We start from the raw sequence: 57,384 nt of genomic DNA on the forward strand, positions 1-57,384 counted from the left end.
CTCAAAGGAGTACCCGAGATAACTTTTTTTCTTCTTTTCTTTTCTTTTCTTTTTTTTTTTTGAGAAAAAAAACAAATTTGTTGATCCATATCTGAGACTTATTCACTCTTAGCTTATAAGGGGAGTAAAGCAAGCTCTTCACTGAGTACATGTCTAATATTTAAGAAGTAAGGCAGTCTAGGTAACGAATTTAAATCATGTTTTGTGTAACATAGATTTCCACATATGTAATATCACAAAAATCAGACTTGAGAGATGTCCATGACTTAATTCAAGCATTTGCAACATATTCTTCACAGGAATTTCTCTTATCAGTGAAAATTCATGTCATCAGAGTTTGGCAGATCAGAGTATAAATATCAGAGTTTGTCAAATTAGAGCATAATCATCAGAGTTTAGATCAGAGAATAACAGATGCAGATGTTGATCAATTATATAAAGATATCAATAACAGATATCTTATGAAATGTATCAGAGTTTAGAAAGGACCAGAGATCATCCCTAATTCGTTTACAAGCCTTGTGAATGTTGCTTCAGCCAAGGGTTTGGTGAAGTTATCTGCTAACTGCTGATCTGTTGGGACAAAGTGAAGTTCTACCGTTCCTTCCATCACATGTTCTTTGATAAAATGATATCTTATGCTGATGTGCTTGGTCATGGAATGATGTACTGGATTTCCTGTCATAGCAATTGCACTTTGGTTATCACAGTAAATAGGAATTTGAGTAAGAGATAAACCATAGTCCAGTAATTGATTTTTCATCCATAAAATCTGAGCACAGCAGCTTCCTGCAGCAATATACTCTGCTTCTGCAGTAGATGTGGAAATTGATTTTTGTTTCTTGTTGAACCAAGACACCAGTCTTCCTCCAAGAAATTGACAACTCCCACTTGTGCTCTTTCTGTCTATCTTGCATCCTGCAAAATCTGCATCAGAGTAACCAATCAGTGTAAAGTCTGATTCTCTGGGATACCAGAGTCCCATCTCAACTGTTCCCTTGAGATATTTGAAAATCCTTTTGACTGCTACCAGATGTGGTTCTCTTGGATTTGCTTGAAATCTTGCACAGAGACAGGTAGCAAACAAGATATCTAGTCTACTAGCAGTCAGATATAGAAGTGAGCCTATCATACCTCTATAGTTAGTAATTTCTACTAATGATCCAGTATCTTTATCTAACTTGGTGGCTGTGGCCATGGGAGTAGTGGCAGCTGAACTATCCTGCATACCAAATTTTGTTAGCAGATTTCTGGTGTATTTAGACTGATTAATGAAAATTCCCTCATTAGTCTGTTTAACTTGTAGCCCCAGAAAATAGCTCATTTCTCCCATCATGCTCATCTGATATCTAGACTGCATAAGCTTTGAGAATCTTTCACAGAGTTTAGGATTAGTAGATCCAAAAATGATATCATCTACATAAACTTGAACTAAAAGCAGGTCATTACCATGGTTGAGATAAAACAGAGTTTTGTCTATTGTACCTCTGTTGAAACCACTGTCCAGGAGAAATTGAGCCAGAGTTTCATACCATGCTCTTGGTGCTTGCTTTAGTCCATACAGTGCCTTGTCCAGTCTGTAGACATGGTCTGGGAATTTTGTGTCCACAAAACCTGGAGGTTGTTCAACATATACTTCTTCCTCCAGCTCTCCATTCAGAAAAACACTCTTTACATCCATCTGAAAAACTTTGAATTTCTTGTGTGCTGCATAAGCCAAGAAAATTCTGATTGCTTCTAATCTGGCAACTGGGGCAAAGGTCTCATCATAGTCAATTCCTTCTTGTTGAGAATATCCCTTAGCTACCAGTCTGGCTTTGTTTCTGGTGATTATTCCATCACTGTCTGTCTTGTTTCTGAACACCCATTTGGTACCAACTATTGATCTGTTCTTTGGTCTTGGTACTAATGTCCAGACTTTGTTTCTTTCAAATTCATTTAACTCTTCCTGCATTATTGCTGTTACCCAATCAGCATCCTTTAAGGTTTCTTCCACTTTCTTTGGTTCTGTCTGAGATAAAAATGAGTGAAAGAGACATTCATTAGCTGTTGCAGTTCTGGTTTGCACTCCTGCATCTGGATCACCAATTATTAAATCTGGTGTGTGAGACTTTGTCCATTTTCTCTCATGTGGCAGTTGACTTCTGGAATTTGATCCTCCCCCATAATCCATGCTATTTCCAGTGTCATTTTGATTCTGATTTTCTGATGCCTCTCCCCCATGATTCATGCTGTCTTCATGAGTATTCTGAGTTTCTGATACTCCCCCTGAAGATGTGTTCTCATGATTCTCTGATGTAGAATGATCAGAGTTAGAGGAGTCAGTATCAGAGTTTGTGTTTTCTGCTGAGTCTTCAACATTTTCACCCAGATTTTCATTGTGAAAGTGCTCCCCCTCAACATGTGCTTGAGGTAGGTGAGTTGGAGTGACATACTCTGATATGATCTCAGAGTCAGAATTTATGGAATCAGAGAATGCATCTTCATCTTCAAATCTCAATTGCTCATTGGTGTACCTAACTTTTTATAAAAAAAAAAAAACCACTTGCTTTGCATACAGAATATTTTGTTTTCTGATCAATATGATAATTAGTGGATTGTTAACTAAACTTACTAATCATTTATTAGTATTGTATCTTTCTAACAACCTTTATCCCAACAACTCAGATCAATAAATTAAAAGCGAACAAGATAAAAAAAACTACCGGAGCACGACTGGATAACCCAAGTGGTGAAATCATCCTTTATTATTCTGGGAGAACGGGTTCGACTCTGGCTCATCCGAAAAGTATTAGAACAAATACTAATTTGTAAGGCATATAAGCTTACATTGTAACAAAAAAAGACCATGACATTTAAATAATCAGTTTTTCTAGGGTGTGTCCATGGGCACATGATAATCGTGGAATTTTATAAGTTTGACTCATTTTTATTGGCTCTGGTATGTTAATAATGGTGGACCCCCTGCATATACAACCACCACACCTGTATTTTGTCAAATATATAAAATTCCGCTAAAATCTGTCGTTATATGAGCATGGGTCCATGGGCACACACCAGGACGAACCCTTAAATAATATATACTTGAGCGCATGCAGAACAAGAAAAAGCAGTTTCATGAATAAAGAAACATAGGTTCTTCAATTCGTTAGAAGATCATACTACTTCTTTATTCACATAGATAACACAAACTAAAGAAACATTAACAAAATTTACAACAAGTATTTGATATAAATGAATGGAACACAAAGAATAAACATTTCCCAGAATAAAGAAAGGCAGCTGTATCCATCACACCTGACAAAAACAAATGCCACCACCATCTCTAGCTAACAACCGTAGTTTGTCCAATTTGATTAACAAGTTGCACCAATCTTGTTTAATTCAATTCAATCAAATAATAACAATAAGACTATGTAATTATTCTACTCTCCACACCATTACAAGAGTCTTCGTGAGAGAATAATCTACAAATCATCTTTCTTTAGCATTGGTATCTAATTTGTCGCTCCTACCTGTGAAACTGTAAGCTGCCATCTCTAACATTCAGTCCAGTTATTTGATGGGAGATGACGACTATAATTTATTACAGAACTCCTTTAATTTCCAAAATCTGCAGGCCTAGTGACCATTTTGTCCATGATATTAGTGCGCATGCATGTAGCATATTGAATAGTTGCATTATACAAAGAATATTTGATATATATAGCTAGATGAATGGAACACAAAGAATAAACATATCCCAGAATGAAGAAAGGCCACCCCCATCTCTAACAACCGTCGTTTGCCCAATTTGATTAACAAGTTGCACCAATCTTGTTTAATTCAATTCCATTAAATAATAACAATAATGTTATGTTATGTAATTACTCTACTCCACAGCACTACAAGAGTCCCCGTGAGAGAATATATAATCAACAAAGCTAAATTATATATGATAAATGTTAGCTTAACCTACTGTTTCATACTTAAGAGTACCATCGGAATTAAACTGTAGGCCGGCAAGAACCTGTAGAGTTACAATTTGAACACGTTAAACGGACGATAAGACAAATATGTCCAACATTCTAGTTTATACCAACCAAACATAACATTATTGTCTCACAAAAATGCATATATTAATCTTTGTTAGGCAAAACGAGAATGAGTTGGTTGTTATATAAATTAGAAAACAAAAACAGGTGAATCATGTTTTTCAATTGATCAAACATAAAGAATTAATTAACAAGTAAAAAGCTGGCCATTCATGTGCTGCTGCTGGTGGGCGCAGAATAAAGAAGGCCGCAACCCTTAAAAACCCTAGAGTTTAATCAGTTCAACCCTATAGTTAAACTTAGAGCTGTTAACGAACAGAGCTGTTCGCGAACAAGCTCGAGCTCGGCTCGATAAAAGCTCGGTTCGGCTCGGTTCGTTAAGGACTCGAGCTCGAACACATAAATGTGTTCGTTAAGAAAACGAGCTCGAGCCGAGCTTTTAGTGTGTTCGGCTCGAGCTCGGCTCGTTAAAACTCGAAAAAATACAATATTTTTTAAATAATTTCATAACATATACATGTTATTGAACGCCGAATTCAACATATAATATATCAAATCGATCAAGAGAATATTTACTATAATATGGTACCATCAAAAAACACTAAAATTTTTATTTTGCTTGCTATTTTAAGAGCCAAGTAGGGATTTGACCTTAATTTTTCTGACTCGGCTCGGCTCGGCACGACTCGGCTCGTATTTGTTCGTGAACAAGCTCGTGTTCGGCTCGTTAGTTAACAAGCTCGAGCTCGAACATGATGTTTTGTTCGATAAGAAAGCTCGGCTCGGCTCGGTTCGATAAGAAAAAATCTAAAACTCGGCTCGGCTCGGTCAAAACTCGGCTCAGCTCGGTTCGTGAACAACCCTAGTTAAACTCACCTAATTCTTGTAAAATCTTGCTCCTGATGCCAAATTAAATAATGATTTAGAAATATATAAAGTAATATATATCTGAGTATACAATAATGAAAAATTTTAAAACGAATAAACAAGAATAAGAAAATAAACGATAATCATATAAAATAAAGATTTACTTGGCTTGAAAATTTTTGCTGATTTTATTCGTCTCTCACAATTTTTTTGTGTTGGGTTTTACAATCATATGAAAGTATTTATAAGAGAAGAAATTAGACCTAGATAAATCAAAAATTAAAAAGGATTCTTGAACCTCCTTCACCCTCATGTCACGTCGAGGTACTGCACAAGAAAATATTGCAAAATCTGATCCAATTTATCATAATCGATTAGTTAACATGTTGATTTAGCGTTAAAATAACAAAACCAGCTTGTAACAATAGTTGGAGATGTTTTGTAAAAATCTACAATTAAAAGACATAAGCGTCGTTCCATCATTTTAACGATTTTAGTCTTAATCTTGGGTTTATATTTTTATATATGATCAACAACTAATTGTCCGGTTCATTTGTGTGGTCACTGGTCTACCTAACTTTTTATCCCAACAAAACAATTAATTTTTGTGTTCATTATGTGAAATATTTTGTCTTTTGAACAACATGATAGTGAGTGATTGACACTTTGCACCCCTTATATTTAGGCGCTTTTTTGATTTGGTCTCAAATAAATTGTTTTAGCAGTATGCACCCTAAAGTTTGAAAAGCGCTTTACTTTGCACCCCTTTGACCACTCTCCGTTTAATTGACCGTTAAAGTTAACAGATGTGGGGTTTACACTTTGCACCCCACATCTGTTAATTTTTTTCAATGAATATTTTTTTGTGAATATTTTTTGTATGATGCATACTGTCAAAAAAAAAAAAATTGTTTGAGACCAAATCGAAAAGCGCCTGAACATAAGGGATGCAAAGTGTCAACCACTCTAGATAATTAGTGGATTGTTACTACTCATTTATTAGTATTCTATCTTTCTAACAACCTTATCCCAACAACTCCCATTAGGTTCTCATCAGATCAATAAATTAATCGTTAACTAGAAAAAAATAAGACTAGGGTATTTAAATAATGTATGAGCGTAAAAGAAAGAAAAGCAGTTTTATGAGGAGAGGCGACAAAAACGACAAAGGCCAACACCATCTCTAACAATCCTATAGTACTCTGACCAGTTCAACAAGTTAAATTTGCCATCATTTGTATGGCCTTGGACATTTTAACTAAAATATCGTTAAGGATATAATTGTTTGTCTCCTAATATGCAAAAGCCACCTGAAATTCGAAAAGCTGCAAGAAGATCATACCTATTTATATCACATGGATAACTCAAACTACAAAAACTAACAAAACATAACACAAAGAGTATTTGATATAGATGAATGGGACACAAAGAATAAACATATCCCAGAATAAAGAAAGGCAGTTGTATCCATCACAGCTAGCTGACAAAAACAAATGCCACCACCATCTCTAACAACCTTTGTTTGCCCCAATTTGATTCACAAGTTGCACCAATCTTGTTTAATTCAATTCAATTAAATAATAACAATAATACTATGTAATTATTCTACTACTCCACATCATTACAAGAGTCTCCGTGAGAGAATAATCTACAAATCATCCTTCTTTAGCATTGGTATCTAATTTGTCGCTCGTACCTGTAAAACTGTAAGCTACCAGTCATTTGATGATTATTAATCAGATGAGATGCATATGTCCTAAGTTATAATTTAAGGCATTTGATGAAAAAGTTTGATCCAACAATGCCTTATAACACGAGGACAACCTCTTCAAACACTGTTTTGGAGGCACCTCTGTCCTTGCCCTATCCTATATTTAATATTAAATTCTCATGAACACTCTCTTTAACTCTCTACTTTATATTATTTTTTAATGATGAAAGAGAATATTTAATAATAAAATACTAAACATATAGTGAGAATAAGGCACAGGTGTTCAAGTTAGTAAAATATGTTCTAAATCACTAGGATATAATATTTTATATTATATTTAGGACTTAAATTAAGACACGGTTGGACTTGCTCTAGCGGTTTCAGAATACATGTAGTCACTTTGAGTCCAGTTATTTTATGGGTGACGATGATTACTATAATTAATTACAGACCATTTGGTCCATGGTCCTTGTCCAAGCGTGCTCATCACATTCACAAAGAGTTATGACAGCTAGAAGATATGCGCACACATGCATGTAGGCAAGAGTTGCAGCATTATACAAAGAGTATTTGATATATATAGCTAGATGAATGGAACACAAATAATAAACATATCCTAGAATGAAGAAAGGCCACCACCATCTCTAACAACCGTCGTTTGCCCAATTTGATAAACAAGTTGCACCAATCTTGTTTAATTCAATTCCATTAAATAATAACAATAATGTTATGTTATGTAATTATTACTCTACTCCACAGCACTACAAGAGTCCCCGTGAGAGAATATATATATAATCAACAAAGCTAAATTATATATGATAAATGTTAGCTTCCCCTACTGTTTCATACTTAAGAGTACTATCGGAAACTGTAGGCCGGCAAGAACCTGTAGAGTTACAATTTGAACACGTTAACCGGACGATAAGAAATATATGTCCAACATTCTAGTTTATACTTCCACCCTGTTGGTATGTGCTTGCTTCTATCATGAGATTCCCAATCTTTGCATTGGGCCATTGCAGAATTTGTTTCTCGATAAATCTTGTTGTTTAGTTTTTTCTCCCATGAATTTTAGTATTAGCTCGTTAAATACAACTAAGTATATGAGTTACAAAATATTTAAGGATTTGAAACGTAGTTTACCGGGCATGAACACATTACCAAAAATATACAGATTGCAATAAATTTATTAGCAAAAATATAAAGATTCTTTTATAATTAGAGATCTTTAAATCAACATGTATTGTCAAAACATAAAGATTTTTTTAAATATGGATTAATATATGTAGGTTACAATTTCCATTACTATATAATAACATCTGCATTAATTGTTAATAAATTATGAATCATAAATAAATATTGATCTTAAATATCTTTGCACATCCAAAAACGGAATGGAACACAATGAAAAATCCAAAACAATAAAGAATTTGCAAGCACGTATGAATTTCAAGAACACTGAACAAAGAACACTGGACAACAATAGTTGTATATCTTTTTTTTTTTAGATAAGCCATAGTAATATTAATAACGAGCTCTACAAGCAAAATGAGCCAACTACTAGAATGAGCACAGCTCAAACGAAATTGTGTCAAACCCTTCCATGTCTGCCTTGTGCACTCCCAACAAATCCACTGGTGCCAACTTCTTGCTTAATCCCAACCTTCTGTTTTACCTTTATCAGCAGTTATGTTCTTTAAACAAATAACCTTGAGAGATGAACCTCAGGATGAATCGAATTCGACCTTACGGTGTTCTGCATTTGTTCGCTACCGTTCTGACGCCTGAACCAAATAAAGAATCAAGAGTTAGTGTTCCATAGAGTGTTCTATAAGAAATTCGTAAAAATACTATGAATCAATGAGATCAAAAGAAAGAACAAAATCTTGGTTCGCTCATGTTAGCTTCCATTGACATTGCTATTACAAACCTCTGCAAATCTTTTCAGCGCTTACATTCTTGATTCTGAGTTATATATGTCTTATATATTAAGACTTAGAAATCTTCCAAAATTATAAAATCCGTGATTGAAGCTCCAAATCAGTAGTATATTCACGTTACCTTATAAAGAACGTATACAGATCGTATGTTTCCAATTTACATCAGCATATAAATTATTATTTTTCCCAGCGTGCCCCTGTAGTTGTTGCAAGAATACTGGTCACTACACCATAAACGGTCTACTACAACATTTAAAGCTAACGTTGCCATTGTTTCTGTTGCCTTTGCCATTCATATTTTGGCTACCACAACATTGTCATCTATCTGTTGCCTTAGACATCCAAAATCTGTTGCTAGTAACTATTGTCGTAGAGACTGTTGCTTTAGGTATGAAGATTTGTTGCCATAAATATTTATTTAAAATATAAATGCTGACGTGGCTCTAGTGTTTCCTCACCCTCGGACCCACGGATGCTGATGTGGCAGTGTGGGTCCCAGTGCTGCTGACGTGGCATTGTGGGCCCCACTGCTGCTGACATGGCACTGTGGGCCCCACAAGTGGGCCCCACTGCTGCTGACGTGGCACTGTGGGCCCCACTGCTGCTGACGTGGCGAGGCAGTGTGGGCCCCACTGTTGCTGACGTGGCAGTGGGTCCCACTGTGGGACACCTCGCTACTGATGTGGCATTGGGGGACCCTTGTGGGCCCCACTCTGGATGACGTGTCAGTACGGTTGTGAGATGTGAAGAAAATTTTTTAAGGTTGAGGAATCGAACCCCCAACCTCCCATGAGAAAGTATATGGTGCCAACCACTGCACCAAACCTTGCACTTGGTCAAAAATTCCATTACTTTAATATAACCTGTTTACAAAATCTTGATTAAATCAAAAAAGGTAGCATTACAACTATTATTTAAAATCCGTTTTCAACGATCCATCCGTACAGATGTTAAAGTCTCGTGACTTCGGTGATGCGAGAATTTTTTCGAAAAAATCTGGATTTATTCGATGCCGTCTTTTAACAGTCAAATCGGTCAAAGCTGCCAACTCGTGTCAATAGACTAGTGCAGAATGAAGAAAGAATTTTTTTAAAAATCTGTTTTCAACGATCCATCCATACAGATGTTAAATTCTCGTGACTTTGGTGATTCGAGAATTTTTTCGAAAAAATCTGGATTCACTTGATGCCGTCTTTTAACAGTCAAATCGGTCAAGGCTGTCAACTCGTGTCAATAGACTAGTGCAGAATAAAGAAAGCATTATTTTAAATCCGTTTTCAACGATCCATCCGTACGGATGTTAAATTCTCGTGACTTTGGTGACGCGAGAATTTTTTCGAAAAAATATGGATTTATTTGATGCAGTCTATTAACAGTCAAATCGGTCAAGACTCCCAACTCTTTTCAATAGACTAGTGCAGAGTGAAGATTGTATTTTTTTAAAATCCATTTGCAACGATCCATCCGTACGGATGTTAAATTCTCGTGATTTTAGTGATGCCCGAATTATTTCGAAAAAATATGGATTTATCTGATGCAGTCTATTAACAGTCAAATCGGTCAAGACTCCCAACTCGTGTCAATAGACTAGTGCAGAGTGAAGATTGTATTTTTTTTAAATCCGTTTTCAAAGATCCATCCGTACGGATGTTAAATTCTCGCGATTTTAGTGATGCCCGAATTATTTCGAAAAAATATGGATTTATCTGATGCAGTCTATTAGCAGTCAAATCGGTCAAGACTCCCAACTCGTGTCAATAGACTAGTGCAGAGTGAAGAATGTATTTTTTTTAAATCTGTTTTCAAAGATCCATCCGTACGGATGTTAAATTCTCGTGATTTTAGTGATGCGAGAATTTTTTCGAAAAAATATGATTTTATTTAATGCGGTCTTTTAACAGTCAAATCAGTTAAGACTCCCAACTCGTGTCAATAGACCGTATATTTAAATTAATCATGGATCCAAAAACTTAATTTTGGTATTAAATATACATCAAAATATTAATAAATTGATTAAGATTATTAATAAACAAAAAACAATAAGTAAAATTATCTTATTTTAAATAAATAATTAAACAATTTAATTGAAATAGAATTATTATATTAATGTTGTTGCTGAAAATTAGGGGAGCGGTAAAAACAACCGCCCATACTTAGTGAAAATTTCGAACAACTCATTTTCTAACACACACTCACACTACTCTCAGCTCATTCTCTCTCTCACCTCACCTCACCGCACCTCTCTCTGCTCAACTCCTCACCGCTCCTCCGCACCTCTCCGCTCACCTCCTCACCGCTCGTCACCTCCTCTGTACTCCTCACACACTCACACTTATCCTCACACACTCACACCTCACACACTCACACCTCACCTCACGCTCATAGAAATTAGGGCTTTTAATTTAGGGCTTTTTAATGTTCTTTTTTTACTATTTTGCTTGCTGATTAGGGATTTCATTTTATCTCAGGTTCGATTTGGGTTCGATTTTGATTGCTTGCTTGCTGATTCCGGTTCTATTTTGCTTGCTAATTAGGGTTTCGATTTGGGGCTTTAGTCGGTTTCATCTCAGATTCTTCGAGCTTAAGGTAATTTCATCTCTTGTATTCTCTTTGTGTTTTGTGTTCTATTTATTATTTGTGTTCTAATATGTGTTCTGTGTTATATTCTGTTTTTGGTGTTTTGTTATTATATATTTTTAAATCGAGTTGGATGTGCTGAGTTAGATTTTTTTTTTTAGTTTTGTGCTTCTCAGTTGTGCTAGGAATATTTATATGTAAGTAGTTGTGTTTTTTGTGTTTTGTGATTATATATTCTGGTGCTTTAGTTGAGATACTAGGAATCATCAACTAGATTTAAAGTTTATATATATGTTGTGTGCTCTGTATTGTGCTCATTTTAATGTTTATATGCTCTGTGTTTATATGCTCTATTTTAACATTTTATATCCTCTGTTTATATGTATTATGCCATGTTTTAGTTGAGGATTATGTTTAAGTATTTTAGGTGAGGATTATGAACTGTTAGTAATTAAGTTGAGTGATTATATAGATATTACGTATAGGTTATATAGTGTAGGCATATGTATGTTAATGACTTAATATATACCAGAACCTACAGGACATAAGAATCATGTATATAGTCATATGAGTTCCAGGTCTAACTTTTAAGTTTTATACTACACTTTATACAAGGTCCTTAACAGCAATTTTCATTGATAATCTTGTTATAATATTCAACGTATATTATAATATTTCTATGATTCTTATTTGTAGTTATGGACGACGAGGAAACTATCTGGATAAATCTTCCTAAGTTTAGTGAGAGATACGTTAGTGGGGTAGAGGCATTTACCTACCTTAGCAGCTGCAATTAAGCCTCCAGACTTGAAGAAAAAGCAAAAAGAAAGGGTGCAAGAGGACAGCGAGGATTATGTTCCAGAGCATACGGAGGAACATGATGATGATAGTGATTCTGAAGTTCCGGCAAAGGTGTGTCACATCTGGAGATTCAATCTACCACTTTATAACCCATAAAATGCTTAAATATTACCATGTGTACCTAATTATATATATATATATATATATATATATATATATATATATTGCAGAAAACCAAAAATGTGAAGAAGACCAAGTCTCTTTTTGGACCAACAACTCGTTCAAGATCCAATGCTCCTCCTGTGAAAGATGTTACAAGTGACAAGGAAGTGAATGATGCAAACCACGAGGAACATGTCCCTATTCAGTTACCAGAAGCGGGTGGAAAAGGTACGGTGGATGATTATATGGCTATGCGGAAACGCCAAAGGGAGAATTCTGTAAAGGCTGCCACAACCAAAAAACCACCTCAACCTGCAGAACCACCTCAACCTGCAGAACCTAGCTTGGCTGATTACGAAGATGGAGAAGAAAATGAAGGTCAGCATATATTCCTTTCTTCATTTTTCTTGTACAGCCTTGCTATAAAAAAAATTTCACAAAAATTGAATTTGCCTGATTTTATCGATGTGAATATTTATGATTTTTGTGATGTCAAATTAAAAGAATTCACATCAGTAAAATCAATAATATTAAATATAATCTATATGTCACTAAAATTCTTAAATGGTATTTAGAAGAGACTGAAAGCACTGAATTTATAGGTATTGGCATTGTGATAACATATGGATATCTATAAAGCTAAATTTATGTACACATTATTATTAGTCTTGACGGCTTTATAATGGGGTAAAGGGACTAACCCAAACCATATACGGATGCATAGTAATTTAAATGTGCTGCAAACAGAAATGTTTTCATATAATATGTCCGAGACCTGATATGCTTTATTTTTTTATGTAATGTTTTTTTGTTCTTTCTCTAATTAATGCATCATCTATTTTGTTCATGCACCTAAAGTTGAAGTTCCAAAGAGATTCCGAGGAGGAACAAGAATGGATAGAGTTCACTCCAGGCCCTTTGACAAGAGAGTTGTGATTGACATGAATAGCCGTTTCCAGCCTATTTCAGATGACGACAAAGTTGTGTCTGAACTTAGCAATTTTTTGGGGACAATGGCGAGACGTTGTGTGGCGCTAACTTATGTAAGTTGGCGTCATGTTCCTAAAAGCCTGAAGGACACAATGTGGAGTTATGTGAAGGTACATACTGACTTTAAATAAATGTAAAATTTTGTTTTTTTCGTTAGTATTTCAGGATGTACAGTAAAATATTCAAGATTAGTTTAACATATTTTATGTTCAACTTTTTGAAGCAACGGTATATTATTCCTGAGGAATTGAGAGCATGGTCGATGATGACAATTCAAGAATCTTGGAGGGGGCGCAAGTGTCGCTTGAAGAAGGCACATTACACTCCCTATGACAATGATGAGGATAGGCTGGAAAATAGGCCTGAAGATGTTCCACTTGAAACTTTCAAGTCGCTGATAAAATACTGGGGAGATGCAAAAGTTCAGGTATATGTGTTACTTTAAAACTCTCAGCATCCTTGTTTTTCACTTTAATAGAGATAAAAATTTAATTAAAAAGGGATAAACGTAATATGATACTGTGTTTATATTTGTGGTCTTTTTCTAAAAATTATAAGCGATGTAATGTTATAAAATTTTTATTTCAAATATTTTTTGAATGTGATATTTGCGATATTCATAGCATTCATGTTTTTTGCAGGAAAATGCGAGGAAATGTGTTGTGAGCCGTAGTTTTGTGGTTGACACACATACTGCTGGTCCTAGATGTTTCTCACAAGTAAAATACAAAATGGTATATCACTTCTTGAATGCCTTGTTTTATTTATTATTCATGTGTTCTTAAATTTTCATGTGTTCTTAAAATATACAAAAACATAAAATCATAATCTTTCTAATAATTCAGTTATATTCAATTTTATGTATACGCTCTATCCTAAATTTCCTTCGAGTTTATGTACTAATTTATTAATGGAGTTTGCGTCCATAGGCTGTTTATAAATGGAGTTTGTATTCGAATTTGTGCTTTTTTCTAATTTATATGTGTGCTATGACTAAATATCAAAGTTGAAGTCATGTTGTAAGTTTATATGTATTCCAAGATAAATAAATTTGATGCTAATAGTACTTTTTAAAATTGTATTAGCTAATATGATCGGATGTTAATGTCTCATCTAATTGATATTGCTATACTTGTGATCTTTTCTACTAGCAAAAGAAGATGCAGCAGACTATGCCGGATGCGGGTGAACCATCAGATGCGAAAGTTTTTGTTAAAACTCGTAAACGACACCCAGGACGCACATATATGACTGAGCCTTCTGTAATGAAGTACAGAATTGTAAGCATTTAGTTTTTTTTAATTAAATGCTATGCAACTGAATTACTAGTGTAACTTAGAACTTGATATATTTCATTGGTTTCGGTCTCCTAAATTTGTAGGATAAGATTAAGAAGAAGCTCAGCACAGCAGAAGAGGGGATTGATGAACTGATCACAGATGGAAAAGAACATGGTTCATCTTGGCTTGTAGGAAGATCAGTGGAGCCATCCAAAATTCCTGCCGCTGCTCCAACACAGACGTATGTGCAGGACCTCACAAGCAAGATAAGGGAAAGTCTGGTGGAAGAAGTCGAGGCAAAAGTGAGTGAGAGGGTGCAATCAGAGTTGGATGCTCAGGTTAACAAAAAGGTCCAGGAAAATTTGACATATGTGCTTAAAAAATTGGGTGAAGCAAACCCAAATATCAACATTGATCTTGGGGAGCTTTGCACGACCGTCTCGAGTGACCAAGAAAATGGCACTCCTACGACTGGTGGCACTAGCTCTTAGTTAATTATCTCTGCTCTATTTTAGAGAATTTATCTTTTGCTTATAATATTCTAACGTAGACATTGTGCATTAACTATGGTTGAATGGTATGTACTTGGTAAATTAATTCGGTGGATTTCTTGTAGTTGCTTGGGATATATTATGTAGTTGTTGGATTATTTTGGTGAATCTATGTAGTTGGTGGATGTATGTAGTTGGTGGATTCTTTTGGTGGTTTTATGGAGTTGGTGGTTTAGTTTGGAGAATTGTAGTTTGTGGATTCTATATACAGTTGGTTGTGTATTGATGTTTTATTGGTAATTATGCAGTTGGTTGTGTAATGGATAGGCCACTTACAAACATGCTATTTCATTTTTTCATATCTAAAACTGTTGGCATTGCTATTATAAACTGTTGGCAAAAAGAACAGATTTATCAAAAAAATGTTGCTAAAATATGTTGCAGTTGTTGAAAAATATGTTGGCAAAAACTGGGGACCAGAGGTGGGCCCCACTTAATGACGTGGCACCTGTGGTCCCCACTGCTGCCGACGTGGCAGTGAGGGACCCACCATGATGACGTGGCAAATGTCCCCACTGCTGCTGACGTGGCAGGGTGGGACCCACTATGATGACGTGGCATATGGGCCCCACCTTTGATGACGTGGCACATTGTGGGCCCACAGTTGATGACATGGCAAATGTGGGGCCCACATGTGATGACGTGGCATCAGGGTCCCGTCACTGCTTATGTGGCAGTGGTGGGTCCCACAACTTCTGATGTGTCACTTATGGTCCACACAGCTGCTGACGTAGCAAAAGCGGTCCCCACATGTGGGGCCCACTTCATTTTTCAAAAATCTGTACGCAACGCCAACACATATTTGTGTTGGTATAGGCTAACTGAATCGTTGCTGCTGGAGCCTAATAAAACATAAAATTTGATGTTGGCATAGAGGAATGCAGTGTTGCCATAAAGAGCAAAGGCAACATCGAAAAATGCAACGCTTATATATGTTGCCTTTGATCGATTTTTGGTCTATGGCAACATATTATGAAGCTAAAGCAACGTTTCATGGGTGTTGCCATATGCATTCTATGGTGTAGTGTGGTGGAATCAACGGCTGGTGTTATGTCTCTCTCGTCTCTTGATAAGCTGCGTCTCCACGGAACTTGACCATATATATATATATATATATATATATATATATATATATATATATATATATATATATATATATATATATATATATATATAGGGGAGATATCTGACAAGTTATTCTACCTTTGTACAAGTTAATCATTACGTGTGCATCTATGGGGAGATCTGACAAATGATGTGAATCCTATATACCAAGATTTGTTGGAACGACCCGTCATATTAATCATGTCAAGTGTTATCGTGCGGAATCACACAGGTTAGAGTGACATAATTCTCCGTTTGTTAATATGGTTTTTATTGTTCAATCCTTCCGTTTGCCAATCTGCTATGAAAACATCCACGTGTTTGTAGGAATGGTTGTAATCACCAATATAAAAGGAAGATAATTATATTGAATACACTACCATAATTTATTCAACAAGTTAAATGTATGAAAGAGTTCGTTAAAAAAAATTCTTCAAAATTACACGTAAATCTTATACATGTATAGAATAAGTTGAAAGTATTATTTTAATATATACTATGATTTTGTTATACTTCTCTTTTAGAGAGGGTAATACTAATATCGAAATATTATAAAGAGAATTTAAACTTTATTTCAACATTTTAATATTGAAATTTTGACGAAAAATCTAAATCGACATTTATAATTATAGTTAAATTTAATATTTAATATCCGAGAGTCGTCGTGGAGAAATTTTAACTATGTTAAAAATATGTTAATTTTCTTTCATTACCTCTTTTGAGAATGCGTACTCATTGAGACTCAGTTTGGCTTTGCTTTCACAGATTGCAATAACCTTTTTTTGCTAAAAAACATGTGAAATTATGTGAAAAATTTAAGAGCAGGTTTTTCGAACGAGAACTTTTAGTTGAAAAAAGTTATCATAAATTTCACCATCTAATCTTACGAGAAATCTTTCTTTTTTAATATTTTAACTCAAAATATGTAAATATCAAAAAAATTAACAAACAAGAATATGATTTTAACACAAAATATGTAAATATCAATAAAGTTAACAATTAGTAGAAGTTAATATCACTAAATAAATAATATTCTATTAAGTTAATATCACATGGATTGAGATTATTTGTTGTCGAAAAAGTTTAAAATGTATAAATTAGATCCAAAAGTGAACATAATTTTAAATAGATTAATATAATGCTTGATATTTTTATATTAAATAAATTTAACAATTTATTTACGAGAGAAATCTATGTCACATACATCATTAGGATTTTTTGTTAACTATTAACATCAATATTATTATGTAGTCATGAATATAATTTTTTATATTTTATTGATAATTAAATAAATACCTATATAACATGATGGTAAAAATAAATATATTATCATTCACAGTGGTACATTTATATTTTTGAGATTTGTTATTTTTCAATTTAGTAATTTCAATGATAAAAACAATGTATTATGGTCTATTCAATATTTTTAACATATATTTCATGATATTAAAATGTTATGAAGTATTAAATATTTTTCTGAAATGAATAAATAAAAAATAATTGACGTCCGTGCGCGGAGCGCGGGCAAAAAATGCTAGTTCATAAATTATATTAATTCGAAGGTGAATCAATTTAATAAATAAATTATACAAATAATTTAATTATTTTGAGAAGTGAGATAATTAAATAAATACTCATAAAATTATTATCCTTCAGCAGCAGGGACTCCAGGCTTTGTAAAACTTTGTAGATCTTCGTCTTGATCGAACGGCCACTTGTAGTTGATGCAGAACACTTAATCTGAGTAGCTGACACACAAATGTACTGTCTGGTTCATCTGTATCTAGCTGAATTAAATATTCTTTATCAAATAAACATTTGAGATGTGGCTTTTTCGTCGAGTCTTTGTGTTCGTAGTTCTTCTTCATAAGTAACAATAGTATGGAATCTTCTGAATAAATAAAGTATTAAAACCTTATACCTTCTGGACTTCTGTACATGCTACAAAAGATTATTTGTACACTGAGGCTTGAACATATTAATGAACTTCTTCCAGTGTTGTGCAGCAGCATCCTGAAATTCTTTAGACATATAATTTCAATAAATCACTTGACGTTCTTCGTACGGATTCCTTCAACAGTACTTGCTATTTACTTTGCTTTCTTATCAGAGTTGAGTTGGTACCTCTTTAATTACAAATAGGCTAAACATATGCCTTTCAATCTCCCCTATTTGTTTGTTATCATAAAATGCAAATTATCGAGAGGATAACTCAACTAACTGATAAGACAAAGGATAAAACATGGAAAGATAAATAGCAAAAGTTTCTGGTATTTAATTAAACATTCACCAGATTCAAACATAAACAATAGATTACAAAAGGGGTGTTGTTTTTGAACAAATATTACAATACCCTATATAATCTAAAGATCACTTCTCCTTCCTCAGAATCAGAACTATGAAGGATAGGAGTTGATGGTTCTTCCCTGGTTGGCACTTCTGATGTAGTGTATTGAGAAATATTCTTTCGAGTGCAGTAAGCTAAGATCATATCATCAGCATCAGACTTGGCCTTAGAAGCGAAGCCCTTGGTTCTGAGAAGAGTGGAGGCAAGAGCCAGTTGCTTTGCAGGATACTTCGCAAGTGCTTCTTCATTGAGATAGACAGTGCTGAAGATCTCCTTGTGAACGAACTTTACACAGTATGGGTTTCTAACAACCTGTGGACTGTTGAAATCAGCACAATCCAGCAGTTTGTCGCGAAAGAGTTCGTTCAGGTTGGAGCAGCGCTTAACCTTGTTGCGAAGTACCCAGAGCTCAGTTATAGAGAATGATTTAAGGAATTCGACAAATAGTCTGAATGAACCATTTCTCTGTGTATAGACAATTAGCTCTCATTCTTCTAGCAATCCCTTAACTGCCACAGTTAAGTATTCCAACTCTAAAGCAAAGGCATGCATAAAGACATCCTCGTCAGGGTTTACCTCTCGAAGATCATAGATCAGAGATAAAAGCTTTTTGTCATTGAAAGGCTCCCTTTGAGGTCCATTAAAGATCCTTCTTGCAATGTCCCAGCTTTTCCCTTCCTTTCTTCTAATATCAAGATTCTTCTGCTTGCACGCAACATCATAGATTTTCTGTTTTTCAATCTTGATTTGATCCTCAGTGATCAACTTGTCCTCTAGAAGTTTTTGATAATCACGAAGCTTACGCTTCCTGGCTTCATTTTCAGCTTTGAACTTCCGGACATTCTCCTCGTGTTCCAGATGAACAGATTCTTCATCCTGAAACAAATAACTCTCATCAAATTTACCTTCTTATTCTTCTTGACGGTAGGTAGCATCAAAGACGTCATCATCATCCATGTCATGTGGATCATCATCATAACTATCAGAGTTGAAGACATTGTCGGATTGATGTAACGGTTCTTTGCCTTTTTACTTGTCCGATTCATTGTCAGGGGCAGATCCAGAAGTGGTATTTCCCTTGTTGGACTGATTTGAGCTATTGCCTCTATCATCCCTGTCGCCTTTGTCTCCTCTATTCTCCCCCTTAGTTGAGGGATCCTCTTCGGAAGGTTGATCATTTGACTTTGAATTCCTGAGGAGTTGATCAAGTTTGCTGTCGATAGAATCAAATTTATCCATCTAAAGTTGATGATTGGATCTCATTTCGACAGCTAACTCATGGATCTCTTCTTGAAGCTCATCCCTGGAGGAACTGGATGGCCTTTCATCAGCTTTCTTTCCTAGGGTCACCAATTGTGCACCCTTGAGCTTCTCATTTTCAGCAATCATCTTGGTTAGTTCAGCTCTTAACTTAGTCATTTGTTCTTCAAACAGAGCAGGGTTAGTGTGTGCACTCACCTCACGTACACTCAAAGCTGTTTCACTAGCCTCACGTGCATGTGTATCGCTCGGTGTTTGCCTTACATCACTCTGTTCATTCACTCTGCCTGCTGTACCTGTATATACTACCAATGTCCCCTAAGATGGGTTCAAAGGTAGTGGAGGAACAAATTGTCCTCCAGAAGCCTGTGAAGGCAGATTAACTTGCACGCTGCCAAGTTCCGCCTGATCAGAAAAGAAAGAGTGAGCAGAAAAATGTAATATAACATATCGGGGCGGGGTGGGGCGGAAATATATTAAATCCCCATTGGGGCGGGAATGGGAATTAAAAATATATCCTCGCGGGGAATGGGGCGGGGACGGGGCAGGAAAAATATATATGGGGCGGGGCTGGGAAATGAAGTCCCCGCCCCATTTTTAACCCTAGATGTGAGGGCAGTTCAAACAATTTTTTTATTAGTATTGTGTGTACATTGACATGAGGACCACTTAAACAAATTTTTATATTAATTATAATTTTTTTTATTAATTATATGTTTTACAAGAACATGATTCAAAATAACTTTTATGCAATTATAATATTAATTCGTATCCAAATTTATAAAAAATTGATAACGCCGCCGCGAAGCGCGGCTTTATTCACTAGTTATATGCTAATGGATTTTAAACAAACCTATATAATATTTTAGAGTATAATCTAAAATCCTAACGAATTTCAAATCCAAAAATAAAATATTATAATCTGTATCCAATATGCCCCTTAATTGATAATCAAAATAGCTATTTAATAAAACCAATTAATTCAATCCATTAATTATAAATCATACGGCTGCACTACACAGATTATAAGTTAGTGTTTATAAACAACACTAGAGTATTCCAAAAAAAATAGCGACCAGCTGGGAATGGGATGCATGCACTTAACCTGACCAGCCAGGTACTTAATAGGCAAAAAGATCACCGAACTCATGAACAACTTGCAGTTGGGTCACTGAACTCAAAAAATTTGCAAACGGATCATAGAACTAGATTTAACTTGCAGTCAACTAACTGAACTAATAAAAGGTTGCATTTAGGTCACTGTGCCGTTAAGTATCAGTTGACTTTAACGGAATCCGTTAAAAAAATTAAAAAGAATAAAAAACTTTGAAAAAAATTGAAAATTTTCGAGTTTTTAAAAAAACCTGAAAACTTAAAAAATTGAAAATTTTGAAAAATATATTAAAAAATTCAATTTTTTTAAGAAAACTTAAAAAGTTTTGAAAATTTTGAAAAAGCAATAAAAATATGAATTTTTTTAAAAATATGAAAAAAAATGTAAAAACTTCGAAAAAAATCTAAATTTTTTTGAAAACAATCAAAAAAATCTGGAATTCAAAAAATATACCTAAATTTTACAAATTAAAAAAATTCAGAATTTAATTCAATTTTCAAAACTTTTGAATTTTTAAAGTTTTTTCAAAATTTTCATATTTTTTTTTAAAAAAATCAATTTTTATATTTTTTTCAAAATATTTTTATTTTTCTTAACGGATTTCGTTAAAATCAACTGATACTTAGCGGCGCGGTGACCTAAATGCAAACTTTTATTAGTACGGTGAGTTGACTGCAAGTTAAATCTAGTTCTGTGATCCGTTTGCAAACTTTTTGAGTTCAGTGACCCAACTGCAAGTTGGCCATGAGTTCAGTGATCCTCTTGCCTATTAACCTTTTCTAGCTCCTATTTTTTAACCGGGCAAGGTTTTTTTTATTCTTTTATTTTCTTTGTCCCGACCAATTTTTTATACTTTAGGCGCGTTCGATTATTTCCATTCCAAAACTTATTAAATATAATAAGATTTAATAATATAAAATCAATTATTCCACACCTACTCAAAACTTACTTTTAATAACATACAAATCAATTATTCCACCCACTCTTATCCACTCTACTTAGTTTATATCTTAAATACCAATTAGGCTCCTCACTATTTCCACTTTTTCTCATTTTTCCACTCACACTTTACTTGATTCTTAATCTCGGTGTCCAACCCAAATGTAAATATTTGGAAGGGATGGAGGAGGGAATAAATATAATAAATTTATAATATTTATGTTTTTAAAAATCGCATATATCTTACTATCATTATATTAGAAGTAAGGTCAAAAAATGAAGAAAACATGAGTATTTCCTTGACAACATTGATAATTAGCGGGTTGTTAGTTTAACATAATTTATGTGCGATTACTCCTATTTTAATTTAACAATCCACCAGTTGTTTGCAGCATCTTCCCATCCATGTGACCTCTTATCCTAGCAACTCTATTGTCTCACAAAGAGTACATATATTAATCTTTCTTAGGCAAAACGAGAAGGAGTTGGTTGTTATTTAAATTAAAAAAGAAAAACATTTGGATCATGTTCTGTAATTGAAACATGAAAAATTAATTAACAATTTAAAAGCTGGCCATCATCATGTGATATGATGCTGGTGGTGGGCACAGAATAATGAAGGCCGCAACCCTTAAAAACCCAATAGTTTGATCAGTTCAACCCTATAGTTAAACTCACCTAACTCCTGTAAACTCTTGCTCCTGATGTCAAATTAAATAATGATTTAGAAATATATATACAGTAATATATATAATTGATTATACAACAACGAAAATTTTCAAAACGAATAGACAAGAATAAGTAAATAAACGATAATCACACATAATCAAGATTTACATGGTTTGAAAATTTTCAGTGTCACAAGTTGTACTAGTTTTATTCATCTCTCATAATTATGTTGTGTTGGGATTTTACAATTACATGAGAGTATTTATAAGAGAAGAATTAGTCCTAAAAAAATAAAATGAATTCTTGAACCCCTTCACGCTCATGTAACATCAAGGTACTGCAGAAGAAAAAACTGCAAAATCCGATCCAATTTATTATAATAGTTAACATGTTGGTTAATCGTATACTGAAACACAGAAAAAAATCATTGGCTTATTAAATAATCTATCATGCCATGAAAAAGATTCACCAAAAGATAGAAACAAATCCACTATCTGTTTTACGTCAAGCAATACGTGGAGTAACTCCCGATATAGCAATCTAAGCAAGACGTCAAGTTCTGAAATACCTAAGTCTAATTAGACTATAATTATGATATTTATACTCAGATAAGAATTCAATTTTGAAACTGACTGAGACTCCACAAACCCCACAATCTCCCACTTGGAGTTTGACCACATCCTCACTTCACTCTTGTAAATCTAGTCTAACCCAATACTTCAATCAATAACTCTAACCAGTGTAGTGCATTCTCATCAATACTAAAGGCCAGTTGAAACTGTGCAAATTTCAACTTGTCATTGATAACCACATTAGTCAACATATCTAAAAGATTCTTTGAATCAATGATATACTTCAAGGACAAAGTACCATTGCTAATCAACTCTCTTGTAAAGTGATATCGCAACTTAATATGTTTCTTCCAAGCATGAAACTTAGGATTTTTCGAAAGATGAATGGAACTCTATCCCTATACAATAGCAGATACAACCTTTTTCTCACTCAACTCCTTAAAAAAATTCTTCAACCAGATCATATCCTTGTTAGCTTTAGAGATAGCCATATATTCGTCTTCTATAGTTGAAAGAGCAAGACCCATTTTGTAATATCCCAAATCCATTTTATTTGAATAATACATAATGTGTATTTTTAATATAATATAAATATTGAATAGAAAAACTCCCATATCGATAATAGAAAAGAGCAAGGATAAGAATATATAGTAAGAGTCGAGGCAATATTTTTAACAAAAACTTGTTGATTTTGGCCATGCATCTCTTGTGAATCCCAAGACGCCTTGCTCGCGCCTTTCGAGCGCCCTTGGGACTTTTTTTCTTGCTTACCTTGTCTTTGTACCACATCGATGACAATACATTATATTGTAATGAATATAAGAAGGGACCTAGTTTTTAAGTTAATAAAGTATAAGCCCAGGCCGCCCCGTCGCTTGGCGCCGCCCCGTCACCAGTTCAAATCTTATTTTCTGAAGACCAACTTTGTACCACATCGAGAACATAAGGATATATTCTTATAAATATAACCAGTGGTCTAGTTATTAAGTCAACAAACTATGTAAGCCAAGCGCCACCCTGTTGCTTAGCCGCCACCCTGTTGCTTAGCCGCCACCCTGTCACCAATTCAAATCTTATTTTCTTAGGAACAGATTTGTACCACATTGAGAACATGATAATATATTCTCAAGATTATAAGCAGGAGCTTAACTATTAATTTAAAATTATGTTAGTAAAGCATGTCTCAGTATCCACGGGATATGGCATCATCTCAAACATGTTGAACTTAATGGTTTCATTATCAAAGTCCATACTGAGCTCTCCCCTTGCAACATCAATTCTTGTTTGAGCAGTACACATGAATGGTCTACCAAGAATAAGTTGTGCATTAATAGTCGCATCTCCCATGTCTAAGATATAAAAATCAGCTGGATATTGAAACCTGCCAACCTGCACAAGAACATCCTCCAAAACACCTTTCGGGTAAACGTGAGATCTGTTAGCTAATAAAATTGTAACACCATCTGTTTTAAGTTCAGTTTTAATACACAATTTCTCATACAAGCTAGATGGTATAACATTAATTGACGCACCCAAATCAAGTAACGCATTCTCAAATTTAGATTTACCAATGGTGCAAGGAATAGTGAAGCTTCCTGGATCCTTACACTTAGTTGGTAACCTTCCTTGTAGAACCGCAAACACATTCTCCTTCATCTCAACAACTTCACTCCCCTTGAGCCTCCTTCGTTTAGTACACAAGTCCTTCAATACCTTTGCATATGCTGGAAGATTCTGAATGCACTCTAGTAAAGGCAAATTAATGTGAACCTTGCGAAAAGTCTCCAAAATATTTGTCTCTAATGCACCCTTCTTTGTCTGAACCAACCTAGCTGGAAACGGAACACCACCGAAGCGACTATTAGTAATAACCGAATTTGAAGGTTTATGAGATTTACTAGTAGAAATTGGTGAAGTGTGCTTCTCCTCAGAATTGTTGTTCACAATCTCATATTCATCCTCATTCTCATGACTATCCTCCTTGGCTTGAGAATTCTCACTTCCTTCAACCAATTTATTGTGTGAAGTTCTTTCAGTTGCCGGGTCTTTCTCGATACCATGCTTATCAACCTGATTTTCCAAAATCTTTTGAGTGGGAATGACATTCTGACCACTCTTTGTGGTAATAATGTTAGCATGCTCGAATTTCAGATTCAGTTGTGTAGTTCTACCAATTTAAACCCTTTTGTGTCGTATATAATGTAGTGAAAGTAAGGGTATCGTTCAACGCTAGGTATCAAGGGCTCACTTAACTTATATTTTGTTAAAAGATAAAAAATGGGTTTTTTAATAAACTAATGATTAACTAAGAAATAAACTAAGCAAATTTATTTGTAAACAAGTAGAGAAACATGTTGGAAAGCATGAATATCCACCGCTAAACCCATGAAACAATTCTAAATCTCGTTGGTATGTTCTGAAAGATACTTACAGAGAGCTTGCCATGACCGCATAGAAATAAGTTCTGCTATTCGTATAACCCCATAAGCGCATGGAAATGTTAAAATGAATTACACACTAATACAATTAATCCCATGACCGCATAGAAAGATTAATTGACTTTGCAAAGCTATCACCACATAACATATTGGGATGACCGCATACCCTAGTTAATTCAAGTATCTTCACAAGCATTGACGCATATATAAGTACAATCAAAACATACTTTCACGAATCAAAATTGCATAAGGTTCAGGGCTTCAAAACAGCCCTCCAACAATAGAGGTTTAGCCAATCATAATCATAGTAAAACACGTAAGAATCATAAAAAGAATAGAATACGATACAAAGTGCCGATCCTTTCTCTTATTCACCGTGGTTCTCCTCAATAGCACGTATGTAATACTTTTTCTCTTAAAACCTAATACCAAAGTGTTTTTATTCTAATAGGAGTATACAAGAAAATTCCGAAACTGAATAGGTTTCCAAAGTCAAAATTTGTGGTTGACTTTTTCCTCTATTCCTGGGCTGTTTCAACAGGCCTTTGATATCTGGACCCATCTAGAATGATAGTAAATTAAATTATCTTCACGTGGGCTGTTTACTCGCCCAAATCCGACTTCTAAAACTCCAGCTACGGCCCAAACAATATTTCTTGCGCGATTAGCCAACATATCCGAATTTCCTTCTAATATGTTCCAAATCCTTTCCAATTTAGAATTCCTTACTCCCTACAATAAAATATTAAAATATAATTAAATATGAGGAAAGTTCTATCAAGACCGCTATTTCATCGGAGACCTCGGAGACCACGTATATTCTGCAATCAAAACACTATAAAATACATTATTTTGTAAAATATGTTCTACAAATATCATGTATTCATTAAAATTGTTGAAGATCATCTATGTTTAAATGCAAAATATGACTAATATGTCCAATTAAATGCAAAATATGACTAATATGAGAATAATTATCATCTAAAATATATATATACTATATTATAATAAGCCAATATAGGTATAATTTGTCGTCGCCCAAAATTTTGGTTTGGTCAAGTCCTTTTATAATTAAAAATCTAAAACACGTAGAGTTCTCTTAGTCTTACACAAATTTTGGTTATTTTTTGGTTTGACACTCTCCCTCTCTCGAACTACAACTCTACAACATGTGGAGTTATGTTACTCTTACATAGTTAAAGAGTTTCAAATACTAAATACACTCATGGCAATACATTATCATATAATATTTCATAAAAGAAATTATAATGATGTTAAAAATAAAATTATAAATATACAATTTTGAATATCTTTTTTTAACAATACCTTCATATAACTCTTGTTAACTCTAACGTGTTCTATTTCAATACAAAAACTAATCATTACGTAACCCTTTCTAACTCTAATCTGTTAGACGACAAATATCATTTTTCATACATATGAAGATATATGAAATTTCAAAAATCTGACTCAAAATTAATTGAATAATAAATTATCACATATTAATAACGGAAGAATATTTATAAATATATAATAAATTATAAAAGCTATATTTTCGTGAGAAAATTTTATAATGAGTTGGTTAATTTAATTTAGTTAAAATTCAATCCAATAAATGATATTAAAATTTCAATTATAAATAATAAATTACGAATTATATACCCGTCCGTGCTTCGCACGGGTTAAAGGCTAGTATATATAGATAGAGTTCTACTCCAATAGAAACCAAATTAGCCTAAAAACTAAAAACCAGTTTCTGGACAATTTTTTATCACTATATTTAACTACAGAAATCACTAATTTGTACATAACATATCACTAATTTATATATAGCATATCTCGCGAATATAAATATATATATACACATATATGCAACGTATATGACCATCATCTTCACCCAAATCGTAATAATAGACCTCTTACCACCATTACCAAACGTTTCTATGACTTGCCATCATTGTCTATCATCACCAATAATCACATACACTTTCCATCATAACTTACAAAATTAACAACTACTTACCATCATCATACAACTTCTCTTGCGGCTTCCTACCACCAAGAACCTTCCTACGGATGAAATTAATCATCTATAATCGATTATCAATAATTTAGATAAGTAGATTTTCTCAATTTTGATGATAAAAATCGTTGTTTACATACTATATAAAAACAGTGATTAGTTTAGTATAAATTAGTGATACCCGTAGTTATAAATAGTGGTAGGAAAACTGGTTTCTAATTTTTATTTTAAGAGTGGTTTCTATTTGATCATGAGCCTATATAGATATATACTCTATCAAAAACATAGCGTTCCATCATTTTAACAATTTTAGCCTTAATCGTGGGTTTGATATATTTGTATATGATTAATAACTAATTGTCCGGTTCATTTGTGTGGTCATTGGTGTACCTAACTTTTTATCCAAAAAAAACAACTTGCTTTGCATACAGAATATTTTGTTTTAAGATCAATATGATAATTAGTGGATTGTTAACTAAACTTACTAATCATTTATCAGTATTGTATCTTTCTAACAACCTTTATCCCAACAACTCAGATCAATAAATTAAACGCGAACAAGATAAAAAAAAAAAAAAAGAACTACGGGAGCACGATTGAATAACCCAAGTGGTGAGCTTATCCTCTATTGTCCCGGGAGACCGGGTTCGACTCTGGCTCATCCGAAAAGTATTAGAACAAATACTAATTTGTAAGGCATATAAGCTTACATTGTAACAAAAAAAGACCATGACATTTAAATAATCAGTTTTTCTAGTGTGTGTCCATGGGCACATGATAAGCAACCTGTATTTTGTCAAATATATAAAATTCCGCTAAAATCTGTCATTATATGAGCATGGGTCCATAGGCACACACCAGAACGAACCCTTAAATAATACTCCCTCTGTCCCCCTCATTTGTTTACAGTTTTTTCACACTGCTCGACACGCATTTTAATGCGCATATAAAACATAGTTCTATAGCTTATTTTTAAATTTTTTCTTTTTTGTATAAAAATTTAAACATCAAATTTTTATACAGAAGAAAAAAAAGTTCAAAATAATTTACCGAACTACGTTTTACGAGAGCATTAGAATGCGTGCCGAGCCCCCGTCCCCCAATGTAAACAAATGAGGGGGACGGAGGGAGTATATACTTGAGCGCATGCAGAACAAGAAAAAGCAGTTTCCTGAATAAAGAAACATAGGTTCTTCAATTCGTTAGAAGATCATACTACTTCTTTATTCACATAGATAACACAAACTAAAGAAACATTAACAAAATTTACAACAAGTATTTGATATAAATGAATGGAACACAAAGAATAAACATTTCCCAGAATAAAGAAAGGCAGCTGTAGCATATTGAATAGTTGATATAAATGAATGTAAGCTGCCATCTCTAACATTCAGTCCAGTTATTTGATGGGAGATGACGACTATAATTTATTACAGAACTCCTTTAATTTCCAAAATCTGCAGGCCTAGTGACCATTTTGTCCATGATATTAGTGCGCATGCATGTAGCATATTGAATAGTTGCATTATACAAAGAGTATTTGATATAGATGAATGGAACACAAAGAATAAACATTTCCCACAATGAAGAAAGGCCACCACCATCTCTAACAACCGTCGTTTGCCCAATTTGACTAACAAGTTGCACCAATCTTGTTTAATTCAATTCCATTAAATAATAACAATAATGTTATGTTATGTAATTACTCTACTCCACAGCACTACAAGAGTCCCCGTGAGAGAACATATAATCAACAAAGCTAAATTATATATGATAAATGTTAGCTTCCCCTACTGTTTCATACTTAGGAGTACTATCGGAAACTGTAGGCCGGCAAGAACCTGTAGAGTTACAATTTGAACACGTTAACCGGACGATAAGAAATATATGTCCAACATTCTAGTTTATACTTCCACCCTGTTGGTATGTGCTTGCTTCTATCATGAGATTCCCAATCTTTGCATTGGGCCATTGCAGAATTCGTTTCTCGATAAATTTGTGGACAATTATAAAATTGCTGTAGGATGATCTTTTGCTGATAACATTATAATTGTCTTGTTATTTTTATCAACTTTAAACTTCATCTTAAGTTGTAGTTTATTTTATTTAGCAACCCACTAGTTGTCTTATTGATTTGTTTGGTCCTTTTAACTTCTTATTCCAACAACTTATTCCGATATTTGATTTTTCCAATTACTGGGTTGTTAAATTAAAAAATTAGAACAGTTCAATCATCTTTATAAAATTTATGCTCCTTTAATTTCATACGTATGCCATTATTGTAGTTCGACCGGTTAAATTAACTGCTGTAAACTCTTATAATCGTGTAGTAATCAACAAGAAACTTTTTAGGGGACATGGTGCTCCTAATACCGAAGAACCGGCGAGCAGTTTATGTTGATTGAGAAATATAGGTGGTGTTTGGCAGGCCATTATAAGCCGACTTCTGGGTTTATAAGTTATAGGCACTTATTTGTACCGTTTGCGTAAAAAGTCAAGAAGCGCTTAAAAGAAGTTAGGATTACTAGCTTTTGTTTGAGAACTTGTGCTTATTTCCCATAGCTTTTGTTTGAGAACTTGTGCTTATTTCCCATAGCTTTTGTTTGAGAACTTGTGCTTATTTCCCAAACAGTTTAATCACTTATAAGTCTTAACTTGCTTGGGACTTTTACTTCATTTTTTTATTTTAAACAAAAAGCACTTATTTTAAGTTTACCCAAACGGCCCCATAATGAGATGAAATTTTTATCAACCTATAGTGTTAAATATATATGACGCATCGGAGTAAGAATGCTTGCCGAGAAGAAATTTGTTTTCGGGGAAACTGATGTATTTCAGAGGTTTCATGAACTATATATCAGCCACACGTTCTTCAGTCTTGCAACAACCTAACAGATATCTTCCTCTCCCTATTCTTGACCAAGTACCAAATGAACTAATGTTTGATACATATGTGCTTGCCTCTATCATAAAAAATGATGTTAATTGTTTTGGGCAATCGCATATTTCTTTCTCAATAAACTTGTGAAAAATTCTTAGAGAATGTTTAGTTCCTTTGCACCTATTCCTTTCAAGTGCTTGACATCCTTCCAAACCTGAGGATATATACTTTGCTTAAACAGATGAAAGAGCAAATATAGCTTGTTTTCTTGATATCCAGGTTACAAGTATAAAAACTCTGATTTAATAATTAAGAATACGTTCCCTATCATTATCACAATATGTTTACACGCATAATCTCATCACACTACAAGAAAAACCGGGTATTTTTGACCGATTATTTTTGACCGCCTTATTTTTGACCGAACGCAGTCAATTTTAAAGTCAAACCCGCATTTCACCAAGTCAAGGCTAAAATTGACCGAATAATTTTGACCGTTCTTATATTTGACCGCACGCGGTCAAAATTAGGGATCGGTCAAATTTATCCGGTCAATTTTAAATGGTGGGCTCCGTAAAAAATGGAGGGAACTTTCCCGCCAAAGTTTGATTTGATGACGTCATCAAATTTGACCGAAATCGGTCAAAAATGCATGCGGTCAATTTTATTTCCTAGGCGGGAATTTTCCCGCACAAAGTCTCAAAAAAAAGTTAAAAATAATTTTGACTGGGTTCGGTCAAATTAATAAAATTGACCGAACGCGGTCAAATTGGGTGTGGCCAAAATCATTCCGCGCGGGGGAATTTGCCCGCCCAAAAGTTTCAGAAATAGCTGAATATTCGTTTTGACCGAAACTGGTCAGAATTATAATATTGACCGAGTTCAGTCAATTAGGTATTTTTGACCGAAGCCGGTCAGTTACAGAATAGTGACCGAAACCGGTCGATTTTATTTATTCCGCGCGCGGGAATTTGCCCGCACAAAAGTTTTAGTAAAAGCTGAATATGTGTTTTGCCTGATATTGGTCAGAATTATAAAATCGACCGAATTTAGTCAAATAAGTTATTTTGGCCGGTCGCGGTCGGTAATATAATATTGACCGAAACCGGTCGATTTAATATTTTTGACTGGCATCGGTCAATTTAACCCTTCCCAGATTGGAATACCTACTGCCAAACTCACTCACGCCGCTTTCCCTTTCCCTTTCTCATTTCTCTTCTATTCTCCCTTTTCCACCATTTTTCTTCTTTCATGCCATTATATATATATCATATTCTTCTCATCATCTTCTCATCAAATCATTGAGATTATCAAGTAAGTATCACATTCTAGTATTTTAATTTTACTAGTTTTTTTCTTTAAATAATATAAATTCAATACCTAATTATGATAATTACTTAGGTTAAATTGTGTTTCCTAAATTAGTGTAGAGTGTTGTTTGTGAAATTGGTATAAATGTTTAATGTTACTCATGTATGATGAAATTAGTATAGGTATGTGTATGAGTATATATTTTAGGTATGGATTAATTAGAATTTTGTTATTTTATTTTATTTGCATTTTATATTGAATTGTGTGTATATTTTGTAGATGACATCCGATCGTAGTTGGGTTGGTCATAGTCGATACAATGAGCTGAAATATATAACGGAAGAATACAAGAATGGTGTGGATAGTTTTCTTAAATTTGCTTGTGATAATCTTAAAGATGAAGATGAAGGCCTTATGAGATGTCCATGTCAAAAGTGTAAAAATAGGTATTTCAAAGATCCTAGTGGTGTGAAAGTTGATTTGTATCTTCATGGGATTATGCAATGGTATACCAAGTGGGATTTACATGGGGAGAAAGATATGCCCCGAGTTGAAGTTGGAATGAGTTCCGGTCGTAATGATGATGATGATGACATGCATGATGCTCATAGCATGCTAAGAGATTTTGCAGATGCAAATAGATATTTTGAGAATTTTGAGGAGGAACCAAATGCCGATGCCAAAGAATTTTACAATATGGTGAATGATGCCTCTGAACCAATCTATCCAAATAACAAGGATTACACAAGATTGTCATTTGTAAACAAGCTACTACATTTCAAGAACAAGCATCATTGTAGTAATAATGGCTTCGATGAGTTACTTTGTCTTATTGGATCGGTGTTACCTGATGGTCACAAACTTCCCAGAAGCTATTATGAGGTGCGAAAGATGATATCGGCATTGCATATGGGATATGAAAAAATTGATGCTTGTGAAAATGATTGCATGTTATTTTACAAGGAAGACATCAACAAGACACATTGTGACATATGTTATACAAGCCGATACAAGGAACAAAAGGATCCAAAGAAGAAGAAGATTGCACGAAAGATCTTGCGCTACTTTCCTCTCACCCAAAGGTTGCAACGCTTGTTTATGGCTGAGAAGACAGCTGAGTGTATGAGGTGGCACCAGAACAGAGTTGTAGTTGAAGGCCAATTATCTCACCCCGCAGATGGTGATGAGTGAAAGCAGTTTGATAGTAGATTCCCGCACTTTTCAAAGGAGATTCGAAATGTTAGACTTGGCCTTTCCACTGATGGATTTGACCCATTTCGTGATGCACATGCAAGGGAATATACAGTCTGGCCTGTGGTGGTTGTTGTGTACAACCTTCCTCCATCTATGTGCACGAAGGCTCCATACATGTTCATGCCTCTTCTCATTCCTGGACCGAGTGATCCTACAAAAGATCTTCATGTTTATCTTCGACCACTGATTGATGAATTGAAATTATTGTGGCACACCGGGGTGGAAACATATGATAGATTCTCACGTACCAATTTTATGATGAAGGCGGCACTAATGTGGACAATCAGTGACTTTCCTGCACTTGCCATGCTTAGTGGATGGTCAACTAAAGGCAAGTTGTCTTGTCCAGTTTGTATCGGAGAAGTTAAAGCCACTCAACTAAAACATGGTGGTAAACCTAGCTTTTATGGCACTGCTCGATATTTCTTAGACCAAGATGATCCACTTAGAAGGAGTACAAAGTTCGGAAGAACTAAGGTACTATCAGTCACATATCGACATTCTGGAATAATAGCAAAGACAATGTGCGAGCAGATACAGTTTCCCAATCCGGGAAAGACATCTTGGAGAAAACCCAGGGATTATGGTGTGACACATAATTGGACTCACTTTTCGCCATTTTTTGAGCTCCCGTATTGGGAGACACTTAGACTTCGTCATTGCATCGATGTCATGCACACCGAGAAAAATGTTTTTGACAACATATTTTGCACATTGATTAATGACAAGAAGAAGTCGAAAGACAACTTGAAGGCAAGACGTGATTGCATGGAATTGGGAATACATCGTGAGTTATGGATAAAAGATGACGGCACAATACCAAGCGCGCCATACGTGCAATCACGGTGACAGACCGGTCAAAAATAACTAAAAGTGTCATAAAATAACTAAAACTGACCGGAAATGCCAGTCAATTTTAACCGTTTTTGTTGTAGTGTCATAAACCACAAACAAATATAACCCATAATAAAACATAAACCTAACTTCTCCATATTCTATGAATGCAAACCTAACTTCTCCATATTCTATGTACATCGGTGTTTTGTACTAGTAGCTTAACAATATCCAGGTGACCATACTTGACTGCTGTGTGTAAGGCGGTGTCCATGACTTTATCACCTTGCCTGAGAAAAGATTGAATAGAAGTAACTTGATCATTTGAAGGAGGCAACTGGCGAGCTGCATCAACAAGGACCTCAGCCACTTCAGTGTGTCCGAAATATATAGCACGGTGAAGTGCTGAATGTTTATATCTAGTAAGCTTAGTCAAAAGATTTTTGTGTGGAAATTCCCTCAAAATGAATTTCACACGTTCTGTATTTCCCTGCTGTGATTGCAGGTGAAGGATAGTTTCTTCATCTTGGAACAGTCTATCAGCTTCCATCTCCAATTCAGCAATGGCATCAGCATCTCTGGCCATGGCAGCATGGAAGAGAGTATCCAGCAGATCCATAACTATATTCTACTCTACCACTGCTCCTGCGTAATGGATATATATCTCGGATAATACCACAAACTCGATAGCATCCAGGAGCTAGTTATATAAATGGAAGCTTGGTAAGGAGATGTTGACCAACCACAGTGCTACATACGCTGTGCTGATGTAAATTAATGGTTGTTGAGCTTGCTGGTAATGATAATGATGCATTATAATTTTGAAAACTAAAAAGCTGTGAAATAATATATATTATTTATATCTTTCGTTGAAATAAATCAATCATAAGTTAAATTGGCTCCCAGCTTTAAGTCCCGAATATATTATAGAACTATTTTAGACCATCTCTGTTTTGGTTGAGGAGAGTATAACTAATACATGTAAACAAAGAGTCAAATTACTTTGTATCAGAATACTTTTTATCATATTAAGCACAATTGTATTTTTTTCGAACATCATTTTCTAAGCACTTTTATTTCTTAAAGTGACAAAAGTTCGATCACCAAACTGGACTTGTGCTGCCATAAACATTTTGATCCATTCTAAGAGTAAGGATAACACAGAAACTAGCTTATAGGAAGCTATTTCATTTGGCGTAAGCTTGTTTTAACACAACACAAATTTTCTTTATTTAACTCATATATAATCTTCTTCTTCACACTTCTTGATCAAACTTTATAATGCTTTCTTACTTGCTCATTCAGTATAATGTCGTCAAAAGCAAGTCATTCGGCAGAAGCACTAAACGATAGTGCATAACGATTAAGGAACGCAGTAAAATAATTGAGCATAATTTGCAAAATGATTTATACGCTTGAGTAAAATTTTTGAGGTGCCAAATTAGAAACTGTAAATCTATTACATGAGTAAAAAGTAGAGAAAATTAATTCTAAAGTCCCTGAACTATAGACACTTTTTTTTCTAGGTCCCTGAACTATAAATGTCAATTCATAAGTAATTCAACTTTTGATTTTTTCCTATCTAGGTCCTTCCGTTAGATCTGATTTGACGCAGTTCTTCTTAAGTTCATGAGAATTAAAGATAACTTTGAAGGTGATTCCGGTATCAGAATTTGAAGCTTGAGTAATCAAATTGCTCGTTTTTCAATCCCCTATCCATCTATACCATCAAAATTTAGAGGGGTGTATTGGATTGAGATTTTAAAGCATTTTTTTGCATTCATGAAATCCGAGGGTATTCGATTGGGATTGTTTGAAATCCATTAAAATCTTGAGGTATTCAATTGAGATTTTAAATTATGCTACAAAATCTGGTGGTATTCAATTGGGATTTTAAATTATGCTTTAAAATCCGATGGTATTCAATTGGGATTGTTTAAAATCCATTAAAATCTGATGGTATTCAAATGCTGATAGATTTTTTTTCATTTCATAAAATGATGGATTTTGTGGCATTCTTGAGTGTATTTTAAGTTTTTTGAAATCTCACCAAAATCAATGGGATTTTGAGGCATTGTACCTAAATCCTATCAACTCTGCGACATTTTATCATGAATTTGCACAAAATCAAAATCTCATACAATCTATTAAAATCCATAGACTAAAAACAATCCATTAAAATCCCAATCGAATACACCCCCGTTAGTTTGGTAATTTCCGAATTTTGGTTGAATATTAGTTTTCATTTTAATAGCTTTTATTCGAATTATAATGATGTAGATTGATAGATCGTGTGATTATGAGCATGTTCATGTAATTTTCGTGATTTTTAATGTTCAAATTAGCCTTGTCGTAAAATATGAGCTCACCGGATTTGAGCTTTTCCGACCAAGTTCGCCGGAAAAACTAACGACGTCAAACCAGATCTAACGGAAGGACCCAGGTAGGAAAAAATCAAGAGTTGAATTACTTATGAATTAACATTTATAGTTCAGGGACCTAGAAAAAAAAGTGTCTATGGACTTTAGAATTAATTTTCCCGTAAAAAGTACGAGCAAGTTAAAATAGCAGTTCAGTGGTCAACAGAATAAAATTATTCAAGGTGCTACCTTAAGAAAAAATTAGATGTTTCTCACATATTAGAGGTTTATTCGTTGTTAACGGACTGAAATTGCGGCTTGAACTTAAAAAAGTTAATTTTGGAAAAGTTAGTTGGAGGAGTTTTTTCAATTTGGTAGTAATACATCAAAAGCATGCATTAATTTGATTACAGAATTATACACGAAATAATATAATATTTGAGACAAGATGTTTTAATCACACTGGGATTGAATGTGGCTATGTAGTTATGCGCTACATGAGAGAAATTATAATGGACCATGAACTGTCATTTTTAAAGAAGGTATTTACATTCCTTAGATTTTGTAATTGTCATATATATATATATATATATATATATATATATATATCTGTGTGTGTGTGTGTGTGTGTGTGTGTGTGCAGTTGGATAATTTATAATTTTATTGTTTTACATTTCAGTGGGCTCTTAAGACGCGTAAGCTGATTTGTTCGGAAGCCGAGCTTGATGAGGTCCGGTTTGAGGCTCTTAGCCATATTGAATCATTCATGTAGTTGCAATGACTTTAGGAGTAATCTGACTTTAGGTTTCGTTTAGAAGTCTACTGCTGATTTTGGGAGTATAATGTGTAGTTAATGGCAATGCAGAGTTGTGAATTGAAGTACTACTAGTATTGGTTGTGTTGTGGATAATTTGAATTAGTTGGCATCAGTACTAGTATTGCTTGTTGGTGAATTATGTAATTAGTTGGTGGATTAATGCAAATATGTTTGGTAATTGGTGATATTGTTGCTTGGGAAATTTGATTGTTGATTTGTTTTAAGATTTTAATTTTACATTTGGGCATGTTATATAAGCAGGTGGAACATGGACTAAAAAATGTGAAATGACATCACTTCTTTGAAAAACTGATGTCTAAACTATAGAAAGACAATGGATTTAAAAGTAACCTGATGTAAAAAAAACACTATAGACATCAACTGATATAAAGAGATGATGTAAAAGAAAACTATAGACATCAACTGAAATAAAGAACTGATGTGAAAGACGAACATAGACATCGTCTAATTTAAACAGATGATGTGAAACAAAGTAATTTACATCGGTTAGTTTAGGGAACTGATGTTAAAAATGAATATTACATCAGTTCCACTGCAAATGTGTTCATTTTTCTCTTGTGTGTCTCATGTTTAAGATCATATTCAGCCTCTATTATTACCATATTTCATATTAGAATCATGTAAAAAAAGATGATTTTCAATGCATAGACATCTGGTTCTTTAGTAGAACTGCTGTGAAAGGTGGTTCTAGACATCGGTCATAAACCGATGTCTAAGACCCCTACCTTTTACATCACATGCGAAGACATCGGTCCTGTTTTCAATAGACATCGGTTTTTAGCCGATGTCTAAGCCCTTTTTTCTAGTAGTGTCAGTACTAATAATGCATGTACAAAGGTCTCATTCGAATGAAAACTTACCACATATTATTTTTTGAAATTTTTTTTAATCAATTTTGCTCATGGAGTTTTTTTCTAACCCAATAGTTTCAAACAAAAAACAATACCTTCCAGGGATGTATTCAACCAAAATTTTAATAGATTGTTTTAGGTTATGAATTTTAATGGATTATATCTGATTTTGATTTTGTGCGGATTATTAATAAAATGTCGTAGAGTTGATGAGAGTTTTTAGGATTTATAATTCTTCAAAATCTTATGGATTTTGGTGGGATTTCAAAAAGTTTAAAATACACTGAACAATCAAATAAAATCCATCATTTTATGAAATCCAAAAAATTCCATCAGTATTTGAATATCATTAGATTTTAATGGATTTTAAACAAACCCAATATTTTAAAGTATAATCTAAAATCCTAAAAGAATTTCAAATTCAAAAATATAATATTACAATCTGTACCCAATATGCCCTTTAATTGATAATCACAATAGCTATTTAACACTACACCATATGTAACCTATTGTAACAGCAAAAAAATTGTGAATAAAAGCCAGAAAGTGGTGATGAAAGTGAAAAAAAAGGCTATGGTAACACTTTTTCATCAAAGAGTATCGTAATAAAAATCGGTCCTACCATAGAGGTCTAGGGTAACACTTTTTCAATTTTTGGTAACACCTGAAAAAGTGTAACCATAGAACCTCTATGCCTACATTTTTGTTGTCCCGAGAGATCGGATTCGACTCTGCCTCATCTGAAAAGTATTAGAACTGATAATAATTTGTAAGACATATAAGCTTACATTGTAAAAATAAAAAGACTAAGACATTTAAATAATCGGTTTTTCCAATGTGTGTCCATGAGCACATGCTAAGCGCGGAATTTTATAAGTTTGACTCATTTTATTAGCTCTCGTATCTTAATAATGTGGACCCCGTGCCTATACAACCACCGCACTAGTCAAAATCTGCCAAATATATAAAATTTCGCGCTTAGCATGGGTTCATGGACACACACTAGCGACGAACCCTTAAATAATACTTCCTCTGTCCCATTTTAAGTGACCCTTATTCCTTTTTGGGACGTCCCAAAAAGAATGAACCGATTATACTTACTATTTTCGAACACTACTTTTCACTATTACACCTACTACTTTCTTCCACTATCTCCATTCTATAATAATATAAACGCTATTACACCCACTACTTTCCTCCGCTATCCCAAATCTATTAATAAATTTTGATGGATCCCACCATTTTACCCACTTTTCAACTAAATTTAGTTTATTTTACTATCTTTTTCTTAATCTTCGTGAAAGTCAAATCAGCTCACTCTTTTTGGGACGGAGGGAGTATATATTTGAGCATGCACAACAAGGAAAAGCAGTTTTATGAATGAGAGGCGACAAAAACAAAGGCCTAACACCATCTCTAACAATCCTATAGCTAGTCTGACCAGTTCTACAAGTTAAATGGACATTTTTGTAGTAACATGTTATCTTTTCACTTTGCTTTCTAAATTTTTTATGTTACTCGAATTTTAACTAAAAAATGGTTAAGGATCTAATTGGTCGTTTCCTAAGGAGCAAAAAGCCACATAAAATTAGAAAAGCTGCAAGAATCATAGGTTCTTCGTTAGAAGATCATAGTACTTCTTTATTCACATGGATAACTCAAACTAAAGAAACATTAACAAAATATACCAGAGTATTTGATATAAATGAATGGAACACAAAGAATAAACATTTCCCAGAATGAAGAAAGGCAGTTGTATCCATCACACCTGCAAACAAAAACAAATGCCACCCACTAGTTGTCTTATTGATTCGTTTGGTCTTTTTTAAATCCACTTAACTGTTGTAAACTCTTATAATCGTATAGTCATCAACATGAAACTTTTTAGGGGACATAGTGCTCCTGATAGCAAAGAACCGGCGAGCAGTTTATGTTGATTGAGAAATATAATGAGATGAAATTTTTATTAACCTATAGTGTTAAATATAGGATGGAGCAAGAATACTTGCATACAAGAAATTTGTTCTCCGGGAAACTGATGTATTTAAGAGGATTCATGAACATATCACCCACTCGTTCTTCAGTCTTGCAACAACCTGACAGATATCTTCCTCTCCCTATTCTTGACCAAGTACCAAATGAACTAATGTTTGATGCATATGTGCTTGCCTTTATCATAAAAAAATGATGTTAATCATTTTGGGCAATCGCATATTTTCTTTCTCAATAAATTTGTGAAAATCTTTAGGAAATTGTTTAAGTTCCTTTGCGCCTATTCCTTTAGAGTGCTTGACATATATCCTCCTGAATCTGAGGATATATACTCTGCTTAAACAGTTGAAAGAGCAAATATAGCTTGTTTTCTTGATATCTTGGTTACAAGTATGAAAACTCTGATATAATAAGTAAGAATACATTCCCATCACTACCACAATATTTCCACACATAATTTCATCAAAAAACGCAAATAAATATTGGCATCTGCGATAAAAAGGGAAGCCCTCCTTTCTGCATATAAGGATGCTGTTGACTTTGTAATCATGAAAAATACCATATTAAAGTTTTAAAGAAATATATAATGACAGGCATGCATATTCAATCCGCATTCCTCTTCACTTGACGGTCATATATCATCTTGATCAATAGAACAATGACGAAAAGAAAGAAGAAGGAACCAATGAGGCAAACGGTAATGGCGATGGCCAGTGAGTGAGATAACACCACATACGTTCCAGTAATGAAAGTCAACATCATTGCCATGACGGAAACAATGTTGAGCCCAGTTGATGCAGCATTTAATTTGGACACTTGATGGGGATCTTCGTACATAGATTCAAGAAAGTAGAGAAACAAAGAACATGTTGATAGTAGCAAAGCCAGTGCATCTGATACCATAAATGCATTTAATGCAGTCTTTTTAGAGAGAATTACCAATCCTTCATCAACCTCTCCACTTTGATGTAGACCACCCGGCATGGTAAATCCTACGGTGAAAGTGACTGTAGTTATTAGTGCACTAACTACTATCTGGGTGTTGGTCCTCTTTTTGTACCTTTCCAGATCTTTTTTCATCTTTTTTCATCTGTGCATTCTTTTCATCGATCAATATTTTTGTATATTTATCAAAAATGAAATCCTTTTTCTCTCTTTTACTTGGAAGCACTGAACTTTCTAAGATATCCGTATCCTTCTTCATGCTTTTACGCCAAAATTTTCTGGACGAATTAGACTGCACATCATCAAGTGCAATTTTAATTTTCACCTATAAATAAAAGAACAACCAATAATTAGTAATTATAAGAAGACATCCTATACATATGACTAATAACTTTACTCAATACTCTGCAAAGATCTGTTACGAAAGGATCAAAGAACTAGTTTATGTAAAAACTAAAAAAGAAGAAGAAAAGAAGGTTTTTTAAGTACCTGCTCCGCAATGATATCATCTTTAGAATACAGCATGTCCCTAGGAGTCCAACTTTTCTTATTTTTTACCATTGTATTAAGTCCCTTATGTTCAATAAGTTCTGGTACGAAACAACCATTAGAGATAAGTAGATGGAGAGGTGTATCACCATTGACATCTTGCTGTTGTAAAAGCTGGTCCTTGTATTTTTGGGGACAATGTTTTAGAATACCTTGTACCATATTTTTATTATTTTTAGCTGCTGCCAAATGTAGTATATTTTGACTATCTTTGTTAACAGCTGTGTATGCAGACGATGTAGATGGCCACAATTTCACAAGTTGTATAACTGTAGAAGTATATCCATGCTCAACTGCTACATGAAACGGTGTTGATACCATATCTCGGTACACAAATTGATATCCAACATCCTTTTGTGCTTCAATTAGTGGACCAAGTATTGAAACAAATTCATGATAAGCAGCATAGTGAAGTGGAGTCCAACCTTCTGCTTCAGAAAAAGTTACAAGGTGTTTTCTCCCTTTCAAGAGACCTAATACAGAGTCTGCAGGAAACAAATTCGATCAACTATGTAAATTACATGGAACAAGAAGTAAAAAAATATGTAATGAACGTAAAGTTGATTGGCATTACATAATGTATAAAAAAAGTTCAATCTAGAACATTTAAAATGTATATGCTATTATATCTCAAATCACAGTGAAATTGAGAGAGTTTTTAATGCCGCTATAAGTTATAACAAGAACAAGAGTGCAACTGCTTACTGGTATAGTTTTAATGTATCATTTACTCCTAAATGAATGTACTCACATGACAAATTCCAATACAATAGATATAACGTACCTTTATCGCGTCTTTTAATTGCAAGAATCAAAGTGAGCACACCTTTATGATCAGGGTTAATTCCAGCTTCATAAGTTTCAGACAGCAATTTGACAATATCCGTACTATACTCATTGTCGATGGCCTTGTAGATTAAACGCATAAGGCCATGTTTTTTGCTTCCACGACAATTTTGATAGGCAGGATCCTCTTCTAATAATAGTTTAACAACCCCCACATTGTTTCTCTCCACCGCCAGTTGCAAGACAGTGTTTCCGAACTCATCAGTGCTATTAAATAATGCATCCTCCTCACTAGTCCAATGTTTGAATGCATCAATAATCATCCCAACCGCATCTTTCCATTCTTCCGTCGCTGCAAGTCAAATTGAAATAATCATTTATACAAGTTTCAAATACAATTTTCTAAGTAAAAATTTGTGATAAAATTTAAGGTGATTTTTAAACCTCCTCCTACTTGATATATATTCATATAAATTTTTGGAATGAGATTATGGATATGAGACCTTTTCCAACTTAAGATATAATATTTAATAAAGTTGATTCATTAATATATTACATACCTTGCATATTCTTAATAAGAGCATGCAAAGCACTGGCGCCGCCACCAGGACCCTCCAGACACTGTGCTGTGCAAGTTGTACAAATCTCCTTTATTATACCCATGTACCCTTTTTCCGCAGCTATGTAGATTGGAGTTTTGCCTTCATAATTTTGGATATGTCTATCACTTGGATCCGCTTCTACTAAGAGCTTGACAATCGCCACGTTACCGTTAAGCACTGCTACATGTAAGGCAGTGTTCTGCTTTGGACTAGTAGCTAGCCTAATAAAAGCTTTAAAAGCACTAAATGGGTTATGGGTATCATCACGTGCTGAAGAAGAAGGCAAATGTCGTCTGGCGGCATCAATGAGGACCTCAACCACTTGAGTGTGTCCATGATGTGCTGCAAGGTGAAGTGCAGTTTGTTTTAATTTATCCTGCTTGACCAATAGGTCTTTGTTTGAAAATTCTGTCACAATGAATCGCACGCGTTCTGTGTCTCCTCTCTTGGATTCAACGTGAAGGATAGTTTCTCCATCTTCGTTCAGTCTTTCGGCTTCCATATCCAGTGCAGCTCTGGCATTAGCATCTCCAGCAATTGCATCTGTAAACCAATGGGCAACAGCACGAGTATTTCTATACCTTTCTAGATCTGCTTTCATCCGTGCATCCCTTTCATTTATGAATAATGTAGTAGCTTTATTAAACATCATATCCTTTCTCTGTCTTTTACTTGGGAGCACTAAACTTTCCCATATATCCATCTTCCAATCAGTCTGGACATAGTCAAGTATAAGTTTTATTTGTACCTGTGAAGAATCTCATCATGAAAATTACATTATTAGACCCATAAAATTTTTTACTTAATTTTGTTTCAATAGTATTTTTTAATTTGTTTTCTCGATATATATATATATGTGTATATACACACACACCACACACAAACACACGCACTTTTTACTTCTATTCATTTTATAATATACTAACCTTTAACATGTGCGAAGCGCGGGCGGGTATATAATTCGTAATTTATTATTTATTTATAGTTTAAATTTTAACATCATTTTATTAGTATTTTAGTATTAATAGATTGAATTTTAATTAAATTATATTATTCAACTGACTATATTTTCTCCCGATTACTTAAAAATGGACAAACCCTAATATATATATATATATATATATATATATATATATATATTAGGATTTTAGTACATTTAATCCGAATTTAGTACACGTAGATTTAAAAATTAAAAAAATCAGAAAATTCTAATCTTATCCAAACATAGGCGATCGTGTAATAATTTTGAAAGATTTAGTAATCTAATCAATCGAATTTCAACGTAATTTTGTAATCTTGATTTTTTTGACAACAATAACTTTTAAGATTAGAGTTAGAAAAGGTTATGTAATGATTATATTGAAATAGAACACATTAAAGTTAAAAAGAGTTTCAAAATTGTATATCTATAATTTTATTTATAACATCATTATAATTTTTTTAGTGAAATATTATATGATAATGTATTGTTATGAGTGTTTTTAGTATTTGAAACTGTTTATAATACTAATAGACTCCACATTTGTAGACTTGTAGTACCAAAAGGAGAGTACCAAACTAAAAAATATAACTAAAATCTTAGACTACAAATTATACTCATGTTGACTTATTATAGTATAATATAGATTTATATATATAAGTGTGTGTGTATATATTGTTAACTATATCACGTGCTGCTTATACTTTTATGTTAAAACAATACTTATGTAATATACAAAGTGATTTTTTTAATATTATGTGTACAAATTATAATCATTGTGTTAACAACATACTCCCTACATCTCTTTTTATATATCCTTTTTCCGAATTTTTTTTTATCAATATTTGTTTCATTTCTCTTTTAATAGAGATTTTTTGAATATTTTCTCTTCTTTGAAAACAAGTTTTCATGTTTGACTAACACACATATAAACATAAATAAATTTAATTCCGTGAATTTGTCAGGGGTAGACAAAAAAACCAAATACTCAACTAATAATTTATTCTTAAGATCCGTAATTTTTCAAAAAGGACATGTAAATGGGGACAGAGGGAGTATATATATATATATATATATATATATATATATATATATATATATATATATATATATATATATATATATATATATATATATATATATATATATATATATATATATATATATATATTCAACTATTTCGTTCTTTTTGCGAAATAAATGATCAAAAGAGCATTTCATTAAATGAGATCATTTTAAATGTCATTGCGATTTATGAAAGAGCATTAATTTCTCCACGTGAGCGACGCTACTGATAAATTACTCCGATCTCTCTATTCCAAAATAAGAGCCGCTTTTAAGTTTTTAAATGTAATTTAAGATGTTAAAAAAAAATGCTTCTACATATTATTTTTCAAATTTTTTTTCTGAATAAAAATTTAATGCATAGAAATATGTTCTTTTTACAACTCAAATTACTTGAAAAAAGTCAAAGTCACTCCTATGTTGTGACAGAGTGAGTAATTAGTTAAGTATAGTATAATCGATGTTTTCAAAAAAAAAAAGTATAGTATAACTAAAGGTAAAGATAAAAAATAAAAAGGTCAAAAGGAAAAGTTAAATGTAATAAAACGTAGTTTTCGTGATTTAGTACTTCCTCTTGTCCTTTTTATAAGTCATTTAGACTTTTTGTACACAATTTTATGTCCTTTGACCACCTACATAAAATTATTTTGTTTTAAATTTTCTTTTTACTAAATTAAAATATGAGACATATATTTTTATTTTAAAAAAGAAAAATTTAAAAATATTAATTCCAAGTATGTGGTCAAAACGCATAGATTTGTGTGCAAAAAGTTAAATTGACTCATATATGGGACCAGAGGGAGTAGAAAATAAAAATTAAAGGATAATACGTACCTGATCGGCAATAATTTCATCTTCAAGATATAACATGTCATGAGAATTCCAATTTTGGTTATTTTTTACCCTTGTATTAATCCCTTTATGATTTATAACTTCGGGGATGTAGCAACCACGGGAAACAAGTATGTGGACAGGTGTATCGCCATTATCATCTTGCTCGTTCAATATCTTCTCCTTATATTGTTCAGGACAATACTTCAAAATACCTTGTATCATCTCTTTTTTGTTTTTGGTTGCCGCCAAATGTAGTATGTTTTGACCACTCTTGTTAACAGCGGTGTATTCAGAAGATGAAACCGGCCACATTTGCATAAGGCGTATAACTGTAGATGTATATCCACCCTCGGCCGCTAAATGAAATGGTGTTATCATATCTTCATATACAAATTGGTATCCAACATCTTTTAGTGCTGTTATTATGACATCAAGTATAGAATCAAATTCATAATAGGCGGCGTGGTGAAGTGGTGTCCAGCCTTGATGGTCCACAAAGCTTGCTAGGTGCTTGTTTTCTCCCAACAAATGCAATACAGACACTGAAAAAAAAAATTTATTTTGTTTATTACAACTACTTGCCTAGAGTAGCAGCATAGTTTACTTGAAATAAACATGCCAGATTGGAGGTTTCTATTCATCATAGAGGAGGAATGATTCCAAATGTATTAGAGATTAATTTATCAGAAACAATCTAGAGTCGAAAGCCTTAATATTTGAGAATAAAACAGGAGTGCCTTTAGCAGAGGCGCAGAAGCAACATCAGACAGCAAAGATTTTCCCATACCTTGACGAATTCACTCTTTGCTCTATGTCCACATGATGTGTTTTAAATTTATCATTAAATTTTAATGAGTAAACTTCAGAGTTGTGTCCAAAGTTTACATTGATTTTCAAAATGTTGGCTAGAGTTTCAAATTCTCAAAAAGATGGCCAAACTTTGGCTTCGCTTTTTAAAAGTGTGGCTCCCGTTAAATGTCACTAACGGGAGTCACACTTTTAAAAATCGGAGCCAAAGTTTGGCCATCTTTTTGAGAATTTGAAACTCTGGCCAACTTTTTAAAAATCAGTGTAAATTTTGGCCACAACTTTGAAGCTTACTCAGTTTTAATAGATATGAGTAATTTTATATCATATATATAATTGAATTCTTTGAATAACATACCTTTATCACGCCTTTTAATAGCAAGAATCAAAGCAACCGCGCCTTTGTGACCACCAGCTTCGTAAGGTTTAGAAAGAATTTTGACAATATCGATATACTCCTTATCCATGGCTCTGTCGATTAAAGGGAGAAGACTTTCTGATTTACTTCCAGGACCATGTTGATAGGCCGGATCTTCTTCTAGTAACAGTTCAACCACGTTCACGTGATTACCCTTTACTGCCAGTTCCAAGACCGTGCATCCGGACTCATCAGTTTTATTAAACAGAGCTTCAAAGCTTAGATGTGGTACATCCTGAGTACTCGAACGTCTGGCTACATTGATGATCATGCTGATCATATCTTCTTGTTTTTCCTTGACTGCAAGTCAAGTGCAAATATTGATTGTACATTATTACATATTTATTTTACTAAATTTGCATTTAAAAAAGAGTAAACGACAAAGTGGTGGCTGAAGTTTGTCAAATTTTACAGAATGGTGGCTGGACTTTGAAAACTACGGAATGATGGCCGGAGTTCACCTCCGCCTTTTAAAAAGGTGGCGGCCGTGAAGCTCCGTTAATTTCCTCCGTTAACTCCATTAAAATTATTTAAAAGAAAGGGTATTGAAGGAAAATCACCCCAAAACCCTCCAAAAATTGTGTCTCCTCTCTCCTTCTCCCTTGTATTACCTTCTCTCTAGCATCACCGTTACACAGCTGCAATCTTTCGTAAGCGTCAAAATCAAAACTTGCCAAACACCCACCCAAAATCACAAACACCCAGTAATCTCAGCTCAGTTTCAAGCATACCCACTAACCCAATTTCAAAAATTCCTCCCCGCAAATCACCTCAAACCAGCTCCGAGCATTTCGCCGGGTGGTTCGCGAGTGAGGTCTATTTCTTTGAGCATATATCCTCCAGGAAGTTTAAGTCCTAAACACTTTTCAACAACCAAATCACCTGAATTGACTCCGCTTCAAATGTAGGATCCGAGTGATTTATCATCACAAGCTTCTGAATTATCATCCGTAGACAGGGTGACTAGCATTTTACATCGACGAACTAGCATTTTACATCCACGACACCTTGGTTTTAGAGCTACATCTTGACCAGCTTCTTCGTCGCTCGAAAGATATATTAGTGAAAGTCAGGCTTCATCACCAACAACATCTCATGTATCTTCACCGGCATCATATGAGTGGGGGATTCTTGAGTGAGGATGTTTCGAAAGTAGAGAGTTTTGGATTTGGGGATAATCAGAGAGTTTTTACCTAAAACCCGCATTTACCCTTTTTTTTAGATATTTTTTTTAAGTTAACGGGGGAAATTAACGGAGCTTAACGGCCGCCACCTTTTTAAAAGGCGGAAGTGAACTCGAGCCACAATTCCGTAGTTTTCAAAATTCAGCCACCATTCTGTAAAATTTGACAAACTTCAGCCACCACTTTGTTATTTACTCTTTAAAAAATGTCATACTTTAATTTAATATATATTTTTGAGCTGACTGCTCATGAGTCCCTTCTATAATTTCTATACAAATCCTTTGAATTTAAGACGTATAACAAATTGAACATTTTGTGTGAAGAAGGACTCCGTCTATTATATTTTGACAACAGCGCAGTAGCTTTTGTCGAAATTTGTCAAGTAAAAATGTTGAATTAGCATAAAGATTGGATGAGAAAGGCCGTCATTAACATACACTTAAGTTAAGGGTTAATTATCTAGTTCGTCACTGAACTGAAAATGGTATCAAGATGGTCACTAAAATCACCAAAAGAGAAGATTAAAGAAAAAATGTAAACATGCTAATATCAGCAAAGAACTGTTAAACAGTGTTGTAATTGCTAATAATTGTTTGTCGCGAGTCTGGAAATATGAAGTACCCCATACCTCTGTGGGCTTTCTGAAATGCAGGATATAAAGCAGCATGTAAAGCAGTACTCCTACCGCCAGGACCGTCCAACGATGTGGCGGTGCAAGTTGTACAGAGTATCTCTACTACATCGTTGTACCCTTCTTCGGCAGCCAAGTAGAGCGGTAATTTACCCAGTATGTTTGGAAGATATGCATCACTTGGATCGGCCTCTACTAATAGCTTGACGACAGAAGCATGACCCCTCTCAGCGGCTAAATGTAAGGCAGTGTTAGAACATGAATCAGCATGTCTAAGGAAAGCTTGAAAAGAAGTAAATGGATTATAATTAGCAGATGAAGAGTACTGCAGATGTCTAGCTGCATCAATGAGGAGCTCAGCCACTTGGGTGTGTCCAAAATATGCCGCCCATGTAAGAGGAGTCTTTTATTGATTTTCCAGCTCCACCAAAAGGTTTTTGTGTGCAAACTGCTTCAAAATGAATCGCACACGATCTGCATTTCCATTTATGGATTCAATGTGAAGGATTGTTCTTTGATCTTTGTCCAGTCTATCAGCTTTCAACTCTAATTGAGCAATCGCATGAGCATCTCCGGCAATGGCAGCATCGTACAAAGTATTTAGATCCATAACTGTATATATAATCTGTAGTCGATTATTAGAAGAAACTGTATTCAGATGCTAGTCATTCATCACAAATTCTACACCAAAATATAATTGACTTGGAATTTTATGACTTAAGTAAATATCTGCAACTTTTTATTGAAGAATCATATGCGTGCAGTACAAATTAATGGGGCCGTTTGGTTTAACTTAAAAAGGTGTCAGGTTATTTACTCAAGCTCTTTATTTTAACTGATGAACCCAACAACATATGTTTTAGGTGGACAGTGGACACTGCTCTTGATATGAAAGAAGACCTAAGCGGTGTAAGGTAGTTATTGAGAAATATAATCAACTGAAAAAGCATACAAGTATATACATGATAGTAAACTTAATTAGTCTAACAATTGCTGTCATCTTGTGTCCAGGTTGCTGATGTCTGATTACTTTTAATTTGCAGTAATAACAACAGATTTTTTAAATTAAAATACTTCAGTGCTCCTAAAAGAAAGTTTAAGGTAAATAAATAACATTAGGCAATGAAATTGTGTGAATAATAATTGTTTAAAAGTATTGATGAATAAAACAATGCCTCCACAGTAGCTACAATTTCCCACTTGAGAAGGTCGTTTCTTCTACTTGTGGAGTCATGTAGACTAAATCAAGAAAACATGAAATACTTAAAGTACATCTAAATAATGACAGACATACTCAACCTTCAGTCTTTTTTACTTTGCCGTCATATACAGTCTTGATTAGTGCTGTAATCCGATCCGGGCAGCTTGCGAGCTCGCCCGGCTCGAACTCGTTTTGATGGGCTCGGCTCGGCTCGTTTAGTTAATCGAGCTCGAGTTCGGGCAGAGGTTTTGGCTCGTTTTGTTAAACGAGCTGGCTCGACTCGACTCGTGAAAATTAACGAGTCGGATTCGGGTAGCATTTTAGGCTCGATTTAGTGTTAAATTGAACGAGCCGGCTCGCCCGACTCGTTAAACTCGGCTCGTTTAGCTAAACGAGCCAGCTCGACTCGACTCGTGAAAATAAACGAGTGGAGTTCGGGCAAAGGTTTTGGCTCGTTTTCTTAAACGAGCCGGCTCGGCTCGACTAAATAAAACTCGGCTCAAATTATGCTCGACTCGAAACTCGGCTCGCCCGGACCGAATAACAGCCCTAGTCTTGATCAATACTCAATAGAATAATGATGAGAAAAAAGAAAAGGGAACCAATAATCGAACTTGGTCCTAATTAATGGAAGGGACGCATATACAAGTTCAACAATTATCTGACATGTAGATTGTAGGGTATCAAACTATCAATAATGGACTCCAGTATTTGCTTGTCACTCTGCAAACATATCTGGGTATCCGGGACCGGGAGTATTCAGTATTTACAGTGAAGTAGCTGGATACACTTTAATGCATAGTTTAAATACTCATTTTAGTTGACACATTTATATTTTTGTTGGTCAAATTGACTAATCGTTGACCAGAGATTATAAATTATTCTTTCATTATTTTAAAAAATTGAAGATTACATCTTAAAGTAGATTAAAAGTTATTTCCGGTGACATATATTTTTTATTTTTTCAATTGATAAAATATTAATAAATCTCGGTCAAACTTTGGTCAATTTGACCGGCACAAAACCAAAAGTGAGTTAACTGCTTAGGTAGGGAGTGTCTGTCAACAATGTAACCAGCTGTATCAACCACTTCTTCTATGTTGTAATGTAGCATTTGAATGTGGGGACTTGATGTAAATTGGTTGTTGGGTTTACTATCGATAATGCATTTACAATTTAAAAAATCAAAGGTTAAATTTACGAGAAGCTGTGAGTTAACTGCTTAGGTAGGGTGTATAAACAGAGCTTTCAAACTTAAGATATAATCTAGGATTGATATGTTTATTCTGGAGGATTTTGAACTTAAGATTCTAAATCCAAAATGTGTTTAAAGATTATTCGAGCAATTTAAACTTGTTATCTTTTACTTGTTTATCGAATTGTACTATTTTAGGTTTGGTATACAACTTGACACTTCACGGCTTCATGCTAGGATGGTTTGTAATTTAGAAATCCAGCAATAAAATATAATAATTTAGAATTGGCCAATGAAAGAGGAGCTAGACGTTTTCGAAACAGAGTATTTGTAAATTAGCCAATTGCCACTTGTCAGTGAAATATTACAATAATTTAAAGTTGGTGAAAGATTTTATCATCCAGTTCTGTGCACTTGTATGTAATATCAGATGATGAAAGTGGTGGATGAAATATAATTCAGAAAGTTGTAACTCATCAAAGATGAAGAAGATATTGCTGGGATTGATCACCACATTGGACTTGCTCTGCGAAAGACATTTTGTTCCATTTTAAGAGATAAAAATCTGTTCCGTCAGCCTATTTTGTTCCATTTTGCTCTAAATCTTGTTGTGAAAAAGAATGGGCTTCAAATCCTATGTACAAATAAAACATTCTGTTTCCTTGTATATTGTTAAGTTAACTTCACATGTCTTAATTTTAAATAAATAGGCTGCTGTGAGTTTAGTTATTTTCTGCCACACTATTTGTCTGTTTTCGCCAAGTTTACATCAGCTAAATACGTGTATTTTGATATTAGGGGTAACAATGCAAGTCAAAAAAGTTATCACTTGACAAAGGATGCAAAAGATCCTACACAAGATGATATGCATAAACATCCATATAATTCAGTCTCTGGCTGAGCAATTTAATCGTCAAAGCGCTTGCTGTGTGATAGACAATTTAATCCGGTTCAAGGGACTGAGTTTTTTTCAATTAACCTGCTGCAGTACCACTGGATTAACATATTGCTCTCCATCCAAGGTATAAACTAGATGAAACTATAATATAATAAAACTGATCAAAAAGTAGAGGTTGTTTAAAGTAGGCAGAGTTAAATTCCTGAAAGAACTTGCAAAGCAGAAACAACATAGCTCTTTTATAGGTGAAAAATCCTCCCAAAAGTCCTGGAGTCTGTGGAACTTGTTATTTGTTTTCGAGTTAATTGCATTTTGCACCCCTACGCTTGGGCCCAAAAACACTTTATTATGCAAACTTTTGATAATTGCATTTCGCCACCCACTGGTATTTTGTTCGCGGCAATATCCACTCTTTCCGTCAACCTCCGTTAAATATATATGTTTAACGTTACTTTAGCGGGGGTAAAATGGGAAAATTAACTTTTTAACTATCTTCTTCCCCATTTTACTTTATATAAACCCTAATCTCATCTTCATTAGCCCTAATTTACTGTAATATTACACGCTGCAACAATGTGGTTGATGATGAGGGGAGAATGAAGAGGGCATTGGTGATTCAAATGATTCTATAAAATTTTCTGTGGGTGATACTACTATTTCCGAGGTGAATAGTCCTATGGTTCTGGCTTTTCTGAGAATTTGCTGACCCCAGTTGAGAATCTTAATCAATGGAAAGCTGCAAATTCAAAGGGGTTGTAACCTCGCCTCATTGTGTGTCCTGTGGTTTTGTCTTGTTGTGAATTCTGCAAGCATTGTGTATGTGTTAATTATTATGAGCATTGATTGTGTTATGTGGAAGAGGGTTGTGATATGAATATGATGTGTGTTTGCTGAAACAGAACTTATGAGTAAACAAAAGGAAAAGTGCCCAAGTATTCTTTCGCGGTATACATGCTACATGTCCATGAAATCATAAACTGTCATTCTATTCTTCCAAAATCTTGATGACTCAACTAATTAGTAATCAGACTAAAAAACTGCAAAAGCAAATGGTCTCAGATTATACAATGTTAAAGCATCAAACTATAATAGGCAAATAGCTCTCTCGTAAGCAAATGGCTGATGACATTGCAGAGTGAGGGAATTAAGTACATCTGAAATTGGGAAATTAGTAGCGATGAGGGGGTGGTGACTCGGACTAGTGAGGTTAGGCCAGAGCTTCTATAGGGTACTTTCAAGTGTTTAGAGTGTGCCTCGCCTAGAAAGTCGCCAAGACGAAACCCTGGGTGAATTCAATTTATTAAACTGTCTAATTAACCCATTAATAATGGGTTTGTATTTTAATTTTTTTAAATACCACAATTGCCCTCAATTTTTTAACGGAACTGTTAACTTTTGACGGAAGGAGTGCATATTGCCGCGCACAAAATATCAGTGGATGCTGAAGTGCAATTATCTAAAGTTTGCATAGCAAAGTGCTTTTGGGCCCAAGTGCAGGGGTGTGAAATGCAATTAACTCTTTGTTTTCCTAATATTCCATCAGGTATATATACATGACAGGTCAGATTCGAGATAGAACCAAGTTATTGTTAGAACTTAGAACTCGCTAAGGACCATTAGATCTAAGTATATTATATGGTTGAGTTTGAAATTACATTTAATTACGAAGTACTATATGCATTAAATATGTACATATTTATGACCATTAACTACTCAGTTTAAATAAAATGACTTACTTACCATAACTACTTTTAGTTTTAATTATAATTATTATATATTGCTGCAGTATACTCTATTTTGTAAATAGATTATACTGCAGCAATATATAATTATTATATATTGCTGCAGTATACTCTATTTTTATGTCATATATTCATTAAAACGAAAAATACTATTGCAGTATATCATAAATTATACTCTTACACTATTGTCGAACTAATACAAAAATAACATAACCATAGTATATACCATTGCAGTATATGTAAGTAAGAGATAAAATAATAGATTCAATTCAGAAACACGATAAGCCAAAATGAAATAATTAGTGAATTCATTATTTTATCTGTAACTTAAATATACTGCAATGATATACCATAGTATATTTATGAATTGATTTGATTTTTTTTTATCTATTACTTAGATATATATGTTGCAATGGTATACTATAATTATATTATGTGTGATATATTTCCTGAAATAGTGAGATATGATATATAATTTATTACCTAATATAATGTAAAATATAATGTGTGCTTTAATGAGGGAAGATATTAAATGATTTAATATAAATGCCTTTTAGATCACAGCCATAGATTTTAAATAAATCTGACGGATGTCTACTGTCCTAAGTTCTAATTCTAGTATAGGTTCTGATTTGAACCTCAGGTTCTGATTTGAACCTTACCCTATACGGGTATATAAGTTTAAATGATAACCCTGAACCAAATGAAGTTCAGAAAATGTTGCTCACTAAAAATGAAGAAGATCAATATAATTTTAGTTAAAGGCAATTAATTTAATCATTAATCTGGACTTGCTCAGTAATAGACTTTATTAGTTTTAAGAGATCAAATTCGTTTAGTTGCCTTGCTGCAGTACATAACATAAGAGACACTTCCTGACTCAAACTTCTCATATCTCTGCGTAAATTCATCCACTCTCCAGTTATGGTAAGTTCTATTGGAACCACGCCTGTTGCATTTGCACATTCAGACTTCATCAGATGTACCACAGCCCCAAAAGTTGTACATCTAAGCCATGCGGTAAAAAGAAGAAAGAAAAGTACCTAGATAAAGGGATGCACTAAAAACGTCAAACTATCTAAAGAGAAAGTATGATACGGGAATATACATAAAATTCGTCATAATTTGCAAAACTTGTTAAATGTTTGAGTTAACAGATGCGAGGAAGAATTCAATTACCTATGACATGCCAAAGAGAGTAACTTTGCAATTCGGATGAAGATGTGATGATATCAGGCTGTTAATTAGATAGCCTTAAATGCATTACCTCAGATACTCCTGCCTTAGTTCATTCAATCCTATACTTAAGTTCCCAGTCTCAAGGGCAGAGAACATAATTAATTAATATAGTTAATATAGTTTCTGGAGAGTTTAGGAAGAAGCCTCTCCAATATGATACATGTATTACACTTGCACACGACCAACATTTTATATCATTTACATAGAAAACACACATATATCAGATCAATATTAACAGAATAATCTCCACTGCTTCGAATATAAAGAATATGAAGAAAGAAAGCACCATAACGAAAAAATATATGTATTTTATTCTGTTATATATCTTTCATTAGCTTTGGATTCTTATATACATGTCATCATATAAAGATGCTTAACTAACCTGCATAGCTAGGAAGATTGACACAAATGGTGAAGATGCGGTGGAGAAATAAAACTAATGCTTCATTATCGATAACAAACATTGCACCTTGGCTCTTATCCACGATGAGTTTTGCTATATACAAGATATGAGTATCACTTTGTCTAGCTAATAAACTTTTCTTGTAGATTATTCCAGCTGTCAGTTATGTGAGCTGTCATAGGGTATATATTTACATATATTCTAGATGATTTTATTCTCATATTTATTATATTTTGCATCAAATTGGATATTTATTTAATAGATTTTAATGTTTTATTGTAGGAAGAAAGGAGTTCCTAAAGTTGAAAGGAATTAGAATAAAGAGTTTAATTTGAAGGAAATTCGGATTTGTTGGATTGCTTGCACATGACTCACTGTTTCAGCCATATTCTAGAAGTCAAAATTGGGTGATCTTACAGCCCACGCAAAGCTAAGAGAATTTTTTTTTATTAAGAGATGGTCCAATATCCAAAATTCAACAGAAGCAGCCCAGAAACAGGACAGAAAACAGAGCTACGAATTTTCCTTGGATAAACCAATTTCGTTTGGGATACTGTTTTGTATTTCCTTGTAAGCATTAAAATCATATACTCCCTCCGTCCCATCAGGTAGTTTACGTTCACTGTTTGCACGTATTTTGAGGCTCTTAAAAAGGATAGGTTAATAATATTTTTAAAAATAATTTTTTTTCTAAATAAAAGTTTAGACATCAAACTTTTTTTCAAGATTTTTTTTAAAAATATATATATAATGTAAGTATATTTTATAGGAGTCTTAAAATGCGTGCCAAAAAGTAACGTAGGAATCTGGTGGGACGGAGGGAGTATATATTAGGAGAATAGACATTAGAGAAGGGGGGAAGAGTATTGTATAATTAGGTTAGGTTAAAAACACTCTTCATCTTTTTCTTCAAGACTTCGGGATTGAAGATTTCATTGTATAATCCATCTTTATTTTCTTATATATCTATAATGCTAGAGTAGATTTTATCCTAGAGTTGTGTTGAACCCTAGTTATGGTTGATGCAAGATTTTCGATAATCTCTAGTTGATGAGGTTATTTGCTCTTGCTTATTGAGTTGTGCTAATTAAAAATAACAGGTCAGACGTGATTATGTGTATCGTGTGAACCGATATCTATCTACCATCAGAAGTTGGATTTAGATGGTTGTGATTTATCCAATAAGGACATGAACTTCTCCATGGAAATAGGTAGAAGGAATTGTTTGGAAGTTAGAATGCTATGTTTAATGTCTCTAAATTGCATGATACCATGGAAATAGGCTTGATTGTATTTTAGAGAAGCCATTAATACTCGGAAGAGGTTATTGGTATTTTATATGGCGCATCTTTCCTCTAGGGTAATTTACCTGATTAATTGGGGGAGAAAATCATAATTGCATTGATTCATGCTAGTGGGGATACTTGATTCTATATATTTTTAGTTAATTGTTTTCTAGATTTTATTTGTATTAGTTTATAATCTCTCAATCTTTTATTGTGTTATTTGTTAGTTGGATTGAATCGAGAATAACTAGTGTTTGATACGTTTGTCTCAGTGGGATCGACTCTGACTTATCCTACTACATAGTTAAGAGGTTTGGTTAGATATTTTATTATTTGATAGGCACACGACAGCCTTGTCAGCCAGCTGTGTGCTGACTTGGCACTGTTCATATTCATGTCTGAGAAATTGCAGCTTGATCTTGTACATTATCATCCCCCTCAAATTAGGAAACATGAATAGGTTCATGATGTTAGGATCTAGTAATGTTAAGTGGCTTGTTTCACTTATCTTCCTAGGACGTTGTTATACTAACTTGTCAAGCTAATCAGGTAACTTAGAGATATCTGTCATTTTGGAACTCTTATGATGTATTCTATTTAAGCTGTACTCTCTGATAATCTATCAATCATTAAGCTTTAACAAACTCTACATGGTAATATGATATCAGAGCCTGCTCCAATTGTTTTTACAAAAGAACCTTGCTTCCTGCTCATCTAATCCAATTTCAATGAGCTGAGCTAGGCCATTTTAACAACAAACAGGACTTGCTCTGCCATAGGCATTTTGATCAATTTTATGGGAGAAAATTTGCTTTTTTAACTCTCTATATTACTAATGTATTCTCGAAACAAAATATTGTTACTCTAATTCCTACCATTTAATGTTATTCGAAGTCATTAACAATTAGAAGAAAATATAA

The 57,384-nt window shown here is 33.9% G+C and overlaps 4 protein-coding genes and 1 long non-coding RNA gene across 6 annotated transcripts; 3 read left to right on the top strand and 2 right to left on the bottom strand.

Annotated features, from left to right (window-relative positions):
- The first annotated feature begins 9,090 nt into the window (after window positions 1-9,090).
- LOC135150430 (uncharacterized) lies at window positions 9,091-14,853 on the top strand. The gene is made up of 8 exons (XM_064086724.1): window positions 9,091-9,253; window positions 11,917-12,041; window positions 12,161-12,470; window positions 12,951-13,192; window positions 13,306-13,509; window positions 13,724-13,816; window positions 14,234-14,362; window positions 14,464-14,853. Exons 1-8 carry the CDS (start codon window positions 9,091-9,093, stop codon window positions 14,851-14,853), a joined length of 1,656 nt encoding a protein of 551 aa, XP_063942794.1.
- A 9,217-nt stretch (window positions 14,854-24,070) lies between these two features.
- Window positions 24,071-25,363, bottom strand: LOC108207167 (uncharacterized). The gene is made up of 2 exons (XM_017377626.1): window positions 25,350-25,363; window positions 24,071-25,085 (listed from the first exon to the last, which is right to left on the bottom strand). Exons 1-2 carry the CDS (start codon window positions 25,361-25,363, stop codon window positions 24,071-24,073), a joined length of 1,029 nt encoding a protein of 342 aa, XP_017233115.1.
- A 6,487-nt stretch (window positions 25,364-31,850) lies between these two features.
- LOC108207168 (uncharacterized) lies at window positions 31,851-33,674 on the top strand. Its single transcript, XM_017377627.2, has 2 exons — window positions 31,851-32,717; window positions 32,799-33,674. The coding sequence occupies exons 1-2, from the start codon at window positions 31,851-31,853 to the stop codon at window positions 33,672-33,674; spliced, it is 1,743 nt and encodes a 580-aa protein (XP_017233116.1).
- Window positions 33,675-33,768: 94 nt separating this feature from the next.
- LOC135150362 (uncharacterized) lies at window positions 33,769-34,523 on the top strand. The gene is made up of 2 exons (XR_010288659.1): window positions 33,769-34,081; window positions 34,165-34,523. It is a non-coding gene; the product is annotated as an uncharacterized LOC135150362 (long non-coding RNA).
- A 5,557-nt stretch (window positions 34,524-40,080) lies between these two features.
- On the bottom strand, window positions 40,081-49,409 carry LOC108206743 (uncharacterized). 2 transcript variants are annotated; one of them, XM_064086629.1, is made up of 7 exons: window positions 48,498-49,409; window positions 46,626-46,985; window positions 45,461-46,002; window positions 42,541-43,330; window positions 41,979-42,332; window positions 41,135-41,679; window positions 40,081-40,937 (listed from the first exon to the last, which is right to left on the bottom strand). In XM_064086629.1, the coding sequence occupies exons 2-7, from the start codon at window positions 46,963-46,965 to the stop codon at window positions 40,725-40,727; spliced, it is 2,784 nt and encodes a 927-aa protein (XP_063942699.1). In that variant the 5' UTR covers window positions 46,966-46,985; window positions 48,498-49,409; the 3' UTR covers window positions 40,081-40,724. The 2 variants fall into 2 exon arrangements, with proteins under 2 accessions (XP_063942699.1, XP_063942698.1); XM_064086628.1 differs by having other exon boundaries at window positions 40,081-40,970; window positions 48,498-49,403.
- Between the last annotated feature and the right edge of the window lie 7,975 nt (window positions 49,410-57,384).

The sequence above is a fragment of the Daucus carota genome, chromosome 2 (genome assembly GCF_001625215.2).
Source record: "Daucus carota subsp. sativus chromosome 2, DH1 v3.0, whole genome shotgun sequence".
NCBI classification, from domain to species: Eukaryota; Viridiplantae; Streptophyta; class Magnoliopsida; order Apiales; family Apiaceae; genus Daucus; species Daucus carota.

What these genes read in the sequence shown, in the direction of transcription:
- LOC108206743 (XM_064086628.1), bottom strand. Translation starts at nt 46,965, where the DNA reads ATGATCAGCATGATCATCAATGTAGCCAGACGTTCGAGTACTCAGGAT. An exon ending in AATTAAAAGACGCGATAAAG is followed by an intron (nt 41,680 to 41,978) that starts GTACGTTATATC and finishes TGTTTCCTGCAG; the next exon opens with ACTCTGTATTAGGTCTCTTG. An exon ending in ATGATATCATTGCGGAGCAG is followed by an intron (nt 40,971 to 41,134) that starts GTACTTAAAAAA and finishes TTTTATTTATAG; the next exon opens with GTGAAAATTAAAATTGCACT.
- LOC135150430 (XM_064086724.1), top strand. Translation starts at nt 9,091, where the DNA reads ATGGCACTGTGGGCCCCACAAGTGGGCCCCACTGCTGCTGACGTGGCA. An exon ending in ATTCTGAAGTTCCGGCAAAG is followed by an intron (nt 12,042 to 12,160) that starts GTGTGTCACATC and finishes TATATATTGCAG; the next exon opens with AAAACCAAAAATGTGAAGAA. An exon ending in GGGGAGATGCAAAAGTTCAG is followed by an intron (nt 13,510 to 13,723) that starts GTATATGTGTTA and finishes TGTTTTTTGCAG; the next exon opens with GAAAATGCGAGGAAATGTGT.
- LOC108207168 (XM_017377627.2), top strand. Translation starts at nt 31,851, where the DNA reads ATGACATCCGATCGTAGTTGGGTTGGTCATAGTCGATACAATGAGCTG. An exon ending in GGTGGCACCAGAACAGAGTT is followed by an intron (nt 32,718 to 32,798) that starts GTAGTTGAAGGC and finishes CACTTTTCAAAG; the next exon opens with GAGATTCGAAATGTTAGACT.